At 49.8% G+C, this 66,512-nt stretch overlaps 2 protein-coding genes and 1 pseudogene across 6 annotated transcripts in view; 2 read left to right on the top strand and 1 right to left on the bottom strand.

The window, feature by feature from the left end:
* The first annotated feature begins 6,007 nt into the window (after positions 1–6,007).
* Positions 6,008–6,806, top strand: LOC118994155 (calponin-2-like; annotated as a pseudogene).
* Positions 6,807–25,957: 19,151 nt separating this feature from the next.
* MAL (mal, T cell differentiation protein (MAL blood group)) lies at positions 25,958–49,760 on the top strand. Of its 2 annotated transcripts, XM_037056763.1 has the most exons (4): positions 25,987–26,228; positions 43,810–43,977; positions 45,006–45,131; positions 49,168–49,760. In XM_037056763.1, exons 1-4 carry the CDS (start codon positions 26,136–26,138, stop codon positions 49,240–49,242), a joined length of 462 nt encoding a protein of 153 aa, XP_036912658.1. In that variant the 5' UTR covers positions 25,987–26,135; the 3' UTR covers positions 49,243–49,760. The 2 variants fall into 2 exon arrangements, with proteins under 2 accessions (XP_036912659.1, XP_036912658.1); XM_037056764.1 differs by lacking the exon at positions 43,810–43,977 and having other exon boundaries at positions 25,958–26,228.
* Positions 49,761–63,206: 13,446 nt separating this feature from the next.
* The window catches only part of MRPS5 (mitochondrial ribosomal protein S5), a 22,211-nt gene continuing 18,905 nt past the window's right edge, over positions 63,207–66,512 (bottom strand). For all 4 annotated transcript variants that reach the window (XM_037056759.1, XM_037056762.1, XM_037056760.1 and 1 more), the window contains 2 exons: positions 64,688–64,824; positions 63,207–63,586 (listed from right to left, as the gene is read on the bottom strand). In XM_037056759.1, the coding sequence (XP_036912654.1) occupies positions 63,362–63,586; positions 64,688–64,824 (362 nt within the window). In that variant the 3' untranslated portion in view covers positions 63,207–63,361. The remainder of the gene's footprint in view (positions 63,587–64,687; positions 64,825–66,512) is intronic.

The following is a 66,512-nucleotide window of genomic DNA, read 5'->3' as shown; positions in this document are numbered from 1 at the left end:
GGTCACAACCAGGGCCTTTATTAACCGCTCCTATGGAATGGGTTTGAGTTGGGCAAGACTTGTGTAATCCCTCAGCAATCCCAAGGGAGGCGCCACTGTGCAACTGCTTCACAGTGAGGAGACCTCGGCTTAGGGGAGTTAAATAACTTGCCACAGCTTCCAGGGAACAGAAGTGGGCCTGAATTCATGCTACATGACCCACCATCTGCTCCTCAGGCCCCCTTTGTTGCTGACCAAAGCAGCCACACCGCCCACTCCAGGAGGCCTTTAGCTAGAACAGGCCTGCCTGTGGGCACATCCTCCAATGCCGTGGAGCCTGCAGAGCTGCACAGAGGGCCCAAGCTCTCCCCAAGACAGTCCCACCTTGCACTCCACCGGTCCACCATGGCACCCAGACCAGCCCAGGCCAGCGGTGGCTAGGCGTTGTTCCAGCTGTGGGATGATGGAAGCCCAGATTACATTCCAGGGTCTTTGGCCAGGCTACAAAGCCTGGGCCCACCAGCGGCCCCACGGTGTGTGGACATAGACACTGCACTTCCAGCTCCGGCACATTGGGGACCATGAGGGTGAGAGGGCTTCGGCACCCTGGATTTGCAGTAAGGGAGATGAGATGATGGGTTCTCTGTGATTTTCTTGAAGACTAGGGCTTGACTCCATAATGCCTTTATCAGTTCTGTCTCCTCTTTTTCAGCAAAGTGATGGAAGTCAATTTTAAAGGGCACTCCCCCCAGGAGGCAGGCCACACGGTGGTCAGGGCTACTTTAGGCAAGCCCCAGATGTCTCAACTCTTACGAATAGCACTAGCCCCACTTTACAGAGGAGGAGACAGGCTCAAGGACAAGGTAATGACCCAGCCTGTCCTTGTGACCATGCTGACCACGGCGGCAGCTGCCTGTGGCTCTGGAAACCCAGGCTGGTGGCCAGGGAAAGAGTGGGCTCTGCATTGTGGGTCAGACGTGGACTAAATCAGGCCCCACTGCTTCCCTGGTGTGTGGGCTTCCAGCAGTCACTCGGCCCCACTGAGCGTCACTTTCTTTATTTACAAGGATGGTTGTGAAGATCAGCAATGATGGATAAACAGCCCTTGGTACTTAATAAATGGCCACTTCCACCTCATTCTCAGGAGAGAGGCAGGATGTGGCACTAGTCACCAATAGGAGACCTGGCAAACAGCTTCTTGCACCAACAACTTAGGCCAGAAGGCATGGGCTGCAAGGAAGAGCCCCAAACACCAGCCAGCCCACAGATGAGCTCTCTCTGGCCCCGGGACAGACAGGTTGCAGGGCCGTACCCTTTACAGATGCTCCCCCACCTCCTGGTTGCAGAGCCCGCTGTGGCTCAGTGGTCAGATCACTGCTACCAACACTGTGGTCTCATGGTAGTCGTCTATTAGACCTTCCCTCAGGTCACAGGTCATTGGTGACACAATGAGGGGACATTCCCTTCTTGTGTGGTTAAGTGAGGGGCCCAGCCTCTGACCTCCCCAGCTGTCAGGATGGCCCATGACTCACCTTAGCCCTACTGTTGCCTGAGTTCTGTCAGCGGCACGGCCTCTCCCAGAAGACGGCCCTCAGGCCCTCAGGGCAGCATGGTCCCCAGTGGGCTTCCCCCAAGTGCTCTCCAGGGTGAATTGAGGCTGTTCGGTTTTTTGTATAAGGGTCACATCAGACACACACACACACACACACACACACACACACAGAGGGAACCCACAGCTGCTATGTATTCCTTGGTGCTGCAGGGTGAGGGCCCCTGAAATGCACAGAACCATAGTGTGAACCCTGAATCGGAGGGCAAGGAGCACAGTCCCCGACCCAAAGCAGCTTTACCACTAGAGAATTCAGTGCCCTCTCACTTAGTGGAAGACTGGAGGCATGGCACCCCGGGATCCTTGGAAAACCTCCCTGTTAAGTCCATGGCTCTGCCCTCGTCACCTCAGGGAAGCTGTCCCAGCACCATCGCATCTTCACACAATAAGGCCCAAGGACATAAAGGAGCCACATCCCAGGAGCACCCCTCTGTGGTGTAAGGCCTAACACCGAGGCCCAATGTCGTGTTCTGCCTTGACATCTGGTGACGCCAGGAGGTACTTGAATCCTGACTGCGTCTGCCTCTCCTCACTCCAACCCCTACCCAAACAACCCTCCTATCAAGGGGACCAGGCACCATTCCTGCCTATACCTGAGTACTGGGGCTTCAGTGCCAAGTAGATGAATGGGATGTGACTCATACACCCGCCCCTACATTTTGGAGACCTCTCTGACCAGGGTGAAAGATCCATGAAGAAGGGACTTTGTTCCAGAACTTCCCAGCACCCACAAAGTACCAACATAAGGTGCTAAATGGATACTAGTGGAATGAATGTAGGAATGAAGACTGAACATGTAATTTCATAATCGGCTGAGTTGTGGTTTGTGCCCAGGCCTTACCCACAGCTTCCCCATGACTGACCAAGACCAGCCTCTGTCTCCTGTGTGTGAGTGCACAGGAGCTGGGGCACTGGGCTGTTGCCCCCTCGGCTCTGGAAGAAGTCCCAGCTGCCCGCACAGTTGTAAGACAGTTTTTTCAAAAGGGCTATCTTGACCCTAGAGGCTGGCCAGTGCCCTTCTTTGAGCAGCTGATTAAGCCCACCCCCCAACTTCTTCCCTTATGTGACTCTGACCCCGTGTACTAGCCCGAATCGCCAGGGGCCAGGCGTTAGACAGCCAGGGACAGCCCCTGTGCTGTGCTTCTCAGAGCCCAGCGATTATTCAGATCCGCCAGTCCACAGGGAGCTGGAAAATCCTAGCTCACCCCACCCCACTTGCCTCACAGCTGCCCCAGCAGCTCCAGCTGCCTGCTACTCTGGTTTGGAGCTGCAAGTGACAGTCTGCCTTTCATGTCTCTGAGCGTCTTTGTGTTGTGTCCACCATCAGAGGAACCTTTACATCTTCTAGAACAATCCGTGCTCTGAGCAGGGCGGCGTGGCAGGCCAGGACTGACCACTGGGTAGGGAGGCAGCCCTCTGTTCATCCGTTGATTCCAGACCATGGCTAGAGGGGCTTGCACATCCGCTGTTAGCCTTGTACTTGCTCCGTGCCTGCGCTGATCCTGGTCGCCGCTGTCTTCTTCCCCCAATTCCCTCAGCGCAGGAGTATGCCAGATGGGCAGACTCTGGGGACTGCACACCAGCCGGGGCGGAGCCACTTCAGGGCAATAGGAGTGACAAGTCACTTAACTAGCACTTTTCCAGGTTGGGCATTCCGACCTGTGGGTGTTCCGACGTGTTTCCAGAACAGCCAGTGTTTAGAAGAGGCCCCTTCCAGGGCCTCGCCACTTCTTCAGTGTCGTTTTTCTTTATTGTTATTTGGGGCGGAACCCTGGTTTGCCTATTTCAGGTGACCCCCACGTTGGCTGGGCTCTTCCAAGGTGGAGAATATGTATCAGTCTCACTGCCCACGTTGTTCATGTGGGGGTCGCATGCCTGGCTGCTGCCACCTGTACAGCTCCGGCTCCCGAGACCCTCAGGGCTATGGGGAGTAACACCCTCCTCCCCCTCCCACCCCCACAAACAACTGCACAAACAGTTATGCAATTTTCTAAAGTATACAAAACCCCAAGCTATTGTGCTTGGGCCCAAGTTAGCGCTCCACCTCCACCTCACACATAATATGAAAAGAGCCTAAGACCTCAGATGGGAGGCTAATTGCCTGTCCCAGAGGAGGCTGCTCTCATTCTCCTAAGTGTGAGCCCTGATCTCGGGGAGGGGCAGCCCTGGGAGGACAGGAACGGCTGCAGATGGGCAGGGTCTCTGCACGCCCCTTCTCCTGTGCTCTCCTCGAAGGCTCCCACTCCAGGTTAGCAGAGACCAAAACTAAACTCATGGCTTTAGAATTCTAGAGGCGCCCCTTCTCCCCCCAGAAGAAGAAAGGAAGACATGTGTTCCTGGGTACATGGGGAGATTAGAAATAACAAATTTATTAAAATACACAGGGTGGGGCCAAAGTTGGTTTATAGTTGCAAGTACATGAAACACAGAGTTTATTCTTGTGTTATTATTTATTATTCTATTATTTCCATACAAACAGCTACAAACCTACTTTTGCACCATTCATACACACACACACATATAGGTAGATTATACGTGTATACATATATCTGTATAATTAAATTGAAACAAGGGCCCAGAACATGACTAAACTGAAAATCTAAAACTGACTTTCAAAATTATGTAACAACAGCAACAATGACAAAAAGAGCACTGATGGGCACTTTGTCCCTACAACCCAGGTTCTAATTTACTGGAACATTTGTTTAAATGAAGGACTTCATTGAAGTTCTGAGGACTTTCATGCTTGGTCTCAAATTGCAGTTATTCCTGAGGACCCCACTAAAATTAAACATGGTATCCCCATAATCTTAATAAAGTAATTAAATATGAGATGGGAAAAACAGGTATGCCTCACTTGAACTCTAGCCTTGGCTAAATTTACCACAGTAATAGCACCCATTGCCCTAAAATAGTCCATAGACACTAGGAGACAGGAGTAATAAGTTAAAGTCAAATTGTCTTTGGCACTTGCAAGTTGCTTTGACAAAATGAGACCCTGTGGACCCCCAGTTATAATTGTAAAATATGGCTCTAGGTAGGTTAAAACAGGGCTTTCAAGGATTAAAACTTATTAGGTAAGATCTAATAACGAATGGCTGATTATCCCCACTGCCTCTCCATTTGACAGCCTGGTTTGCCAGCTCTTAAACCTAGAAAAAATATATGGCACCTCATGGTGAATTATCCGTGAAGACACTCCACCCACTCCGCTGTTTAGACTCCCCACTCTGCGCCACTACGTGGCAGCTCTAATCGCCCTGCAGCCGGTGCCATAGGCACCTGCCGGCCAGGGACCGGCCCTGCGCCCTCGGCCTTTTGATGCCAAGTGACTGAGATCAGCCAGTCCACAGAACTCCCAACCCCTTCTCCACACATAAGCCGCCCCTCCAGCTCCAGCGTATGTTATCCTGTCCCCAGGTGCAGCCTCAAGGAGCTAAGGTAACAGAAATTTTGCTTTTCATCCAAGTGTGAGTGTGTTGTGCTCACCAACAAACCTTTAAATTGTATAAAATACTGGGTGGATCAAATGCTTTCTGACTCAGGAAAGGCTGGGAAGCACTGAGCCTGGGGAGGAGCTGTGCAGCTTGCAGGGCCCAGGACCCAACCGAAACCTGGGTCTTGAGCAAGAAAGTAGGCAAAGGAGGGCTGGGGATGAGCAGGCTGCCTCCAAGACCAGCCACAAAGGCAAACTTCGCTGCCAGCCCACATCTGTCCCCTGCAAGTCCTGTGTCAAAACCGCTACCCAGTCCCCATGACAGCCAAGAGGCACCAATCACTCACTCACTCACAGACTCGGTCATTTACTTGTTTATCAAACACGTATGCTCTAGCCAGGGAAGTCCAACCTGCAGCCCGTGGGCCACATGCAGCCCAGGATGGCTGTGAATGCAGCCCAATACAAAATCACAAGTTTACCTAAAACATTATGAGATATTTTTGTGATTATGTGTCACAATGTATTTAATGCATGGCCCAAGAAAACACTCCTTCCAGTGTGATGCAGAGAGGCCAAAAGTTTGGACACCACTGCCTAGGCCTTGAGGATCAGAAAATGGAATAAGAAAGAATTCATGTAGGCGAAATGCTGGGTGAGTAGAAGAGCTGCCCAGAGGGCGCAGGCAGAAGAGGTGGAGGGGACCGCACAGGTGGGTGCCTGGCCCTGAGATGCATCAGGTGAGGAAGAGGGTGGAAGGCGAGTACACAGAGCGGAGAAGAGCAGAGAAAGTGCCTGCCACCTTGCTGAGGACCTGTGAGCATAACCTTAGACACCGGTTCTAAAGCAAAATAAGTGTGCAGTGAGGGGATTCCAACCGACCTCCGAAGGAGAGGACGCGCGCATCGACAGAGAGCAAGATGAGGTTGATTAGAGACTTAAGAAAATGGGGCAGGTCTGTCCCTCCATCTGCTGCTGCTGGCATGAGCTACACGCCGTTCAATAAGGGGCCCTCACACGGGTTTTCAGACAAGGTCAAGAACCAGCTCCTGTCCAAACATGAACCTCAGAAGGAAGCAGAACTCCGCAGCTGAGTCAAGGGACTCACAGGGCTGTCTATTGGTCTTGACTTCCAGAAAGTTCTAAGGGTTGAAATAATCCTGTGCGCACTCATGAATCAGCTGCAGGTGGGCTCGGTCCCCAAGGTCAACTGCTTCATGCAACATTGGCACCGACTGGAAAACCTCTCTAACTTCATCAAGGCTGTGATCAGCTTGAACTCCGCAAACCTGTTTGAGGCCAATGACCTGTTTGAGAGAGCGGAAACACGACCCACGTGCAGGTGTCCCTTCTGGCTCTGGCAGGGAAGGTTAAGACAAAGGGGCTGCAGAGTGGTGTGGACACTGGCATCAAGTACTCAGGAAAGTAGGAGCAGAACTTTGGTGACACCACCATGAAGGCAGGCCAGTGCATTATCAGGTCCCAGATGTGCACCAAGTGTGCCAGCCAGGTGGGCGTGACTGCCATGGGACCCGATGGCACATCTGTGATGCCAAGCTGGGGACCAACAAGTGCAACAACTCCTCCATGTCTCTGCAGGTGGGTTGCATGCAGGGCATCAACCAGAGCAGCCAGGTCTTTGGCCTGGGCTGCCATATACAACCCCAGTTCTGCCCACAAGGCCCAGGGGCCTAAGGGGCTCCAGGGTCTGCAGGCAACTGCCCAAGCCCAGGGAAGTCCCTGGAGTAACCCCCCTACGGCTGAGAGGAGGCGAGCTACTGAGGCCCCTCTTGGGAGGTGTCTCCCCATACCCTTGCCCCATCTGGGATTTTGAGTTTTTCCTGTGTTCTCATCTTTTTGTTCCATGTATTTAAGTGCTTCCAGCTGAAGGCTTATGAAGGCCAGATCCAGATGTGTGTGAGGTAAGGGTCCCTGCCAGGGCACATCCAGGTAGCAAATGTCCTACAGGCTTAGGAGGGGAAAAACCTGTGCAGGGAAGGAAACTGGCTCTGAATGACTTCCTGTTGCTTCTGCGCCTCTTCTCTTTTCTCTGCTGATCAGTTTGTGGGTTTTATAGCTACAGAAGTTTCAGGCACTTCTAACAAAACAAAGGTAATTTTTTTCTGGCAGAATGGGGTGGGGATGGTGAAAGAAGGTGTTGGGAAGGAAGTCACCTGGGAGAGGACCAGGCCATAGTCCCCAAGTATTTTAGGTATCATGAGAAACTGGATTTACCCAAGACCCCCCCAGTGAGGAAACTGAGGCCCAGACGTAACAATGGAGTTCTGAGTGGCTGGGGCAAAGCCAGACCCCCCACTTCCATGTTTGTACCCTCCCCCAGCCAAGCAGCGTACAGGGACCCCCACCGGAGGCCCTCCCTGTGACCAGCCTGACCCAGAAGCCCCGGGAGCAAGACATAATGTGAAACACCAACTTGGACCAAAGGCAACAGAAACCTCTTTTTAGGGAAGAAAGAAACAAGGGAGGGAAGAAAAGAAGCAGCGTGGGGCAGGCTCTTGAGTCTCGCAGACCATGAGGCAGATTTCAGACAATTTAGAATGTGATGTCCTGACCTACTCAGGCCCAGCGTTGCCATCCCAGGTCCCCATGGTGGGCATTTGCTCCAAGGGAACTCAGTCTTGGGGGCTAAGTACAACTAATCCTCATACGTGGAAACGTAAGGGCCAGCCCTCACTCATGTTTTAAGAATTAGGCTGGCTTCTGATTTCTTGGAGGATGCCATTGCAGTCAACAGCGACTGAGTGAGGACCTTCTCAGTGTCAGCACTGTTTTTGGCATGCAGAATGAGGCAGGCTTTCCAGAGGGCCAGAATTCATCGAGCTAGTAAACAACAGACAATTTTCAGTTAAGAAAGCTCCATGAGAAATGATCAAGAGGACATAAGAAGTGACATAGTGAGAAAGGGGCTTCTGGTGACGGCTTGTCAGGGAGGGGCCCTCTGGGAGAAGATCCTGTGACTCAGTCCCTCAGGAAGAGGTGTTCCGAGTGGAGCAAACAGAGAGCACAGAGGCCCTGGCCTCTGTCTGAGGAATGGCGTGGAGGACACCGAGACCCTGAACTGCAGGAAAGACGGAGCTGGGGCTGGGTGCGCCAGGGTGGGCCATGCTGTGGAGGAGAGTGCTGTAGGTACAGGCCTGAAGTGCCCTCAGCATGGCTTACAAAGCTCCTCCAGGCCAGCGAGAAGGCTTCACAGAGGCTGCAGCCAAGGCAGTCTCCGGCTTGGACCAGGGAGTTGGGGGGAGAGGGAGAAAATGGACAGTTGGGCAACATCTTTGGAGACTCCATGGGCTTTGGTGTGAAGCTAATAAAAAGGAGATCAAGCTGCTGAATGGGTGTCCGCAGACCCATGGTTCAAGTGGGAAAGGAGCCTTCTGGCTTGACCCTCAGCTCCATTTTCTAGAATTCCAGCCACCTTCCTTTCCCACCATCCTTCCTGGCATTGGTCCCAGGCTCTGCTCCTGCTGTTCCAGGGATAGGCTCTCTCGTCTGTGCTATGACTGTTGATCAGGCCGCAGCCAGGAAAACAAACCTGTGTGATTGTTTTTCTTTGCTGGATGCCTTAGCAGACAGAACCCAGAAGTGGGAGCTAAGAACTGCCTTTCCTTCTGGCCCCACCTGGGGGGCTTCTGAGCCAAGGGTTTCAAGGTTTTGAGGCCGGTGTTTTGTCTTGATGTCAGCTTATTAATAACCAGTGCTGTGGCTGGACCAACCCTTGTATTCCTTATTACAATTGCAAGACACCCTTCAGCAATAACCACCAGGAAATTTTGAAAGATACAGGTTTATTACTTACAAGGCCTGAGATCACGTAACATACTTGTGGCCATGCAGTGAGGTCACAGGGTGAGGGAGGCCTGGAGTTCTGCTTGTAGTGGGGTGGAGAGTTGGGGCTTAGGGTTTCTTGGGCTCACTATTGGTAAATTTAAAACATAATAGCACTTAGTGCAAGGTATCTTGAGGAGGTGGCAATCACCAAACCAATGAACAGTGACACCAAAGGAGGACATTGGAGAAAGAAAAAGATGGCTAAAGTAACGCATCTTGCAGGACAACATTAAAGATTGGTCTATTGATCTAAGATGATTATTTTATAAAAGACTTTCTTGCCTACAAGATGCAACTCTGTCCAATTGTATATAACTACAAATAGTTTTCTGTTTTACTTTGTCTTTTGCTATCTATATTATGACTCAGTGCACTATAGATCTGTGTTTATAGAAATTTTATTTTTATGATTTCAGGTTAAGCCTCAAATAAATGTTTCTTTATCTGAAAAGAAATAAAACATAAGAGTAGGCATTTAGGAATTCCGGTCAAGACGGCAGCACAAGCAGTCATGGTGTGCCTCATCCCACAGCCACATCAAAATTACAACTAAAATATAACCAACCATCACTCAGAACCAGCAGAAATCAGCCGAATGGAAGTCTGATAACTAAGAAATGGAAGGAACCGCATCCGCTCAGACTGGTAGGAGGGGCACAGATGTGGAGCAGGATGGTTTCTCACGCACAGGTGGTGGATAAAAATTTGGGAGGGATATCTCAGGAATGAGAAGTCACATCCCCACCCCACCCCACCCACCCAGGGTTCCAGTGCCAGAAAGATAAATCCCCACAACTTCTGGCTGCAAAAACCAGTGGGGATGAGTAGGTGGAAGAAAGTGCTGAACCCCAAGCAGTTCCTCTTAAAGAACCCACCCATGGACTCACCTTCTCAGACTCACTCCCTCTGAGCTCCAGCATTGGAGTTGCACCTTGAAAGGCACCAGAAATACACAGGGAGAAACTGAAGTGTCTGGCATCAAGGTGAACATAAGCCATTGTCCCTTTTCTAAACCCTCTCACCACAGAGCTGAAAAGCTTGAACCATATTGGAGACTCTATCAACCTGGCTAATACCTCGGAGATCCCTAGAGACCCTCCCCACTCAACTTACTGTCCCACCCAAGTTGCTTTTCCATACGAATAGCTGGTCTTGGCTCATGCTTCACAACTTCCTAAGTCCTCTCACTAGCAGTAACCAGTTTGGCTTCACCTGAACATCCCCAAGCCCAGCACAAGTAGCAGCCACTGCAGATGCTTTATAACTCAGGCAGGGTGGCCCTGAGCAAAACACAGGTTGGGGCCGAACTTGGCCTGTACCACCCAGGAAACCCCAGAGCCTGGGCACCCAGTGGACAGCTACAGACTAGGTCAGAGCACCACCACCCTGCCCCTGAAAGCTGTCCCTCCTTGGAGGGTGGAAGTTGGTGGTAAGTGGTCATAGCCAATCCCAACAGTTGGCTAGACTGAATAAATCCTTCTCATTGATATGTCAACAGCAACCAAGGCTCAACTACAAGAGGAGGTTGTACTCAGATGACATGAAGGAAGCACTTTGAGTACCCAGCTTGGGTGATAGGGGAGGCTGTGCCACCAGGACACCTACTACATTAGGCCACACTACTAAGACACAGAGCCAAAACAGCTCTACCTAATACATAGAAACAAACACAGGGAGGCTGCCAAAATGTGGAGACCAAGAAACATTGCCAATGCATGAAGCTGAGAATCGAATCAATAATTTGGAACATAAGGAAGCAAAAAACAACCACACAGAACAACAAGAAGAAAAAAGAATCCAAAAAAATGAGGAAAGTAAAAGCAGTCTCTGGTACAACTTCAAGAAGCCCAACATTAGCATGATAGGGGTGCCAGAAGAAGAGAAAGAGCAAGAAATTGGAAATCTGTTTGAAAAAATAATGAAAGAAAACTTTCTTAATTTAGTGAAGGAAATAGACATGCAAATCCAGAAAGCACAGAGATCCCCAAACATATAGATGCAAAGAGGCCTATTCCAAAACACATCATAATTAAAATGCCAAAGGTTAAAGATAAAGAGAGAATCTTAACAGCAGCAAGACAAAAGGAGTTAGCTACCTACAGAGATGTTCCCCTGTAGGTATTCAGGAAATTCAGGGAGCCATAAGACTGTCAACTGACTTCTCAAAAGAAACTTTGCAGTCTAGAAGGGATTGGCAAGGAATATTCAAAGTCAAGAAAAGCAGGGACCTACAGACAAAATTGCTCTACCTAACAAAGCTATCTTTTAGAATTGAGGAGCAGATAATGAGCTTCCTAGACAAGAAAGAACTAAAGCAGTTCATCATCCCCAAACCCTTATTATATGAAATGTTAAAGGGACTCATTTAAGAAAAAGAAGATCAAAATATGAACAGTAAAATGGCAGTAAATACAAATCTACCACCAACTGAATCTAAAAAACAAACTAAGCAAACAAGAAGAACAGAGACAGAAGCATAGATATGGAGAGTGTTTTGATGGTTGCCAGATGGAGGGGAGTGTGGGGGAATGGGTGAAGAAGTGAGGAGAATAAGGAGTACAAATAGAATAGCCATGTGGATGTAAAGTACAGTATAGGAAATGGAGTAGCCAAAGAATTTATACTCCTGACCCATTGACATGCACAATGGTGGGGGGATTGCCTGAGGGACTGGGGCTCCTGAGTGGAGGGGGACAAAAGGGTAAAATCAGGACACCTTTAGTAGCATAACCAATAGAAGATAATTTTTAAAAAGATCAGGAATTTAAAATGTGAGGAAACAAAATAAACAAGTGGCTCAAAGTTCAGTTATTTAAATCCAGTGAGATTTCTAACACAAAGGAGCCTCAATGGCTGGGCTCTTAGCTACTGCTTGGCCAGCAGTGGTTTGCCCCAGATAGCCATCTTTGAAGTGGATGCCTCAGCAATCAAAGCTTAAGTCAGGCACTTGCAGTGCAAAAAAGAAAGAAAGAAAGAATATCAGTGTTTACACTACAATAGCCACCAGACTGGTTCTTGCTTTCCAGCAAAAAAGAATTTAGTGACTATAAAGATTATGACAAAGTGGAAATGATGCAGCAACATGCATACAAAGCAGTCAACAAAAGAAAGCAGTAACTTACTCTTGGCTATATTAATTAACATGAATAGGGTAGCAGATAAAAGCCAGGGAAAACTCAAGAAAACACTGTGATATAGTGATCTTTCTTAAAATTGTAAAAGTTGTAACCACCCACGTGTGTGTGTGCATATCCAGCAGCAGATGTCTTAGCTATAAACAGTCCTCAACCAGTCAGATTTCTTAGGGCAATGCCGAGCTCTAATACCAAACATCACAATACCCATTGTAGAAGTTCGCAGATACTCCCCTGGGTGTCTACAAGTGATTCAGGAAGTCCAGGGAGCCAGTTGTCCTTTGCATACTAAGAACAACAACCACCACGTTAGCCAGTGTGGCTCATTTGATTGGAGCATTATCCCATACACCACAAGGTTGCAAGTTCAATTCTGAGTCTTGGGCACATGTGTAGGTTGCTGGTTTGATCTCCAGTAGGATGTGTATGGGAGGCAAACAACCAATCAATGTCTTTCTGTCTGTTTGCCTGTCTCTCTCTCCCTTCCCCTTCCTCTCTGTTGAGAACCAATGAAAAATATCCTTTGTGACAACAACAACCACCCAGAAAGATTCAGAGTAGATTTACTAAGTCTGTTAGAAATAGCCTGACATTGCCCGCTTTGTGAGCACTGTAAATGCACTCCTTACTCCAAGAGCCAGTCTCAAGTCAGGGGATTTCAGGTTGTCAGTATGGGAATAATGATATTCCCTTCCCAATTTTTAAAATAAATTGTTCTTTTTATTGTGCTGGTTAGTTCCCTACACTGGGGAGGGAGAATCAACTCGCCCCACTCCACAGGGAACTGAGGATGAGGCCTCACCCCAAGGGCCAGCAGGTCTCATCCTATTCATGCAGTCATTGGGGCCATATTACCACACTTTCTCAGGCCCTGGTAGAGACCCTGACCTGGCCACAGAATCTTCTGGGATGTAACCCTGCTGTTCAGTTTTCATTACATCCATTTTCAGAACTCCTTTCTATATATGATAAATGATGCTGCTTTCCATTCACAGCATTGACAGGTGCCCACTTTGAAAAGTATGGCTGTTGTTTTGGGGGAAGACTCAGGAAGAAGATTCAGGAAAGACGGTGGAGCAGGAAGCACCAGGACTCTGTATCCCTGCCTGAATAATAATTACACTGGTAGAATCTGTCTGATGTAACTTTTGGAGAACTCTGGAGTCCATTGAAGACTTGCAACTTCCAAGGGAAGACTTCAATACCCTGTTGCAATAATGGGTAGAATGACAGAAGATAAGTAAATAAACAGAGGGCTTTACGACACAACTAGATCTAGACGACATATACAGAACACTCTATCCAACAACAGCACACACATTCTTCTCCCATGCACGTGGGACATTTTCCAGGATAAAATGTCTGTTAGACCTCAAATGAAGTCTCAGTAAATTTAGAGATTGATATTATGCAAAGTATCTTCTCTTACTACAATGGGATACAGTTAGAAGTCAAAAACAAAAGGAAAACTGAGTAATTCATGACATTCTTTTTAGCAATCACAACATCAAAGAAAAAAATTATAAAGGAAATTCTAAAAACTTGGGGATGAGTGAAAACTTAAACATGATATACCAAAAACTTTGGGGTGCAGGGAAATGAAAGTAGTGCTAAGGGGGAGTTTATAGCTATAAACACTTACATTATAAAACAAAAAAGATCTCAAATCAAGCTTACTTTACAACTTAAAGAACTAGAGAAAGAAGAACAAACTAAACCCAAAACTAGAGAAGGAAAGAAATAATAAAGATTAGAGCAAAGATAAAGAAAATAGAGAGAATAGAAAAAAATTAATGAAATCACAAGTTGGTTCTTCAAAAAGATCAACAAAATTTACAAACTTTTAGCTAGGTGGTCTAGAAAAAAGAGAGAAAGCTCAAATTACTAAAATTTGAAACAAAAGTGGGGAAATTACTATCTACACTACAGAAATAGGATTATGAAAGTATCATGAACAATTGTATGACAATAAATTAGATAATCTAGATTAAATAAACACATTCCTAGAAGCTCAAAATTTACCAAGTCTAAGCTACAAAAAAAATAGACCATTCATAACAAATAGCCCTGGACCTGATGACTTCACTCATGAATTCTACCAAACATTTAAAGAAGAAGTAATCTCAGTCCTTCTCAAATTTTTCAAAATATTGAAGAGGAGTAAACACTTCCAAATCTATTTGATAAGGCCAACATTACTCTTGATACCAAAGACAGGCAAAGACCCTACAAGACAACTATAGACCAATATCACTTATGAAAACTGATGAATTCTTAACAAAACACTAGCAAACAAAATTCAGCAGCATATTAAAAGAATTATGCACAATGACAGTGGGATTTATTTCTGTAATGCAAGGATGGTTCAACGCGTGAAAAATCAATCCATGTAATACATTAAAGGCTGAAGGGTGATGATACCACTATCATCTCAATTGATATTGAAAAAGCATTGGACAAAATTCAACACCATTTCATGATTTTAAAAAAAGTACTAAACAAACTAGAAATAGAAGCAAACTACCTCAACATAATAAGACATATATGAAAAACCCACAGTGAACACCATTCTCAATGGTGAAACAATGAAAGCTTTTCCTTTAAGACCTGGAAAAAGACAAGGATTCCTACTGTCAACACTTCTATTCAACATAGTACTAGAAGTTCTAGCCAGAGCAATTAGGCCAGAAATAGAAATAAACAGCAGTGCCTGGGATTAAGGCAAGATGGTGGGCTTGTGATGGAGCTTTTTAGTGTGTTTGTCATAAATCCACATACTCTCTTCCAAATGGCTATAGCTGCAAAGTAGAGCTTGTTTTGACATCTGATGGCAAGATGGTAGTTTGCTACCATCCTTTTGTGAACATTCTATAATAACACACAAAATTTATCTGTTGGCCAGATCATGTGCATAATTATGAAGAAACACTGGGTCAAGTACTAAAAACCAGATTAGAAGAAAAAGATGAACACTTTGAGCAAGGACCTATTATAGAACTACTTAGCAAAATGTTCTTTATTACTAAGCACCGTTGGTATCCTTGTGGGAAGTATCATAGACGTTGTAAGAAATTGAATCCTCCTAAAAACAGATGAGACTCCTGGTCAAGATAGAAGCATAAGTAAACATGGCTCACCTCCTTACACAACCACATCAAAATTACATCTAAAATATAGACCAACCATCACTCAGAACCAGCAAAAATCAAGTTGAAGGGAAGTCTGACAACCATGGAATTAAAGAAACCACATCCACCCAGACTGATAAGAGGGATGGAGACTTGGAGCAGGCTGGTCCTATATCCACACGTGGTAGATAAAAATTCTGAAGGGATATTTCAAGAATGAGGAGTCCCAACTGCATACTAACCCCTCCAGCCTAAGGTTCTAGTGCCAGGAAGATAAGACCCCACAACTTCTGGCTGAAAAAAAACAGTGAGAATTGAGTGAATGGAAAAAAACTTTTACAGCCCCAAGCAGTTCCTCTTAAAGAACCCACACACAAGGCCCTGGCTGGCGTAGCTCAGTGGACTGAGCACAGGCCTGTGAACCAGAGGATTGTGGTTCGATTCCCAGTGAAGGCACATGCCTGGGTTGCAGACCAGTTCCCATCAGGGGATGCACAAAAGGCAACCATACATTGATGTTTCTCTCCCTCTCTCCTTCTCCTCTAAAGATAAATAAATAAATAAAATCTTTTTTTTTTTAAAAAAAGAACCTACACACAGACTTACTCAGATTCATTCCCTCTGAACTCCAGCACCAGGGTAGCAACTTGAAAGGCACCAGTGATACACATGGAGAAACTGAAGTGTCTGACATCAAGGTGAGAGCTGGGGGACAGAAGATGGGCAGCGATTATTGTCCCTTTTTGAACCCTTGCTTCACAGAGCAACAGAGCCAGCAGGCTAGTACCATATCTGAGACTCCCTCAACTTGGCTAATACTGTTTGCCCCACCATGGAGATCCCTTGAGACTCTGTCCCACCCAAATTATAGTCCCATCCAAGCTGCATTTCTGTATGAATGGTTGGTCTTGGTTCATGCCTCATAACTTCCTAAATCCTCTCTATAGGCAACAGCCAACCTCAGTGAGCCCCTAGCCCCTGTACCTCTTGCTAAGTAGCCACAGGCCTGGCACTAGCAGCAACCAGCCCAGATTCACAGCTTAGCTTTGCCTGGGGATTTCCAAACTCAGCACAAGTAGCAGCCATCTGCAGATTCTTTTATAGCTTAGGCAGGGTGGCCCTGGGAAAAACACAGGTGAGTGCCAACCTTAGCCTGTACCACCTGGGAAATCCCAGAGCCTGTGCACTCAGTGGACAGCTTTAGACCACACTTAAGCCCCACCACCATGCCCTGAACAACCAATCCTCCATGGAGGGCAGACATTGGTGGTCAGTGGTCACAGCCAGTCCTTGCAGCTGACTGGCCTGGGTAAATTCCTCCTATTCACCTGCTAACAGCAGAGAAGTCTCAAATACAAGAGGAGGGTGTACCCAGTCCACATGAAGGACACACCTTGAGTACCCAGCTTGGGTGATAAGGGAAGCTGTGTCACATGACCCTACAGGACACCTACTACATTAGGTATGCTACTAAGACAGGGAGTCATAGCAGCTCTACCTAATTTTTTTTCTACCTTAGAAACAAACACAGGGAGGTTGTCAAAATGAGCAAAGAAACATGACCCAAAGAAAGAACAGATCAAAACCCCAGAAAAAGAACTAAACAAAATGGCTACGAGCAACCTGTCAGATGCAAAGATCAAAACACTGGTTATAAGAATGCTGAAGGAACTTAGTGAGGACCCATTTTTATGCTGACTGGATCATAGAAAAGATCCAGTCAGAAATAAAGAACAATTTACAGGGAAACAACAGTAGAGTGGACGAAGCTGAGAATCAAATCAATGATTTGGAACATAAGGGAGCAAAAAAACAACCACACAGAACAACAAGAAAAAAGAATCCAAGAAAATGAGGAAAGTGAAAGCAGTCTCTGGAACAACTTCAAGAGGCCCAAGATTCCCATTGTAGGGATGCCAGAAGGAAAAGAGAAAGAGCAAGAAATCGGAAACCTATTTGAAAAAATAATGAAAGAAAAGTTCCTTAAGTTGATGAACAAAATAGACATGCAAGTCCAGGAAGCAGAGAGAGTCCCAAACAAGATGGATGCAAAGAGGCCCACTCCAAGACACATCATAATTAAAATGCCAAAGGTTAAAGATAAAGGGAGAATCTTAAAGGCAGCAAGAGAAAAGAAGTTAGGTACTACAGGGGAGTTCCTATAAGACTGTCAACTGATTTCTCAAAATAAACTGCAGTCTAGAAGGGACTGGCAAGGAATATTCAAAGTCAAGAAAAGCAGAGACCTATAGACAAAATTGCTCTACCCAAAAAAACTATCATTTAGAATTGAGATAATGAGCTTCCCAGACAATAAAATACTAAAGCAGTTCACCATCACCAAGCCCTTATTATACAAAATGTTAAAGGGACTTATTTAAAAAAAGAAAATCAAACTATGAACAATAAAATGGCAGTAAATACAAACCACCAATTGAATCTAAAAAACACACTAAGCAAAGAAACAGAACCATGGATACAGACAGTGTTTTGATGGTTGCCAGATGGGAGGGGTAAATGGGGGCATAGACAAAGAGGTAAGGGGATTAGGGAGTACAAATAGGTAGTTACAGAATAGCCATGTGGAGGTAAAGTACAGTATAGGAAATGGAGTAGCTAAACAATTTAGACCATGACCCAAGTTCATGAATAATGGTGGGGAAATTGCCTGAGGGAGCAGAGGGTGCTGGGTGATGGTGGGCAAAGGAAGAAAAATTGGAGCAGCTGTAACAGCATAATAAAATATAAATTAAAATAAATAAAATAAAACACACAAAAATTCAGATGATATTGAGGTTTTCGGTAATCAAAGAAAAATGTTATCCTGTGTTTCATTTGCCATTTGAGAAAATGCAATCAATTGTACTCACCACTATTTTATATAGTAAAATAATAATAACATGTCTTCTCATCCATTAAAAAGAGCAATAAAAAGAAATGTAGACATCCAAATCAGAAAAAATAATAAAGTTATCTCTGTTTGTAGATGATATGATCTTATATGTATAAAACCCTAAAGATCCCACCAAGAAAACTGTTAGAACAAATAAATTCAGCAAAGTAGCAGGATACAAAACCCAGTTGCATTTCTGTCATGCATTTACATCATGAACAATGAATGGTATAAAAAGGAAATTCAAAAACACATTCCATTTACAAAACATCAAGAAGAATAAAATACTTAGTAATTAACTTCACCACGGAGGTCGAAGGTCTCACCCTCATCTCCTCCCAGGGTTTGACCCGCAGACAGGCTGGCACAGTTGCAGAGCGGGCGAGAGGACCCAGCCCCTTCGAGCTGGCAGTGCCAGAGCAAGAGGTGAGAGATTTTCAGAGGCCAGATGGAGCCTGCTGGGCTGAAAGCAGAAGCCCAGTGAACCAGGCCCGCCCCAAGGCAGAGCCCCAGGGGCTACCAGTGGCAATTCTGCTTCTGCCCCCTACCTGTGAGCTGGGCAGGCCTCCACCCACCCCGACAGGTCCGAGAGGTCACTGGAGGGTGACACCTCTAGAACAGGTTGGCTGAGTGACTAAGGTCTGGAGGTGGGCGGCGGCGGGGGTGGGGGGAATACGTCCAGCTGCTGCCCCGGGTGTGCCCCCAGCCCTACATCACGACGTGGTGCCCGCTGATGGCACCGGGAGAGCAACGGGGGTGAACCAAGGAGAAAGCCAGTCCACCGGTGGCTAGGTTTCTACTGAGGCTGAGAGATTTTACTTGCTGATGAAAATTCTGGGACCTTTTAAAAATTATGTTCCTCCCCTAGCTTTACAATGCTGTGAGGACCCCTTTTTAAAAGTTCAAAGTCAAGTAGTAGTGACACACACTTTGCTTTAGTTCTCTGCTGTGGCATTGGCTCTCATGGCCTCCCATCTTCTGGGCTGTAGGAATTCACGGTTGACAACTCCTGCAGTGACCGGAACAGAAACTTCCACTGGCTGAAACGGGAAGGGACAGAAACAGCCTCAGGCCTGGGAGGTGGTGTCTGGGAAACGAGGCGGAGATGCAGGTGTGTGGATGAGAGCCAGAATGTTCTCTAAGGGACTCTGCGTCCATGTAGTGGAGAAAAGTTTTCTTCTGAGAGTGAAGGTATGTGGGAGATCACACACACACATGTGTGTGATGTAATGAACCTGGGAGAGTTTTGTGACAATGTATCAGTCCTGCAATTTACCTAACAGCAGGCACTAGACCCAGAATATCTCATTTAACCCACAGTAGCCCTGTGAAAGCAGGATCATCTCTGCTGTTTATAGACAAGGACACCAAGGCACGAAATCAAGTATTTTGTCTGAAGTTGCACAGTGAATAAATAGCAGAAGGGAGATTTTTAACCTAAGCCTCAAGTTCTCTTTCAATACTTTCAAGGCTCTCCAAGGTCTCTTATTAGATGTCTGTTGTATATTTAACGTGGAACCAGAAAGAGGGGGACGACTGTGACAAAATCAGAGGTGCAGACCTGACTCCATATGTGGCTGTCTTTGTGGAAGGGGATCTGTGGAAGAGAAAGCCAGAGGTCAGCACTCAGAAGGGCCAGCCACCTGAAGGCTGCCCTCCTTCTGTGGGAAGGACACCCAAAGCGAGAGGGTGTAGCAACCGGGAGACTGAGGCAGCAGGAGCATGCAGGAGTGCCACCAGCCAGGGGCCAGCCCCGGGAGGCATACCACCTTATCCCTGGCCTCAGACGTGAAACCCCCTCTGGCCAGCTACACCTCTAGCCTGTCTCTTGGAGGTTGGAACCACGTGAGGTAAGAGGAAAAACGGACGTTTCCAGAAGTGGGGAGCACTGAGAGCCGGGGACTCCTGCCCCCACCCCAGTCTGGCTCTATAGCACACAGGCCTTCTCAGCATGGCAGAACCAAGGGGACTCAGGTTAACAGGCTGGAGCCACGGTGTGCCTTCTTTTAATAGGTTTTCCAATGACAAGTTCTATATTCTACATCCACTATTTAAAGAACAAGTAGCATTTCTCTCCGACCCTCAGGCCCACCTTTCCCTCACTCATCCTCAGTGGGAACCACTGTGAAAAGTGTGGCTTTTCTCTCCTTCCAGTTACTTCATTTACACATTTACAAACTTATGATTTCTGCTAAGAAAAAAAATATGAATTATGCTTTATGTATTGATCTGCAACTTCCTCCTTTCACCTCCTTTCACCTCCTTTCATCTACTGGCCAGCTTCCTATGTCTGCTGCCTTCTCTTACCGGCATGGGATCCCACTGTGTGGACACGGGCCTTGTGTGTCTGGGTGACTTGTCCTGCACCAAGTGGGTGTTGTCACAAGGCCTTCTTGAGAAGGGGTTGTCCTTTCCCATAGAGCGACTCCCTCTGGGCGACGATCAGAGGTGGCGGTGGTGGGGAGAGGATGTTTTATCTCAGGGAACCTGGTGATGCTAAAAATCTGATCTTTAAGGGTTTTAGAAGAGACGATGGATTTGAGAGGTGATGTTTCTGGGAGGTGACCCTTTGGGAAAATGTGGTTTGGGAGGTCTTGGCTCTGGGAGGAGATGGGTACGCAAGCTGCTGGGGTCTGGGATGTGACAGTTTTGTGAAGTGATGCCGAGGTGGGTGGGGTCTGAGTCATCTTCCACAACACAGTGGCCAGCTCCACACAGTCTGGGCTGCTTCCCAAACCAGCCAGGCTGGCAGGTGAGGGTCCAGGCTTCCTCCCCATGGCCCATGGTTGGCCTCCACCCTCTCTGGTCAGGGTGTCTCTGGCACACCTCTTTGTGCACCTCTCTGGGGCCTCCTGCTCCGTCATCCAGGTGAGGCAGCAGCAAGCTTCCTCCCTTCCTACCAAAGGCTTAGTTAGTTGCTCTGAGTCATAGACCAAGACAGGGGCAGCCAAGAGCTTTTTCCTCTTCCTCTATTAGGCCTCACAATTAAAAAAACAGGCCCATTCATGTTACAGGAATCAGTTCACCCAAAGGACGCACTCTGGTCACAGTGGGCAATTTTAGGGAACCAATAGAACACAGCCCCTGTGGAGCCTGTGGTCCCTTGCTTTCCAGGAGCCTCCCTCATTCCTTCTCTCCATTTCCCCATCCTCTCTCCCGGTCCTCGCTCCTTGCTTCTCCCGCGAACTGGCATCAACAGATGAACGAGCAAGTTCCTACTACTCTCCATGGGAACACTCTATTCTTCTTCTTCTGCACCTAGCTTCTCACTCTGCTTGGTTGAGGTTTTATGGTTTCACTGTGTTTTCTGTATTTCATGCTGATCTGGTCCTCCGGGGTCTCTGGGCTAACTCAGAGACCTCTGGGATGTTCTCTCTGACCCCCTGTATTTTTTGGCTCTGTTTCAAGAGCTTGGCACTAACCAAGCATTGTAAGGACTAAAGAGACACTCGTACCTGCTGGACTTCCCTTCCTTCCCCCAGAAGAGAACTCACACTGGCCTTGGCAAGGGCCTTGATGGCCCCCACCTGGAATGCTTGCAGGTACACTGGCCTCTCCCCCACCGCTAGGCTCCCACACATACCTCCCTTTCCAGCCTGGTTGCCTGCACTCAGACAGCTTGGGCATGGCACTTGGAGGGTGTGTTTGAAGCTGAATGAATAGACGAGTCACTGTGGAAAGAGAAGCTTGGAGAAGTAATGTCTGTCTCTTCATAAGTTCTAAAAGAATTTGCAGGGATGAAAATGGTTGTCTTGATTTGGAAGAATCAAGAGCATTAGCACAATTTTCCCTTGTACGTTTTCTATGTTTTAGAATATTTTTTCCAACTGAAAACAGGAATGCTAAGAAGGATAGATGGGGAGAAAGGGCCCTGACTTTGTCAATGACTGGAGGCAAGTGGCTTTCCTGGAAGGTGGGTTCCTTGTCATTCATGAGGGGTCAATCCCATGGGGCCCCAGGTAGAAGTATAAGTTTGAGAGTGAAAGGCGTGGAGCCCGTCTGTTCCAGGGTGCATCTGCTAAAATCTGATCTTTACTTGGCAATAGCTTCCAGGTCTAAGAAACCTGCTAAGAATGCTGTGTGGCAAAGGCTACCTGAGAGGTAAGTGAAACCTCGAAGGAAGGTACTTCACTTGGGAGCGAGTCAGCCCAAACCCAAACCTGCCTGGACCACATTCCAAGAACCCAAGGACCCAGCCTTGCTCTGTGCCTCTGATGTTTCCTGATGTTTCAGGCAACTTGGGCCAAATTCTCAGTGTGACTCTCTGGGAAGGTCCTGGGCTCTGGTATAGAGGCAGGTGCAGTGGACAGAAGGAGACGGATTACTCTCAGGGCTGAACAGGGAAATGACTAAGCTTGAAGCAGGCTTTACACCCTGTGAATGTTGCCTCTTTTCTCCTGAGCCAGGCTGCTCTTGGCCTTTCCAGGTCTGTCCTGGGAGCCGCCCTGCTCCCCACGGAGATCAAACGCTTTCTGACCTCGGGGACTCACGTATGAGGATGCACGTACGCTGCTCCCTCCACCTGTCGAGCCCTTTCTACCTTCTCCAGCCCCCCTGTCAGCCTCTCTCAAGTCTTCTTCCAGAACTCACTGCCAGTGTCTACTTCCTTCTACACTGGTGTCCCCCACCCAAGTGCCTCCAACTTTTAGTATGGATTTCCTTTGGACTCACAGCCATCCCAGTGTGTGGAGCAGTAACTGATGCTCCTCCGGAAACAGCCAGGGCCTGCAAACACCCAGTGCAGTCTGTTCCTTTCCCAGTTAATCACTGCTCGCTCACCCAAGGGTCACTTTCTCCCACAAGGACCCCCAACCCAGGCCCTTTTAGTTGATGTTCTTGGGGCTCCCTGCTCTCTCCTTCTAGTACCAAACCTCATTCCACATTTATTATGTGGATGCCTGGTTGATCCCTGTCTCCTGCAATTCATGGTAAGGTTCACTTAGGGATCAAAGTCAGGGATCACTCCCACCCTACTCCCATGCTACACCTGCTGCCTGGTGATCACTGAGCTGATACTGATGGGAGGACTGCAGGGTTCTCTACCAGTGTACCTCTTCAGTGCTCCCAACAGATGCTCAGAAATGCAGCGCTGTCCCCACCTGGACCTTGGTGTAGAGTGACTGGCCCATGCCTCACTGCTCAGCATTTGAGAGAGCAGGAAAATGTTAGTGCAGGCCCCGTTCCGGTGTCTACGGACTCTGTACGTGGTGGAACTCACCCAAGGGAGCCAGGACTCGCAGACCCTCCACCCTCTTTCCTTGTCCCTGAGATAACCAGACAATGCCAGCCCCTGTTGCACGCTCGGAATCTCAGAGCTTGGCAATGACCCTCTCAGGTGGCGGTGGGGGAGTGAGTGCCTAACTGCCCTGACACCAGGAAACATGAGCCCAGAAAAGGTTGGGAAAGAGAGAAAGTCCATGCAATGGCCCATTGTCACTGGAGGGAGCAGGGTACAGGTGCCCCATTGGTCCATCAGGGGACTGCTCTCTGGGGAGCAACTGTCACCTCCAGTTTTCAAGGGTACACATTTTATGCAGTAGACACAGAGGCAGTGGGGACAGTCTGCCTTCTGGAGTCAAAAGGTCCTGTTGCCCCCCCTGTGGCCTGGGCACATCCCCTCTTCACTCTGAGCCTGTACAGTGGGGTGACACCTATTAGGAAGGCTCTGTGGGATTAAATGAGGTCACGTGGACAAAGTGTCCATGGTGCTGCTGGGCACTTAGTGGGCTACAGCCAAGGTGGTTGTGACTGTCATTAACCCATCTGTCCAGCAGGCGCCCTCATTGCTTAATGTGTTGGGTGGAAACCCAGGGCTGTGGCGACTGCGAATCAGGTAAGATCCCTTGGGATAAATGCTGGCCCACAGTAGCTCTCCAGGCTTGGCCTTCACCCAGCTTCCCCAGCCATAAACAGAGATGATTACCTCCAACCTGCTGTTGCTCCTTGTTAGGGTCCAGAGCCCTCTCAGCTGGGCGGAGATACTTCAGGGAACAAGCCCGGTGCCATGCTTGAGATGATCACTCTAGATTGGATTTGGGTGGCTGCCGAGGGTCTGCAGGGAGCATAGCATTTGACTGGCAATTGTCCATCTTAAGCATGGTCTTAAGTACTTGTAGCTTTGGAGGCAGGCACAGAATCACTCGAGTTCAAGGCTGAGCTTCACCTCTCACCAGCCCTGTGGCCTTGGGCAGCTAATTAACTTTTCTGAGCCTCCTTTACATTATCATTAAAATGGGAGTCCTTCTGCTCAGGCTGGCATGGCTCAGTGGATGAAGTGCCAGCCTGAGAACTAAAGGGTCGCCAGTTTGATTCCCAGTCAGGGCACATGCCTGGGTTGTGGGCCAGGTCCTCAGTAGGGGGCGAGTGAGAGGCAACCACATATTGATGTTTCTCTCCCTCTTTTTCTCCCCACTTCTTCTCTCTCTAAAAATAAATAAATAAAATATTTTAAAAAGGGGTTGATGAGAGCTTTGTTTTAAATTAGTGAGTACCAGTAGGGAAAGTGCTATGCAGTTACTGGGTTTTGTTTGTTTGTTTGTTTGTTTTTGTTATTTTGGGGGGATTTCACTGAGGGCTGTGGCTTTCTTTGGCTACCTTGTTTGAGGCGTGTCCCCACTAAAGTCCTTTGGGAGGGAGAAGATGTCCTCCCAGGCCTAACTGACTCAGCGTAAGACCCCTGGGTGGGTGAGGACTTGGGGGAGGCCCTGACAATCTCACAGCCCATGTGCTCATGAAGGCTTATCCTGAGAGAAAGGTCCTGCTCTGGGGACCTGGTAGGAGACGGGGGCAAGGGGCCCTGGGACAATGGTCCTCTGGGTCACAGGCCACCAAAGCCCCAAGGAAGTTCACAGGGGTGCAGTGTGATTTTCTCACCTCAAATGCCTGGTCTCTCTCCAAAAGAGGCCAGAATGGGTACCTCATAGGAAAGGATTTTCGTTTTGGAAAATGTGTTCAGGAATTTACTTCTTATCAAAGGGAAGGAAAGAGAGCTGTATAGAGGGAAAGGGTGAGGGTCCCACAGGAGAGAGGAGAGCTGGGTGCCTCGGAGCTGGATACCAGCTGTGGGGAAAGCCGCAAAGTGCTGGGGAGTCTGAGCTGGGGGCATGCCCTGGGAATAGCGCCCCAATTAAAATAAATAGGCAACTGCTCGAGTGTCATACTTGTTTAAAAGAATAAAGGAAGAAGAGGAAGGAGGAGAAGGAGCAGAAGAAAAGAAATTGTGGGCCAGAAAACAAAACAAACAAAAATACAAACACGAAAACAAGAACAAGCCCCACAGTTAAGAGGCAATCAAAGCGCAGGAGGAAGAGGAACAATCCCATCGCGGAGGCACCAGCTGTGCCCTCTGAGTGAAAGGGATAAATCCGATCATGTCCCTTCGGTTCAATGCAGATCTGCCCCAGCAGCAGCACCAGTAGCCCTCCTCCGGGGATGGCACGGCTTGAGAGCGTCCTACCCTAAGACGGACTGACTCACAGCTAAAGCTCACAGTGATCTAAGGTTGCACACGGTTTCCAGCACAGAAAGAAGGGGTGGGTGGTCAGAGATGCTCTTGGCACCGCTGTTGCAGATCCCTCGGGGAGCAGGACTAGGACCTTGGCCCACCGTGAACCTGGACTCGGAGGTCCCGAATAATAACGCACCCCTGCAGAAAGACCAAGGGACCCAACCTAAGAGTTAAAGCAACAGCAGCTCGAAGGGCGCCACAGTGAGGAATTCAGGGACATAGCATTCCGAAGGGTTGGTGACCACCTGCGAAGAGTGCACAAACTAAGTGGCTTATTCTTGTTCTCCGAGGGAAGTGGCAGAGGAGGTGGGACACAGGGCAAGGCCCCAGCCCTCGTTCCACAGCCCAGACGCGCCCTCTGAGTGGTCAGGGCGGCGTCAGCAGCGCGCCCCCCTCTCCCCAATCAAGTACCTTGGGGCGAGCCCCGCGGGAAGTCGGGCGGGGCAGGCGGCGGCCTGGGCTCCTCCCTCCTCCTCCTCCCGGCGCCCCTGCTCTTAATCCGCGCGCGGGGGCGCCCGGCCACTGGCCTCTGCCTAGCCAGCCAGCGGTCATCGCGGAGCCGGAGCCGCGAGTCCAGTCCCGAGGCCGACGCAGCCCTCCGGCATGGCCCCTGCAGCGACATCAGGGGGCAGCTCCCTGCCCAGCGGCCTCGCTGTCTTCACTACCTTCCCTGACCTGCTCTTCATCCTTGAGTTTGTGAGTGGATCGCTTGGCCGCGCTGGGGAGAGGGAAGGATGGGCGGTCCGCACCAGATTCACGAGCTGCACCGGTCTGGCCACTTCGGAGTAGGGGGACCAGGGTGAGGAGGGTCTCCGCCTCCCAGATACCTCTGCCCTTCCAGTCGTTTGGCCCCTTCTGGACCAACGACAATGGGGAACACAGACTTAGAAGGAAAACCAAATACTCAGCCTGGGTCAGATGTTGGAAGCGGGCCAGGTCGCTTAGTTGTGCGCAGGTTCCAAAACTGCACCGGAGACCCACTTGCATGGGCCAAGCAAAAGAAGCCCTTATTGAAAAGCAGTGTCCGCAGGGAGGTGCCCAGCTTTTTCTAGAGCGCTAGGATTTCGTTTTTTAAAGTCTGCAAAAGTTCACCTGTCAACATTTCGAGGTGGGGCTTGTGTCCTTGAAGGAGCTGAATCCAGATCATTCCCTTCTGGCCTTTGAAAGTTTCTAAGAGAATGGAGCAAGAGAATGGAGCAAGAGAATGTATTTAAGACAGTCTTTGATATGGAAATAATAAAACAGGCCATGGTTTGCTCCACCAGTCATTCTGCCCTGTGTATGTGTGTGTGTGTGAGAGAGAGAGAGAGAGAGAGGTGGGGGGCGGGTTGCTGGCAGAGCAAACCTGAGTCTGTGCTGACCTTGAACAGTCAAGGCCTCTGCAACTGCCATTGGTCTCTCCTTCCCCAGTGGTTGCAGGATGGCAAGGTGCTCCCCAGCGGCCACCAGCTCTTACCTGGAAGGGGGCTGGCTGTGTTTGTTCAGTGGGTGCATACGTGACAGACACAGAGCCTCCTTTCCTGCACCCCTGCCTCGGAGGGGACTGCCTAGAGGGTTGGTCGGGGGAAAGTGGCCTGATGGAGGTAGGAGAGTGATCAGCAAGGGAAGCAGGTTCTGTCACCCGTGGTTTGGTGGCAGCAGATCACTGGAGTTGTGGGAGCTGGCCCAAACCTGGGTGTATCCAGAGGGATTTCAAATCCCAGGGCAAGCCAGAATCAAGGAAGTGACATGTAGAAGAAGCCCTGGGTACCCCTGAGTTCAAGCCCATGGGCGTGTAGATAGGGACACACACCGCCTCCAGAGGGGGGAAGGGCTTGTGCCACTGGAACATTCTTTCCCCAAATGGCTCACTCCAGGCTTCTACTCCGCTCGCAGGCTGTGCTTGCCTGAGGCTGGGTTTCTGAAACTCTGAGCATTCAGTGCTCATCTGGAATGGCAGCTCCTTTAGAGGCTACTGTACTGTTTTTACAAAGGGAGGGTTTCATGACCAAAGAGATGATGGCTAATGGTGAGGTGTGATGGGGCAGAGACGATGTTAAGCCACAAAAGCTCTTCTTAGTGTTTCTTAAATTGCTCCAATGCGTGGTTCACTCTGCCTGTGTAGTTGTTTGGGAAGCATTCTAATAAGAACCTTAAGAGAGTGTGTTAGTTGGACTCCACGCAGAGGATTCTGGTGCGCCCTCCTTCTCTTGCCTTCACAAGAGCTGACTCAGGTGGCAGCAGGTGGTGGCTGGTATCAGGCACCTGGCTTCCTAAGAAGGACGGCCTCCAGGTGTCTGCTTCTTCTTGGTATGGCAGCTTAGGGGAAGGAGTGCCCCTGAGGGTAGGAACAGCCCAGCAGGCAGGGTGATCTTCAGAGGAGGGGATAGGAGGACCCCCCCACCCCCATTAAGCCATCAAGTGAAAGAAGAGAACGGGGTTGTGGGAAATAGAATCAGAGCCAGGGATTAGTGGAAACTTACTCCTCCAGGGCTATATGTGACCTGCGACGGGGCTTCCAGAAGAAGTAATTCTTCCTTGACAGAACACTTCCTTCTCGGCTGCCTTAGAAGTTGTTTTTCCTCTTCTGCCTCACGCCCTGCTCTCTCTGTCCTTTTCCTGGGTGTTCTGATGCATCAGTTGCTTTCTCTCTCTCCCTGTCTAGGTGGGGTGGGCTCCCAGGGGCTGGGAGGGCAGGAAAGGAGGTTGACACAGCCCTGTGAGTTTTCCTCTGGGGAGTGTAGATACAAAGCTGTCCATGTGGGGATGTGCAGGAAAAGGAAAGGATTAAAGGGCTGAGGAGGTGCTGCCACCCTGGGAGGTACTTTAAGTTTTGAACTATTACAACTCCAGACAAAAAGATGAACAACCAGTTAAAAAATGAGCAAAGGACATGAACAGATACTTCTCCAAAGAAGAGACACACATAGCCAATAATCCCATGAAAAGACGCTCAACCTCATTGAGGAAAACAGCATCAAAACCACAGTGAGGTGCCACCTCACACAAAATTAGGATGACATAAAACAGTGGAAAATGGTAAATACTGCCCAGGGTGCGGAGAAAATGGAACCCTCACTCACCGCTGATGGGAAGGTAAAATGACTACAGGACCCGCCATTTCCCCGCCTGGGTTTGCAACCAAAGGAACTGAAAGCAGGGGCCTGACCAGGTGCATGGACAGGCATGTTCACAACAGCACCATTCACAATGACCAGCAGGTAGAGATGGCCAGAGGTCCATCGACAGATGAGCAGATAAACGAATTGTGATATATCCATACAATGACGTATATTGTTCAGCAATTGAAAGGAATCAAGTACTGATACATAAAGTTGAGAAACCTTGAAAACACCATGTTAAGTAGAGGAAGCCAGACAGAAAAAGTCACCTATCGTCTGGTTCCATCCACATAAAATGCCCAGGACAGGTGAGTGTGCAGAGACAGAAGGCACACTGGTGGTCAGGACAGGTGAGTGTGCAGAGACAGAACACACACTGGTGGTCAGGACAGGTGAGTGTCCGGAGACAGAACGCACACTGGTGGTCAGGACAGGTGAGTGTCCAGAGAACAGAACACACACTGGTGGTCAGGACAGGTGAGTGTCCGGAGAACAGAACACACACTGGTGGTCAGGACAGGTGAGTGTCCGGAGACAGAACATACACTGGTGGCGGCCAGGGGCTGGGTAAGGGGAGGGGAGAGGAGCGGAACTGCTGAGTGGGTGTGGGTTTCCTTTTGCAGTCATGGGAGAGTCTGGACAATTGATGGCCATGGCGGTGGCCCAACATTGTCAGTATATTAAAAGTCATTGAATTGGTTAGCTTAAAATGGTCAATTTTATGCTGTTTGTACAGCATTTCAATTTTTAAAACTGTCAAAATATTTCAAATCTCACAGGAAAGTGTATACATACACACTTGTACTTTAATAGGCATCCAGTTAATTATCACTTGGCTTTGTCAAATCTTAATATTTGCCATATTACTTTTAGCATTAAGGAAATAGAGCTTTTCAGATGGCATCGAAGCCCCCCGGATGTGCTATTACATCATGCTTCTCCCCCAAATCCCCAGAGCTACCCTCAGGCTAGACGTGGTGAGCTGCCCACGGCCTGCTCCCTCTGTCCGCAGGCGTTAGGCACAGCGCCCTCCCACACACCCCTCCCTCAGCGGCTTTCTGTGCGCCGTCCTCGGAGGTTTATGCCTGTTCCCACCAGGTTGTTCTGATGTGCACACCCCAAAGCAGACTTCCTGGGATGCTGCTGAGACTTCACTAGGCTCAGGACCCCCCCCCCCCCGCCTTGCTCAGCCTCTTCCAAGACTCTGACCTGTTTTGTATTCATTTATAAAGAAGGTCCCCAAATTATATAAGCTTCAGACTAAACCAGGACCTTCCTGAATCTTACCAGCACCCTATGGAAATCACCATTGTTTCTTGCCACACTTGGTAACATTTTCTGCTTGTCCATTGGGTGTGAAATGCTTGATTATTTTTTTTATAAAATCTGCAGTCCAGTGACTTGTTGATTAATCACAATTCACGTTTCCATGCCTGACCTCCCAGTAGCCTGGGAGGTGCAGACATCAAACCTCAGCCTCCAGGGGTAAGTAACCAGGGTAGAGCTCACTCTCCTTCCAAGTCAGGGAGCAGGGACAGAGGTGGCTCTGGGCAGGGCAGGGCAGCCTCGCCCAGGCCCAGCATCCTTACCCCAGAGCTCCTGACCTCTGAACTCTGCAGGGTCCTCACAGTGAGCGTCCCCAGAGCCACAGGGGCCACGCTGCTGTTGCAGGCCCTGGGGCACAGGCGCACCCTCTGTGGACCTAGGGGGAATGGTCAGTGTCTCCCCTGCCCTAACAAGTCACCCCAGGGCTCTGCCTCTGTTGTGCTCCCCAACCCCACCTTATGGGGGACTTTTCCTATTGAAGCCACGGTCTCTGTTTCCTCCTCCTCCTCCTCCTCCTTTATCAAGGGCTTCATAACGCTCCAGTCACTATTCACAAAACAGGGTACAAACGTGGGGTGGCTTTTGTCTCAGCTCTAGCCAAAACCCTAACAGGAAGCCTCTCACAAAGTGCCAGGAGAGACCCTCCCCTACACACACTTTTAAAAGTCATAAAGGAAGTCCTGGAACAGGTTATGGAATTTCTAACAGACAGCCTCCTCCCAGCCTGTGTAAGAAGTGGAGCCACTCAAAGCAGGCAGGGATTAGGAAAGAACAGTCTTTGAAAAGAGTGTGCTCGGGGCACCGCCCACCTACCCGGGGCTGCATTTCCCTGCTTGCACGTGCGGAGAGGCAGTGCTTCGTGGGCTGTGCTTTTGGGTGGGGGAGGAGCAGAGGGAGCCACCTGGATCAGTTTACAGCTAACTGGACATAGTCGTCTCGTTGCTAAAATGAGACTGATTCTGTGACCTAAAGCAGTTGGGGACCTCTTATCATGTGATAGCAACCAGACAGGTCCTGGGACCTGTTCTGGATTTTCACCTGCCAGGATTGGGCCCTGGGGTTCTGGTGGGGCACAATGATACTGCTGTTTTCTGGAGGGTGGTCCCCGTTCTGGTGACATTGAGAAGGCAGCATCTGAACTCCTAGGAGAGGAGAGATGCATAGTCACATAGTCACATAGTCACGTTTTGCAGAGCTGAAAGGAAAGCGAGGGTCAGAGAGAAGAGGCAGCTGCCCAGGTAACTTGGTCTCCAGGGTGGCCCTTCCTGCAGTGGCAGCAAGTCACTTGCAGGTTTCTGCATTTCCTCAGACACCCACGGTGCTCTTTGGCCTACAGCACAAGGGTCCATGTCCGGTGGCCCTGCCCACCAGGCAGCCCTGGGCAAGGCCCGGCTCACCTCTCCTTTCCTGAGAATAAAAGGACAGCTCAGATCCACTAGGGAACGCACAATTTCCTGGGCCCGCTTGTCAACAAACACACTGGGGTGTCCCAGATGCTAGATCCAAGGCAGATTCAAGAATCTGCTTTTGATAAGAGCTGCACAGACCCCAAGGTCATCTGTAGGCCAGCCCACCCCTCAGCGTTTTTATGGGGCAACAGAATAGTGGGGACACAGGGGAGCCCAGACACCACTTCCCTGCCTGTCCCCACTCCCCAAGGCCCACCGCCTGGCCAGTGGTGCCCCAGGCTGGCCGACATCTCAGCCTGACGTTCCTCTTCAGCGATGGGTACCCAGGTTGGAAAAAATCAATGCAGAATTTTTATGTGTGCAGCCGCAGTTGAGCAAGAAATTAATTTTTAAAAAACAAGATTTAAAGAGGGCTGAAGAGAGCTGACGGGGAGATGGGAAAGCTGGTGGCAGTCTGCAAGACATGGTGGGTGTTGGGGTGAATGAGAAACAGTTTTGATCTCCCAGAAAGTACAGTCTACTAAGTACAGTCTACTAGGAGATACTACATTTAGGCAGTATCATCATTTGCATATATGACCACATGTGAAGTTTCATGAGAGATAAGTTCTAATTCTTCATTACTTTCATGTCAATTTGTTAACCTCTCCCCTTTAAATTTTACTTTAACCTTGACCCGATGAGACACCACTTTAAACTCTGTAGAATGGTGTGTTCTTGTCGAGATGCCCTTAATCGCTTTAATGCATGTGGACAACGTCGTGGCAGTGTTTCCTCTGAGGGCCAATCCAGACGCACTTCGATACTGGCTAGCAACACCTTTTTACCCTTCATCTCTCACACCAGTAGTTCTACAGCTGGATCATCCTCTTTATAGCTTTTTCTTTCGGTTTTTCCTTACTCAATAAATTCAAGTTAATCTTGAAGAAAACAAAGAATAATGGGGAAAGTGTTCCGTGAGGGGCCGGGGTGGGGAGCCAGGTGCCCTGAGGTTCTTGCCGGTTCTTGCAGGCGCCCCCTCTGCTCCCAGGGGAATTTTCCTGCTGCCCTAGCCAGGGACCTCTCCTTTAGGGTGTGGGGGCTGGCCCTGCTAGCCAGTGCAGGACAGTGACTGAGAATGGTCTTCTGTGGCTGTGTCCACGGACTCCTGTCCTTGTCCCCGTCTTGTGTTGCGGGGGGAGGGGGGCCCTCTCTGTCCCTGTTTAGAATGGGGTAAGGGCACTGCCTAGGGTTTCTCCTTTCCTCCTCTCTAAAGGGAGGGAAGAATTCCAGGTAAAGGTCTCTAAGGGATTTGTTCTCAGAGTTGAGAAGTGACTTTTCCAGTTTTTCAAGAACCAGAGGGCTGCTTTGACCTGGAGTCAGACTTTGCGCTGTTCTCTGGAAACTGCAAGGTGTGGCATGGTGCTCGGTGCTCAGCCCCGATGGCCTCCCTGTCATCACAACCAAGCTGGAGAAGAGGGCCTTTCAGCCTTCCAGGGGTCGCTCCCACTGGACGCAGACAGCACAGTGCCTGCAGTGGTCTGAGGCACCCCCTCTGGGTGCTTTCAGGAGAGGGGCAGGATCCCAGATGCCACTGCAGGGGCAGCTTGGGCCAGGGACAAAGGCTGACTATTTGCACCTACACCCACCATGCCTGCTGCCCGTGAAGAGTGGGGAACACTGGTATTGCTGTCTTTGCCCTGGGCTCCAGACACAGTCTGAGAAAAGGGCTGGGGGGCGGGGGACTGAGCTACCTGAGGCTTGTCTCAGGTGGGATGGAGCCAGCCTGTCCATATCTGGATGGGGGCTAACTCTTATTGGATGCAGCTGAGTCCTGGGGCTTCTATGCGACACAAGGTCAGCGGGCGCTTCCTCCGGCCTCTCAGTAGTGTTTCGGACCAAAGGCCACCTGAAGCAATGACTGATAAGATACCCCAGCTGGTGCTCTCTTCAGGTGCTGATGGATGTGAGGACAGTGGGTGAGTGACACTCCTGTCCCTGAGCACTAAAGCCGCAGGCATGTGCAGGCTGACTCCTTGTAGGTTGCAGATTGTTCCGGGGAGCACTGAGCAGGGTCCTGGTTTTCTCTGCATCATGGGCCTGACCTGCCTTCTACATTTGGGTGGCAGGAAGGACTTGGTTCCTGCTAGCTCCTGCGGGGCACCAGGGTGATGTGCAGGCATGGATTCTCTGCCGCCCGTAGCTCCTGGCTCTCCTACTCCCACTCCCACCTCACTCGTAGCCTATATTCTGCCTACCTTGGGGCGAGACGACCTCTGTGTTGAATCACTTTAACGCATCAAGGCCCCAGGGCCTGAGAAAAATATGTAGGAACTAAAAGAACAGCCTGTCACTAGCCATCGCACACTGATACCCACAGCAGTGCAGAGGGGAAGGCCCAGGGCCAGCAGACCTGAAATTTCACCCCAGAGCCTGATTCTTGTTAGAATGCAGCTGGGTGGGAGGGGAGGGATAGGGAAGGGGAGAAGGAGGAGGGGAGGAGGACCCGAGAAACTCCTGGCTCCAACTTCGCAGGCCCTTAGAGGGCCGAGGGTACAGGCTTGGTGGGGGGCACTCCAGGGAAAGAGCAAACGGGGAAGGATAGAGGATAAGCCACACCCCCCACATCTGTTAGTGGGGCAGGGTACAGGCTGTGACAAGGGTTGTATTGGTGGTCCCAGGATGAGGGCCGTGCCCTGTGCCTGCAGAAGAGGGGGTGATATCCTTGAGTTCTGCTCTTCTGGCTTAAACACAAACCTTGCTATTCTCTTCCTCTAAAAGAGTGGAGCCAACGGAGCAGTGGAGGGTGAGGGAGGGGAGCCTCTGCAGGCTGCCTGCTCTGCTGTCTCCTCGCCTGGGGTGGGGAGTGGGTGGGGGAGCAGGATGAAGGCAAATGGGCTCCTCTGCTCTCCCTCCATGGTACTGTTCTCTTGGGGGGGTTGTGGTGTACTGCCTGTTGGTCGCCTTGGGGAGCTGTCACAGGTGCAGAGGCCTGACCTGGGCTCCACAGTCAGCCTTCAGAGCCATGCAGTGGGGTTATAACAGCACCTGCCTCTAGGATCGAGGTGAGAAATAAGCCAGTGGGACAGACACAAAGCTCTCACAATAACCTGATGCCCAAAACTTACTGCTTAATAGCTCTTAGCGTCAATGATTATTAATTCACAAAAACTCAAACACCTGCTCTGAGGTCACATGGCCAGTGAATGTGGAAGGGGGCCAGAGGATAATCGCACACCCCCTTTTTGCCTTGGATGCCCTTCTCGAGCAGAGTGCAAGGTAGAGGGTGAGTGGGATTTGGGATTGTGTGGGGCTGTGGAGGACACACTCGACTTGTCCCCAGAATCACCAAGAACTGCGGACACCACCCTCTGTGGGGCCTTCCCAGTGGCTCCTCAGCTCGGAGCTGCCCCCAGCCAGGCAGATGGGGTGGCAAGGGGGAAGGGAGGCCTCAGCTGTCCTGTCCTGCCTCTGCCTTGGGGGTGGGGTCCTTCCTGACTTCTTTCCTGCCAGCCTGGTACCAGGATGGGTGGGGAGAGCTGTGTGATTTCCGAGTGTGATGAAAAGCACTGTATCTCCCTGAAGGCAAAGGAGCAAATTACCAGTGGGCCCAGGATTGAACCTTTCAAAAATGATTGGCCGTCAATGGTGTCAGTGCATCACCATCTGGAAGGCCATGGGTTCGAGGAGGGGAAAGCATGCCTGCGCAAGGAAGCGTGCCCTGCCTTTTCCCAGCCTCCGCCCTGCCCTGCACTGCTTGCTACTAAGCCAGGCACAGTTGGACTGAGGCACCCGGCAGGGAGGGAGCCACCAGCTTTGGGCCTTAGGATTCTCTCCAGAACCAGCTGCATAGTCCCCACCTCTCTCCACTGACAGCATTCCTATGGTGCAGATGGCATGGTGGGGGCTAAGTCCTTCCTATATTCTTCAGGCCTGGGCTTACCTAACACCTCTTCCTGGAAGCCACTGCTTCCTAGCACTCAGCACTTGAACCGCATGCCCAGCTGTGGTCCGTCTCCTGACTAGACCCCAGGTTGGTCCACATGCGGCGTGGACCATGTACTGTTCAACAGTTGTCATCGTGCTGGAGGGACGGGAGCTAGCATCTCGTCTCCCACCTGGCTGTGAATCACAGGGTGAGTCTTTGACCCCGAGAGCAGACAGAAGATGAAACTGACACTCTCCACCCAGGAGAGCCCCAGGACCCTTGAGATGAGCAAGGGGCCCTGTCTGGGCGGTTTGCAGGTACACACCTATTTTGTTTGCTCCCATCGCTAACCGATTTGGTGACTCCCATTCTGGCCTTTTGTTTTGTTTTTGCACGGAAGCCACTCCCGCCTTGTCCGACAGGTCCCAGGTGGATTGTCTTTCACAGGTGGCTTACCCCTATTTTTCACAGAACCTCCTATTCCTGTTTATGCCGCTGGGTAAAGCCACTAGGTATAGGAGTAGCAGGAAAAATTTTCCATCCAACTGAGGACATGCCTGAGGAAAGCCCCTGGCTTTGTGGATCTGAGAGGAGTTCCCGTTCGTCTGGGACCTGGTGGCTGTGCTCCGCCTGGCGAGGGAGGGTGTGCTCAGCCACGACCCGGCACCATGCTCCTGGCCTGTGCGGTGGAGCAGAGGCGTGATGGGCACAAGGCAACAGCAGACTCCCCTGCCACTTGAGGGAAGTGGGGTAGCGGCCTGAGCGGGGGCCCTCTCAGGCCACACTCGCCCTGTTAACACCAACTGTGTGTGTGCACTCACCCCCATTTCTTTAAATCCCAAATCTCTATTCCCTACTTCACAAACAAAATCCAGCCCCACCTCCCAGAGTCCTGGTCTTGCTTTCAGATTAGTTAAAGGGACACAACCTAAGACCCCTTGGGAGGGACATGATGGGGCCCTCTGGGAGGAAGGAACCTGTTGATAAAGGAACCAGGAGGGCAGAGCCACGGCTGTAGGCAAACTGAGTCAGGGTTCTCGGCACCACTCCCAGCGGATGCCTTGGGAGAGCCTCAGAGGCCAGACTCCTAATGAGCTGCCTTTTCAGTTGGCGTGGGGTGGGGGGAGGGGTCCCTCACACAATCTTCTGACCTGCCCCAGCCACCTCCCCAGGGAGTCGGGGCAGGGGATCCTGTGCAAACTTCTGGGCTCTCTGCTGGGCAGAGGTAGTTAGCTGGTCACCCTCCCCGAGGCCCGGATACTCACCAGGGCTCTGCCCTTGGTCCACCTGGAACTGCCCCAGTGGGCCTGGTAGCAACACTGAAGAGAGGGGACAGGAAAGGAGAAATGGGCTCCATTTGGTGGTGTGTGCCTTCGGGTAAGTCTGTCCCCTGGGTGCACCTGCCCTCGGTGCTGACCTTACTCCTGGTCACTCCTAGTGTCTGTTGGACGCATGAATGGACAAATGAATGAATGAGTGGGTGAGTGAGTGAACAAGTGAAGGAAGTGCCTTCTTGGACTTGCTGAGAGCTGAGTTTCTCCACAAGGGAGGCGGGGCCCATGCAAGAACCAGAGAAGCTGGCATGTGCCCGTCTGTCTGCTTCCTGCCCTCTTCACCCCTCAGGACAGGAGAGTCCCCCAGCCTCACTTTCTGAAGGGAAGACCCAAGGGACCGTGAGGAAGGCTTCAGGGTTGGAGGTGTTGGGTCTTCCCCTCTGACCTCCCTCCCTGTGCACCCTCCTACCCCTGGCGCGCTGGTCACCCGCTCACTGCGCCCTCCCGGGCGTTGCTCTTGTCCCTGACTGCGAGATGGGTTAGAGAGTGTTTCCCGCAGCACAGGTTGGAGCTGCTGTCCCTGGTGGCCCTGGGGGGCATAGATGGGCTTGGTGCTCATGCCCGTGGGGGCGCATCCATCTGCCGTGGCCACCTTTTCTTCTCCTTCCTGGGGAGATCTGACCAAAGTGGCAGGAGAGCTTAGTGCTGTGTTCTCTGGCCAATTTCTTTTACTTCTCATGAGTTCAGGGCACAAACTTCTGCTCGCATGCACCATCCTGACACCAGATGCTCAGAGCTGTAGGGGCCACGCCACCGCATGGGGAGTCCTCTTTGGTTCACATCTTCACATACGTGTTATTGGAAGAGTGTCTACTGGTGGAGCCCCTGAGAGAGTACAGTGGAGGCCCAGAAAAATATCCAGAGAATGTGGGCAGTTCCTCCGCACTGAGCTCAGTTGTGAACGCCCGGCAGCAGACACAGCGGGCCATTGTGGGCGCTGGGCCCCTGCAGCACTGCGCAGGCACGGGCCCCGCCTTGTGAATCTCAAGAATGTGCCCAAGATTCCTTTCCCACTTTGTAACCGAGGCTCATTGTTTGAAGGAAGGATTTCTCATACTTTGATGTCCTTTATATTTATTTCACAAAGCGAGACACATTTTTCTCCACTTTTGATTTCTGGGAAATCATAGGTTTTTCTCTTTTTGATGTTTTTGAAGATTTTTTTAAATCCTCATCCAAGGATATGTTTATTGGTTTTAGAGAGAGAGGAAGGGAAAGAGAGCTAGAGCGACATCTGTGTGTGAGAGAAACATTGATCAGTTGCCTCCTGTATGCACCCAGATGGGGGATCGAAGCCACAACCTAGGCACATGCCCTGACCAGGGATTGAACCCACAACCTTTTGATGAATGGGACGATGCTCCAACCAAATTAGCCACCTAGCCAGGTCTTGGAGGTATTTTTAAATTCTGGGTCCCAGCGAGGTTTGGAATGGATACTGGTACATGTGGAGATCCTAGACCTCCTGGGATTTTTGCATGGTTACAGTTTGTGACCTCATCACATGACACTTGTGACTACAGCATGTGCCAAGTGTTCTGCAGGTATCATCCCATTTCACTCCACACCCTGAGGGTGGGCTCCACCACAATTGCTGGTTTTCAATAGGGAACAGAGAGGTTGAGTAACTTGCCCAGGGACAACAGGCCACCCAGCTAGCAAGGCCAAGCTAGGATTCCAATTCCTCTAAAGTCCACACCCTGAGTCACCCTGGCCTGCCTCACATGGATTAATTCAGATAGAAAACGGAAGGACCTTCTCTGAGTTTACACAAAAGCTCCCCTCCCCACCCCCATACTATCTCCTGAGGAAACTTTTTCACAGAAAAAAATCGTTTGATCAGGTAGGCCATACATAGGAACTTTTTGGGTCTTTGGGATTTTTTAAATCTAATTTCGTACATTATCTTTGGTTTATCTTTGATTCTCAAAGAACTTCAGCAATGCTCAGCATCCAAATTGGCCTGAATTAAAGACAGGTTTCCAGTCCTGAAATGCTAACGTAGGTAGGGCGCAGATCACCAGCTCAGCACCCATTCATAGGCTGTGCCCTATGGGAGGACACCCAAGGACAAGCTCATGTTCTAGGTGAGACAGGGACTGAAGATTAAGGAGAGGGGAGACAAGGAGAGGGAACTTTGCATCCAGAACCAGGCAGGACCCGGAGCCACATGCGTGGTGGGCTTTGCAGACAGGAGCTGCTCCGTGTTCTGTCCAACAGGAGTTACCAGAATGTCCTCCATGGGCGGCTGTGGAAACATATTCCAAGGCCTCTGACAAGAACCTGGGTGTCTGTTTCTTGTCCTGCAACTGCTTTTCTTCGGTACAGTCAGACCCTTGGTATTGGTGGATTTTTCAAGGTGTCTCGGGTGATTCTGACGCAGAATGAGAGCTGAGAGCCATGCAGTGTTAGCCCAGGCCCCACTGGCCCCTTCCAGCTGGGGGATCTGGGTCCCAGGAAGAGAGCTCAGCCCAGGGGACTTAGAGCCCTTTGCCTTAGACCACCCTAGCAGCTGCACCATCTGTCGTGGGGGGTGGTGAGCTGGCGCAGGCAGGGGTGGATGATGGCCTCTGAGCATTTGCTTCCTGGAAGCTGGGACCGCCTAGAGTCCTTCACGAAGGACTTTACGAAGGGAAATGCTTGAACCCTCACCTACCCTCTTGCTTTTGACAAATATTTGACCAGTGGGGTCTTGTAGCTGGGACAGGGTGACTGCTCCTTGCCCAGATGCCCTATCAGCTAGATGTGGGTGCAGCCCTTGCTCTGTTTGCTCTCTGCACACTCTGTGTGGGAGAGTGGGTAGGCCCTGGCCTGGTACCAAGGTCACACAGAATCCCAGCTCTGCACTGTGTGGGCCTGGAGGCCTCCCCGCCAGCCCAGTAGGTTCGTTCTCGAGGCTCACCCTCCCTCGAGCTCCATGCGCAGTTTCCCAGCTTGGACTCCCTCACTGCTGCTTCCGTGTCCTCTGGGCTGGCCCGTCCTCTTTCCTCCCCCTGGAAAGTTACTTCCTGACCCTTTGGCCCAGTTAACCACCTCTCCCTTCAAGATCTGATTAGGGCCCTGCCCCAGTCCACTCAGAGCTGGTTATCACCCTGTAGAGTAACTAGTAGCCTGTGTGTCTGTCTCCACCGGGCTGTGGGTCTCCTGGGCGAGCGAACGTGTCGTATCCCGATCACTGGGTGGTGGTGTGCACGGTGCCAGAAGCTTCACATTCACATCCGTGGTTGTCACCAGTTTGCGATGTGGGGTGACAACTGCAGATTGTCAGTTACAGACCAGGAAACTGAGGCCGTGAGAATGGACTGCTTGCTGAAGCCTCTGGCATCGGATGTGCTGGTGCCTGCCTTGGGGCTCACGTGCGAATGCTGTGTGAAGTGGGTCCTGCGAGACCTCACATGTGCCCCCCCCGGGGAGCAGAGCCCTCGGCTGCTGACCCACAGCTGCCCTGGGATTCTCCAAGAGCAGCGTCTGTGCCCAGGGCCCTGCTCGCACACAGGTGGCTGGGACTGGGTTCTCTCCCTAGTTTAGCCTCCTGTCCCCGAGGCTGTTCTGCTCCCCACTTGGCGCCCCTCCCAGGTCGACCCCGTGGCTCCCTGTGGAAGCAGCCACCCCGCCTTTCTCCCATGGGCACCTCGTGGGCAGGGCTGTGAGGGGAGAGGGTGGGCCCACTGCCCGTCTCTGGGGAGCAGACCCCTGGGGTCTTAATTACCTCACTTGTGCTGACATCCCCCTTTTTGAGGTGTAACTTGAAATATGTTTCTGGGACAGGTGGGGCTGGTGGCATCTGTCCTACAAGACCTTCCTTGGGAACCAGGGATTCCCCAGCTCTTCCCAGCATGGAGGCCCCAGAAAGATGAGACACAGTCACTCGGTGTCCCCCAAACGGTGGGAGCTAAAATGGGCTGCGAGTGTGTTGTGATGTGGAGGCATTTTGTAAAAGTCCCCTGGAGAGAGGATTTCTCGCCTCACGAGATGTGATAACGGAAACAAGCCAGTCACCAAAGTCCACATAGTATGTGATGCTGCTCACGTGGGAGCTGAGAACAGGGGCGTCCTCTGTGGAGACAGAAAGGTGCTGAGTTGCCAAGTAGGGATGGGAGGGGTGGAGGGGGCGAGGGCTGAAGGGCACAGGGTTTCTTCTGAGGTGACGAAAACGCCCTAAAATGGACTGGAGATGATGTTTGCACAGCTCTGTGAATATGCTAAAAATACTGAATTGTCCGCTTTACATGGGTGCTTGTGTGGCATGTGAATTATGTATCTCACTAAAGCTGTTTTAGAAAAGAACGTCTCCCCGCCATCTCAGTGAAGCCTACTGTGGTAGATAAAGCATGAAAAGAAAGGAAAGTCGGTATAATTTTCTAGAGGACCTTTGCAAGTTGGGCTACACCCAGACGCAGGGTGGGTTCTTACCATAGAACCCAGGAGTCTGAGAGAGAGAGACCGGGGAGGCAGGGAAGAGAGAGAGAGCGCGAGGTGTTTTCTAGGGAGCTGAGGACAGTCTTCATTGGGTAGATGAAGACTTGAACACACCCCGAAGCAGCCCGGGAGGTCCGGGTGAGCCCCAATGCTCCCCTCTGCCACTGAGCGCCCGAGCGCACCCGTTGCAGCCACATTCAGCGTGGGCATGCTCAGGACTCCGGGGCAGACGCCCAGTGCAGTGACTTCACTCCGAATTCGCCTGCTTTTCCTGGCCTTTGACTCCTGACCCAGCAACCTAGGGAAGAATCCAGATGAAAGTTAAGTGGTCTGCAGACCGGATCTAAGGACCACTTTCTCATATTTTGCCATTTCCAGGCACCACCTGTGCATCAATTTACCTGTAATATGTATTTTACTGTTATTTTCCCCCCAGATAACTCTATCACTGTGTTAAAAGTAAAAACAACAACAATAACAACAACAGGGTTATTACCCAGATCCCCTCTGGCCACCCATTTAGGGGAGCTCCAGACACCTGGGTCCACCCCGATCCTATCTCTTTGCCTTAGAATAACCAGAAAGTGAAAAAGAGAATAACTTTCCCGATGGGCATTAAGAATTCCTCCAGGCCATGTCCATCAACCACGTATAAACACCTGCAACCCACTGGGTCCCATACAGGTTCCGTCATGAGTGCACCCCCCTCCATGGGCATCCCAAGCTGTTCCTTTGGGATTGGTTCACATGTGGCTCTCGTTTAGCCACACCCATGTAATAGGACCCTGAGGCTGATTAATGGACTCAGACCCTGATGCATGGCTGGACATGTGACCCACACCCAGGAGTTAGCCCTGAGCTAAGGAGACCTCATCCCCTCCATCACCTGGACAGGCACAGTTCCATATTGTAACCAATTATACCTCTTTGGGGCTTTAGTGCAGCAAAAGCAAAGTGCAAGGCTTTCTAGACCATGTGACAGGGGCCTGACTTAGGTCCTCCTTGCATCATCACCAGGTGACCAGGCAGAGGATGCTCAGGAGAGGCGTGTCCTAGACCCTTGCCTCTGCCAACCAGCCAGGAGGGCCTGACCCTCCCTCTTCTCCGTGCCGCACTCTCTCTTGCCTCCTAAAATCCACATCCTACTTGGCCATCTCATGTCCCTTTGTTAGTGCCCATTGTGGAAAAGGCTAAATGATCCGTTGGATCCTAAAGGCTGCATGAGTGAAATCTGCACACACATCTTATTCTATGGCTGACTAAGGGTTTGCAGTTCATTTATTTTCTCCCCTTACTGTAAAGTGTACAGCGTGTCCTACTGGCTCTGTCACAGGCCTACAGGCAACCCCCGATTTATCAGTAAGAAAGTTTCCTGTGCAGAGAGGCTCATTTGGTCCAGCCTTGTTTGGACAAGTCCAGATTCTTCACTGCACTGATTTTTCCATCCAAATGTGATTCTCTCCTGATGCTTCTCAGCTAAGTGGCTGCAAACACCTGTGAGGACGGTGGACTCTCTTACCCAGCAGGTCGGCAGCGGGTACCATGTGAGTTCACACCACAGGGCACATAGGGCTTGGGGGCAACAGCCCTCTCTCACTACTCAGATGTTCGGGGAGACAGGGCCACACACCACAGGTCCTTGGAGCCTTTAGCCGCAAAGCCGTGTCCACACATATCCAGCTCCAAGTAGAGTTCTCTGGGTCGGGGTGGTGGTGAGGCTGAGCTGATTTCACTATGACGAAGGGGGACAAGGAGAGAGAAGGGTGTACAGAAAAGGCCAGCATGGGTTTGTGCGTGCTTGCCAAAGTGGCATTGAGGGACATCACTGACCACCCTATGTGTCCCCAAGCTCCTCTTTGAAAGCCTGAGGCTCGCTGGCCCTGTGGACGTAGACGGGGGTGTCTTCTGGGTAACTACGGGAGCTGCTTTTTCGTGAGTGTCCTAGGCCACCTGGGGGGACCGGGCGGACCCGGGCCCTCTCCACTCCAGCCTGGGCTCCTGTTATGGGAGCACCTCTTGGACTTGGGGATTTCAGGGGTCAATTTTCGAAAAACAAAGTGCTAATGACATAGTGTGGCTAATTTACTTTCTGGTTACTATCATTTCATAAGAGAAAGGATATTTTAATATCAAAACACTGAGAAGGATAGAACTTCAGAATAAAGAACAACCCTTCCAGTGATAATCTAGATGGATGATGTTAAGTCTCTTCTTGGGATGATGAAAAACTTAACTTCCATGAACCTCAGTTTTCCCATCTGACAAATGGGTCAGTGCTTCACTCATGGGGTTGTTGTGAGGATTCACCGAGTTACTGTATTTTACCATGTATAATGCACATTTTTTGCCCAATTTTTTGAGGGAAAAGAAAGGATGCCCATTATTCATGGGTGTAATGATTACATACCATGGGTATAGTCATGGGTGTAATAACCCCACGTATGACGCACACAAAAACGTGGGTGCGCACTGTACACAGCAAAATATGTGATGCTTTTAAGGTATTTAGGACAGTGCCTGGTGTATAAATGGATATAAGCATTTGTTAAATTAAAAAAAACTTAATTGGGTTAGGTATTTTTTAAAAAAGGAAAAAAGCAAGCTGGAGGTCGGACAGATGGGGGTGAGAGGTCCAGGCTGGAGCCTTGAGGGAATGAGAGTCATTTCTGGTGAGAAAATGCTGGCCACTGTGCTCTGCCTTCCCTCTGTCCCCACCCAGCGTGACCTCTGGATCTGCCCCTCCTGGCCTCCCGCTCACCGCTCACCGCACTCCCTCTGCAGGTCTTCGGAGGCCTGGTGTGGATCCTGATCGCCTCCTCGCTGGTGCCCTTGGCGTTGATGCAGGGATGGGTGATGTTCGTGTCTGTGTTCTGCTTCGTGGCCACCACTACCCTGCTCGTCCTGTACATGATGGGTGCCCACGGCGGGGAGGCTTCCTGGGTCACCCTGGTGAGTCCCAGCTTGAGATGTCTGAGGGGGTGGGCAGTGTTGGACCCTCTTCCCCAGGAGGCTGGCTTTGGCCAGGCCTTCAGCTCTGAGCTGTCCCAGCACCCAGGGCTCCCTGTGGCCTGGAGGCCGAGTGGAGGCACAGGCTGATGGTTACTGCCTGACTGTCGGGGCCCACTCTGCTTTCTCTTGCATGGCTGCCCTCTTCACAGATAACCAGCAGCCCAACCCGCGTCCACACTGCCTGCACCTGCCAGGTGGCACCTCCCTTCCTCCAGGAAGGGCGGTTTCCATCTTGTCCTGGGTATTGGCCTTGGCTGCCCAGGGGGAGCCGTGCTTACTGCTCAGCTCCCAGGCATGACTTCTAGAGCAGGCTCACTGGAGAGGGACTCGGAGGGGGCAAGGGACAACCTTTGGTCTCTATCTGCATAGTCTCTACCTTGGGACCCATGAAGAGAGGAAAACTTACACATGGGACACCTGCCATTATCTGCCCTGGAATGGAGGACAGGTGTGGCTGGGCCTCTCTCTACCTAAACAAAGCCTCCTCCTGAGACTTTGAAATCACTTTCAGATTACAACTTCTCAAAACTCCTTTTCTGCTTTTAGACATAACTGGGCTGCCCCCCCCAAAAAAAAATAGAACAACAAAACAGTGGAAATGGTGGGGGCCTTTCTTTCCCTGCACTGGCCCTAAGGTCACATCCTAACTGGGACTGTGACCCTGTGTGACCCTTCTCAGGTCCAGAACTGATTTCTGCCTGTTAAATCCTGAGCTGTTCTTCCTGCCCTACCTTTTTCTTGGTTCCACCTCAAGGGAAAGCAGAGTCTCTTCTTCCTCAAAGTCCTTCCTCTGGTGTCCAAACCAGCAAGAAAAAAAAACAGCTGGGAAGCGCTGATGTGTGAGGAAGGGACTGGCAGCTGTAGTGATGGGGGCATAAAGGGGGATGAAGGGACGGAAGCCAAGCCAGGTCGGGGGGGCGGGGGGCGGGTGTGGACAGGCCCTGCTGACGCCCGTTCTGGCCCCGCAGGATGCAGCCTACCACTGCACCGCCGCCCTGTTTTACCTCAGCGCCTCCGTCCTGGAAGCTCTGGCCACCATCCTAATGCGCGATGGCTTCACCTTCAAGTACTACCACGAAAACATCTCCGCTGTGGTGAGTCCCCATCAGGCGGCATGTTCCCAGCTCCCACCGCCCACGACAGGGTCTGAGCTGAAGAATGCCCTTCTTTCTGCTTTTCTAGTTCACTAACTTTTGAATGACGTAGACCTTCCCCCCCATTTCTGAAGAAGTAAAGCCCCAGAGAAGAGAAGTGATGTGCCCAAGACTCCCCCAGCCATCAGCCAGTGTCACACTGCTCAGGCCGGGGCTGGCCCCTGAGTCTGTGCCTGGGGGCTTTGTGCAGGGCAAGTGTGTGAGGAGGCACGACTGCTGGGTGCCAGCACTGTCGGAGCTCCGTGACCAATCTCGCTGAACCCTCACAGCAGCCCTAGGATGTAGGCACTGTCCTTACACCCACGTCACAGATGGAGAACCAGGGCACCCAGAACATGCACAGCTTGCTCCGACAACACATGAATTGGCGGGGCCCAGTGTCCCAGCCAGGTGCTCTGTCACCCACACTCAGCACCAGGCTGAAGCAGTGAATCTGGCCACTTGGCCTCCTGGCTCTCACTGAGTGGCCCATCTGCCATCAAGGCATAGTCAGGGCTGGAGAGCACTGAGACCAGGATGGAAAATCGAGTGGCCAGGGTCTCGCCAGGCTCTGGTCCAGACCCACAGCTGTGGGTGTCTGCTGCTTCAGAAGCCATGACACCATCTACTGCCTGACAGTTGAGGACCTGTGGGAGGAGGGGGGACCAGAGTCACATCTCTACCGATTCCTTATGTGGGTGGGTCCCTTATACTCTCAGCCTTGGCTTGCTCATCTGTAAAATGGATGTATTTCCTGTCTGACTCCCTTGAGGAATGCAGAGGTAGTGAACAACTTCTTTTGAGGCCGCCCAGTGAGCAGCAAGTGTGACAGGGGCTTGCACCTCACTCTGCCCATCAGGAGGACGAGTGGGGGTGCCAACTTTGTGGGACAGGGGCCAGGTCTCTGAGCTCTAAAAACAGGCTCTCCAGTGGTGGAGCCAGACCCACTGGTGGCCTGCAAGGTCAGGACCTGGATTTTCTTTTTAATGAAACGGATCAGAATGACAGGGAGTTCGAGAATAGATAGTTTCACAAAGCTTTTCACAGAGTCGCGTGTGCATGGACCAGCACTGGGGCACTGATGCCCGGTGTCCATGGCTTTCTAACTGTGTTCAAACAATAACTTGTTTAAGAAACAAGAAAATGTTTCAGAAAGGGCACTCTTTAGACTTCCTGAGGTTGACCCATGAATTATGCAATGTGATGATAGCCAGCTCCAGACACCAAAGCCCTGCTGTTCCTCCCGCTGGGAAGGGTGGAGCAGTGCCTGGGAGGAAACCCACAGGGATGGACGGTGTTGGGCCCTGGGAAGGGGGTTGGTGAGGGTGCCCCTCCTGTCCCCAGAACCCAGGGTCTGGAGGAAAGTTCCTCAAAGTTTTGTCCACGGGTCCCTATGGGCCCATCCCCCAACCTGGGGAAGCCACATGCTCCCCTTAAGCTCCCAGCATACTCCCTAGTTTCCTAAGCCTGGCCACCTCAAGGTGCCTGGTACCCCTCAGTGTCCCACAGTGTGGAACGGCTCCCATATTGGTTCATTTCCCAAGGAGGCTGGTTGTGAAGTGGTAGCAAAACCGGGCAGCACCTTGGTGAGTCTTCCTTCGCTTGGGAGGTTGGTCATCCTCCAAATGACTCCGTGTGGTCTCCTCCTCACCTAGGGCCTCAAACCTCCCCCATCCCCACCCAGAAGGCTTCTCTTCAAGCAGCATCGGCAAGGCATTTGACAATCATTTCCCTAAACGTACCATGGGTAATGGTCATGAAGCATAGATGGAATGTGTCCAGTGGGTCAGCACTTTGTGACGTAAACCACAGGGCATGAATTCATGTCCCTGCCCCCTGGATCGGTCTCTAGTTGAGAACCACTGGGCTCTACTGGGTTCCCAACCTCCTCCTTTACTTTTTATCAACATGCTACTTCTATCCAGAGAGGTGATGAGGATGCAAGTGTACAGCTTGATGAAGTTTCATGAAATAAGCTCCTCTGTATAACCATCATCCTGATCACGAACTAGAACAGAATAGCTCCCAGAGTCCCTCCTTGACCTGCTGCCGTCATTGCACCCCCACACTGAGGATAACCCCCCACCCTGACTTATATTTGCCCAGTTCCCTTCCAGCTGCGTTTGACCTCCACGTAAGTGGGGTTGTCTATGTGTATTCTATGGCTTCTTTTTCTCAACCTCAGGCCTGTGAAGTGCCCCACCATGGTTGGGTGAGATGTGCAGTGTGCATTCTTTTTGCGGCACAGGTTTCCATAGAAGCACCAACACATGTTAGTCCATCCCATGACTGATCGTGTGCCTGCATTTTTGTTAGTTAAGCTGGAGAATCATGAGTGTGCCCGGGCAAAGTCAACAGTGCCAGAATCGGGACAGAAGTGTCCTCTGCAGGCAGACACACTGGGCCGAAACCTCACGGAAACATGAGCCCATTTCCACGGGAAGCCGCACTTTTCTGCCAGCAGTATTAGCGCCATGGGTGTGCGGCACAGGAGTCGTGATGACTCAGGATTTAGCCCCAGACCCCAGCCAAGCGGAACCCGCCCTTCAGACGGTCGGGAGGTGGCCCATCTGGGTGTGGGGAGGTATCTCATATCCCTTCTCCCACAACCCTGACCCTTAAGGTCCTGGGATTGGCGGAGTTGACAGGGCAGCAGGAAATTTCTGCAGAAATCTGGGGGTCTCTGGGTCTATGGTCAGCACTAATGGCCACCGTTTAGGGAGAAGGGTTTCTGAAAGCTTAAGAATGTCACTTCATGTCCCTGGCTCTCAGTGTCCCCAAAGTGTCATTTCTTGGTCTCACTTGGGAAACACATCTGTTTCCTTTTCCCAGTGGGACTCCTGAGGTGCTTCCGCCAAGCATCCTCACACGTCTGGAACTGCCCAGAACGTGAACTGCTCCCTGCCGATGAGAGCGGGGATTGTTTCTAGGGGGCTGCTCACACACATACGGCTGTTCCTCCCAGACTGGGTACTTAAGAGTCCCTGGATGAGTTCTCTTACATTCGTTATTAAGTAACTCAGCTTACTCATCGCCTCTGGCCAACAGGGCTGAAGGGCTCGCCCATGTGTGGAGTAGGGGACAGAGTGGCACGGTGCCACTGCTGTTTATGGGCATTTTCCAAAGTCAGGGAAGCGTGGCCACCCTGAATACTGTGCCTGGCTCGGAAACTCTTGACCCTGAGCTTAAGGTCACAAAGCAGGTGCAGATTGTTGACTTGGAGGCAGGCAGCCTCCCTTTAGGGAGGCCAGCCACCAGAATACAGTGATAGGAGTAAACGGTGCCCAGTGAACACAGCAAGTCGGGGCTGTGACAGCCAACAAGTGACCACTTGCCACACTTCCAAGGTCTTCCTTGATTCGCGGGGCCAAAGCAGCTGTCTGGATCTTCCCAGCCGCTTTCCCAGTAACCTACCTCATTTTGTGCAAAACCTCAAAGTCCCTCCTCTGTGTCCCTGCCCCTCACTTCTTGTGAGCCTGGCCCCTTTACCCAGGCCGTGGTATGAAGAGTCAGAATGAGGTTTGAGGACATCCAGGCAGCATCAAGACCTTGACCAGAGCCAGCAGACCCACATGGATGTATTCTTCTAGCAGAGGCTGCCGGGGTCACACCTGGTGGACTCTGGTCTTACTGGTGTGGAGGAGGGGAGTTTTCCAGGGAGAGATGATACTCTTCCGCTTCTGAGTTGCCCGTTTCCGGTTGGGCAGCACCTGTGCAATCACATGAGGAAGTAGAAAGTTGGCCTTGCACACCAAGTCCAGTGGATTGTCCGGTCAGCTGGAGCTCTGTGCCAACAGCATCAGGGGCCACAACTGGGGTTGTAAGGGTGTAACAGGAAGGTGGTGGGAGGAAGGGTGTAACGTGAGTGGTGGGAAGCAGTGGGTGGCCACACACGGCAGGTGTGTCATCCTGAATGGGCGCCATGAAGCGTCCAGCCCGTCCCTGCCTTGCCCTAGCCCCATGCGTGCCTGTTAATGGTCATTTATCTTGGTTTCAGGTGTTTTCCTACGTAGCCACTCTCCTGTATGTGGTCCATGCCGTGTTTTCTTTAATCCGATGGAAATCTTCATAAAGCAGAGGAGGAAGAACTATAGCTGAACACCCAGACGGTGTTAATTGATCCGCCCACCTTCCAGCATAACTTTTTAGAATGCAGGCATGCTCTCCGTGATGGAAAAAAAGAAAACAAACCAAAAAAAAAAAAAGCAACACTGTTTCTTGTGGGTGTTATGTTTACTGTCCCATAGACCTTCATGTCAGGATTGGGGGCCAGCTACCTTTAACCTCAAATGACAGCTGTCTTTCTTGGGTTATTTCCTGCTTCGGGGGGTCAGGGTGGGGTGGGAAGTGGGGGCTGTGGTCTGAGAGACCGTGAAATGAAGATGCCCTGCTGACCTCTGGATGGATCTTGAGAACCCTCGGAAGTTTTCATGGGCTCTCTGAGCGCCCATCTCCTGGCATGTTTCCAGGGCATCGCGGAGGTTCTGCCCATCCTGGGGAGTAAAACTCGCCCAACAAACACATGCAGATGTCCACGGTGGAAGATGATAAACCTTTGAGACGCCTCATAAAGTGCCTTTATGTTCAGTACTTTTGTGGGGAGTTTTTTTTGTATGAAGAATGCCGTGTGTCAGCGTTCCTTCTGAGGGACCCTTGGTTCAGAGTGACCCTAGAGGCAGCATCGAATGGCAGTTCAGGTGACAGCTGTGTGTCCTTGGCCGCTGCACTGGGCATCTCACCCTCCCCAGGAGAGCTTCACCTCCCTGGAAACTCCCCAGGCTCCAGCCTGAGGGGGCCGTTCTTCCTCCTACAGGATGAAGGGGCCTGTGCTTAATGAGCAAGTCTTTGACCCAAAGAAATGAGGTGCAGAAGCTTCTTCTCATTCTCTGTAGCTGATCAGAACTGCACTGGGCAGGTCTGCTCCAATTTGGAATGTGGATAGTGAACTAGAACTTCCTTGGGCCACCTCATAGGAGAGAATGGGGACCAGACTACAGAGTGAGGTGTGACAAGTGGTGAGTGCCATGTTGTGGGTATGAGACATCTGGGTTGAAAGGACGGGCTGGTTAGGAAGGAGGGCGCTCAGGACTCATGAAAGCCCAGCTCTCATTATCAATGCTCCTTTGTTCCATCACCCAAGGAAGTCACTGATATGTCACACCTGGGACATCAGAACAGGTGCCTCAAACACTGGTCAACTCTCAGCCACAGTGGTTCACAGGCAGATCATCTCTTGCTAGTGAAACTGGAAAAGACACTGGCTTTTGGTCTGCCTGTCACTACCAAACCCAATTAGCAATGACAGCGATTGAATCTTTATGGGCGCTTTATTCTTTCCTCTCATTCGAGATTTGATCTGAGAAGATGGAGGGCTCATACCCTACCAGACCATCTTCCCTTCTCTTTCTAGGCCAGACTTTTTATAACGGGGAATAAACAAGGTGCGGTGAGGGCTTTGAGATTCAGGGAGGATTAGGTGGACGAAGCTGCAACATTCCTGTCCTGGGCAGTTAGCTGTTCCTAGGGGCTAGTGGTCATCTGTCTGTCCCTGGAACACGAAGGCCCAGATGCCTCCACTTGTCCCCAGGTCGTCATCTTCACTCGAACCCCAGGAAGTCGGCTATTTTCCCAGGAGCCAGGACAGGCCTTATCTGTAGTTTCTGAATCAAAAGCTTTAACATACACATTACTTGCTAGACTTAAAACTTTTTACCTTAAGCTAAAATTTTCCAAGTCTTGAGTCCCCTGTCACTAGTAGCCACACAGGGCACAGATTGAAGCCTTAGGCAGAGGTTTGACCAGTAGACAGTTTACTTCCCGTCCAGCTCACAGCCCCCATGACTGAACTGGGTCTCAGTGGCATCTTTGGGTTGTCTTTTGTTATCGCAGAGCAATGGTACCAGAAAAGGGGCTCTTATAGTGAGTCCACATAATACCAAATGTAAGTAAAATCTCCATAGGAAATGAGGAGCAAAGATTTGAGTGGGGCTTTAACTTGAAAGATTAAAGTACAGATTAAGAAATGAGAGGAAGTTTGTCACCCGTTTAACATATTTGCAATCAAATGACTGAGGGAAGTCATTTTGAACAAAACTGCCAGTGAGAGGGCAACATGATGCTAACAGAGCCTCATTTTTGACCCCCATCAAGAAAAGTGGAAGGCTAGGTTGAATTTCTCAAAGGTTTCTCAAGGCTTCAACATTTGAATCCTTCTCTTTGAAGAAACTTTGATATGATCTTTCTCTGTTTTCTCTTTCAGTTGCAAATGGGTCCAACTGTAGAACCCTCAGTTAGCCCAACGCTTTGCAGGAGATCCTCCAGCAAGAGTTTTCCCTCCTCTCATTCGAAGTCAATGTTACAGTTTCACTTGGCCTTTGATTTGCATCTGATTCACGATGGATGTGGATGGGATGGGCAGCCTCACAAATGGCCTCTCCTGGCCTCAATTTGCCCATGCATCTCATTACTCAGCTCCTTTACACCCAGCTATTTTGGAAGAGTTTACAGGTTCCAATACTGGTTGATTGACAGGCCTTTTACAAAGAATGAGCATTGTCTGAGCACCTACTGTGTGCTAGGACCATTGGTCCCTCAAATGTGGGACGGTGTCTGCCCCCAAACCTTCTTCTGGCCACCGTGCCTCCCATCTCTACCTCTGGATCTTGGGCAGGAAGGAACCTCCTCCGGGGCATGTCTTGATGCTACCCCAAGGGCAGGTGGGGCATTCCGTACATGTAGCTTGCTTGGTGGCCCTGACTTGGACCAAAGGACGGGTAGCACAAAGTGTCCACACCCGACTTCCCAAGAGACCCACCCACACCTGCACCTGTGTAACCACCTTGCCGCCATCTTTGGAGCTCTCGCCTTGGGCCAGGTCCTTACTGTACATGCACCTTATATACCTATACAGTCCTGTCATCCTCTCTTTGGCCACAAAGTAGATGACCACTACTGTTACTCTATAGGAAACAGATTCGCTCAGCTGCTGAAAATGAACAGAGCATAGGACCTGGACTAAGCACCTGCACTAAGCACCTGCTCTTTCCGCCCCTAGAGCCCTGTCTTCACCTACTGCTCTCCAGGGTGCAGACCTGTCACCACGCGGGTCTGTCTTCCAGCCCCTTGGGAAGTGATGGTGAGATGAGACCTTATAGTGTACCTGACACAGGTGGGCAGGGGCCTTCAGAGGGACAGCCCTTGACCACTAAGGGTTGGCAGGAGGCCACCTGCTGGGTCCAGGTCCTGGACTCAGTTGTCTTATTTAAAGGGGCTGGTTGTTCTGAGCTGCAAAGTCACAACAATGCCAGTTGTGTTCAGGCAACCAGTCAGTTCTACTCTGTAGTCCCCTCAAATCCAAAGGCCCACCCAGTCCAGCTTTGTAAATAAGGTGAGTAAGAAGCTGATGTCTGCAATGTGACCCAGAGCCAAAGCTCTCAGAGTGGAACCACCAGCAATCACCACATATGTGTGGTGAGAATGTGCGTCACGGAAGAGAGTGAAGGCAGCTGTGGATCAAATCCAGCCAGGTGTGGTGCAGGTTCTCGCCTGTGGCTTCAGTGGCTGTGGCCTGTGCTTCCTGGGGGCTCTGGAGGTACCTCCTGGGAGCCTTCCCTGGGCAGGTCAGGGTGACCTGGGAGAGGCTTTGCCTGCATTCAGTCCTCTGGGACAGGCCACTGACCCTCCATTCTACTCACATTGGTCCCCACAAGATCTGCCCTCCTGGCGAAGACACAGTGGACAGGAGCTGGGCCTCATGGACATTCTAGACTAAAACTGTAAAGAGCACCACTTACCAGAAACCCACAGCCTCCCTACGCTGACCTTACAGACAGCAAAACCCTCGCACTGCCAGCCAGGGGCCAAGTGAGTTGCCTTTGGGGCCGCACAAGGGCCTGTTGTTCAGGAAATCACTCCGGCCAGTTCAAGGTCACAATGGGGCCTTTTAGGGAACAAAGCGCTTCTGGCTCAGCCAAGTGTCCCTGCACACATGGGCACACATCCAGGGCATTTAAAATAACACAACTTGGAAAAACAAATTACAGTGATTTCTCCCATTCTCTGCATGATTCAAAGGCCTTTGTCGTGTCTCCATCATCCTGGGTTGTGGCCATCTCTAAAAGCTGGGGTGATGGAGGCAGATGCTGAGGCTCCTACTGTGGCCTCTTTCTTCACTCACTGTTAACAGGTGGACAGTCACAGTTCCAAGCTCTATAGATGATGCCCTGAGAGTTTTGACAAATGCAGGGTGCCCAGCTTCCAGGGCTTTCTTCAACTAACACATGGTCAACAGGAGCCTGCAGGAGGCAGACACTAGGGCATGGAGGGAGAAGACTTGCCAACGACAGCAGGTGCCTGGGACTACTGGAAGCACTTTACTCCTTCATCCTTGTGACCACCATATGTGATGGATACCATTTAGATGAGGTATGAGACAAAGAGAGGTTAAGTGATTTACCCAAGGTCACACAGCAAGTCAGTGTGATTCCAGTTTAAGGGGCCTGGCTCCAGGGCCCCCAACACAAATTGTCTGTCATTGCCACATCTTACCATGACAGGGCCCCTGTCCCTCTGGGAGCAAGGGACACAGACATACCAAGCAAGGCCTGCACACCCACAATACTGACTAGTGATACTGAAGTTTCCCAATGGTACACGGGAACCCAGCTGGAAGCTCAACCTGCCTGGGAGGGGGGCGATGCCTGAGATGAAGAGTGTGATGGATCCCAGTTAGGGGGAGGGTAGGGAAGGGAAGGTCTCAGGAGGTTGTGAGGGCCCTGGGTGCCCCGCTGAGGGCACAGCTGCAACCTAGCTTGTACCTAAGACAGCTTCAGCTGCCCAGGTGAGAGGTGCTAAGGGTCTGGGTAGTGGAGTGACCAGACAGGCTGGGCTGGGATGGTGGGACTGACTTGAACAGATTTAGGTAAACTGAGATGGCGAAGGGGTGGGCAAACACCATGGATCCCTGAGCCAGCGTGCGTGGCCTGTCTCAGCCTCAGCACCCTTGCCTGCAGAATCGGAACGGTCATATGTTGCTGGGAAAATTCCAGGACTTGGCTCAGGAAAGTCCCTGGCAGGAAGGAAGCCTGAAAAAATTACAGGAATGAGAAGGGAAGGGTCTAGAATGATACTCAAGTTTCTAACCCAGGCAGATAATGGTTGCTCACAGAATGTTTATCCATTAACCATGTTCCTGACGTTGTCATGAACTTGGATGGACATTTTTGCTTTTTCCGAAAGAATGGAACATTTAATTGGCTGTAACAGTTTAAAATAGCCCCACCTAGTAAACCCAGCTTCAGTCCCTTAGGAAGGAGTCCATTTCTGCCAGAGCCCTCTGACCTCTGAGGGAAGTGTACAGTGAATGCCTGAGGGTCAGGGTCACCCAACTGGATGCTTTAGGCCCCGCAGTTCCTGGTCATGAGAAGCCAGCCAGACCCAGCAGCCTCCCAGGTTCCCCCACAGACAGCAGCATGGTGGGAGGGACTGGGAGGTTCCAGATGAAGAGGAGGCGCAGGGTACCCAGCCGTTAGTGCTGGAGTGAGCACCCAGCCTCGGGCTCCTGACACCCTCCCAGGTCTGCCACCCCTCGTCTTCCTGCCTCCTCTCTTCTCTCCGGTTTTACTGAGGTCTGTCATATAACGTTGAATTGTTTCATGTGTGCCACAAAATGATTTGGCATTTGTATGTACTGTGAAATGGTCAGCACAGTAAGTGTAGTTAACATACATCACTGCACAGTTGCTAATTTTTTCCCTTGTAATGATAAGTTTTAAGATCTGCTCTTGGGTACTTTCTGCGATTACTTCTAGTCACTTTCTACCATTATTATTTCTAGTCACTCTGCTGTACATTACACCCCCACGACTTATTTCTCTTATTAACTGGAAAATTCTACCTTTTGACCACCTTCACCCAATTCTTCCCCACAAGCCCCTGCTTATAGTAACTACAAATCTGATCTCTATTTCTGAGTTTTAATATCTATCCCACATATGAATCACAAGCATTTGTCTTTTTCTGGTTTGCTCATTTCACTTAGCATAAGGAAGTCACCACACCCAAGAGGCAACCATCCCAACCCATGTTCACAGCAGCATCATTCACAGTAGCCACGACATGGACGTGACCTAAGTGTCCATCAGCACATGAACAGATGGAGAACCAGCAGCACACCCTGCCATTTGTGACAGCACGGGCGGACCTCCAGGCATGATGCCCTGCTCTCTCAAGGTAGTCCGCTGCTTTCTGCTGCCACCGGGGCAGAACACAGGGCAGAATTAGCAGCCTGCACTAACAACATGACAGGAAGGGGAAGTCAGCTGTCCCTGTGAGTATGGGGACCGTGTTTGGGCTCTGTGGTCTCCAGAAGGCCTTCAGTTTCTGGGGTTAGAGGTGATGACAACCTTGTGGGTCACACAGGACCCACTGAGGCGTGGCTGTGCTGAGCATCACACACTGATCTCCAGCACACTCTTCATATCCGGTACTGTGAATGTTGGTGACAATGATGAAGACGATGACAACCGCAATGTCATCCACTGACCTAAGCTCTGCCCAGCTGGCAGGCCATGTACTCCAGGGGGCTGCCCTTGCCCCAGCAGGCTCCTGCTTCTGGGTATCCTGGCTGTCCACACCCTACTCCCACTCTACCACATTCCAGGCAGAACAAGGCTAGGACAGAGCTGCTCCCTGTAGCTCCCAGGATGGAAAGTGGCTGTGGGAAGAGGAAGTGAGGTGGCCCAGATGGTCTCTCCTATGACTCATGGCTATTACCCAGGCCTGGAAGGGATGGCCAGCAGGGGAAGTGCAGGTGGACCGACAGCATATTTTCATGGACCTATCACTTCTAAAAGCAGAGCTGGGGCCCCCAGTCTTGGCCTGTGCCCTGCCTTGGGCAAACAATGGCAGGAATGCATGCCGAGACAGTGCGCCCAGAGAGCTGGTCTGGGCAGCCAGATAGATGCTCTGATAGGGCTCCTCTGCCTTCATTCACCCCACTTAACCGGAGTCAAACAGTTCAAGTTCACTGGCCCCTGATGTTGACAAGCCAAAGGTGTCTGACAATTTTGGGGGTCTGCCCCCAGTGTGTCGTCTGTGCCCTGGCATAGGCCCCTGCAATAATGGAAAAGTGCCGGGGTCCTAGCTTCACTAGGTAGGACAGTGAGGAAGGAGATGGAGAACAGACAGCTGCCGGGTGGTCAGCGTCGGGCCCCATTCTGGTCAGCACCCTCTGCTCAGCTTTGTTCCCTTCAGTGTGAACATGAAGTCCCCAGTCACTGGTGTCATTCTCAATGTGACCGAAGTTAAGAGCTACCCACGTTCTTTACTGCCACATGATAATTCCATTAGGTAGGAGCCATTGTCATTCCCACTTAGATGCAGGCAAAGTAGGTTCTTTGACACTGAATTATTCCTACTGGGGCCCTTGCTATGTGGTTAGCCAGGCCTGGAGCTGGGGCAGGCCAACATGGAGCCCAGGCGGGGCAGCGCCATCTTGCAGAGGTGTCATGGAGATGAGTGCCTCCCCATTCCCCTGCCTCCCTGAGCACTGTCTCTCCCCTCATCCCTGAAGCCTGGCTGAGTGCAAGTTCTCCACTGCCCCATTCACTTTGGGCTTAGAAGGGCTATTGTCCTGGAAGACCCTTGAAAATCTCAGAGGCAGGGCTTAATCATCATATTTCAGACACAGGACCCCAGGCTTTTCTGTCCCAAAACTCTCAGTGAGAATTCCTGCTGAGCTGGGAGAACCACCTAGCTCCCAGTCTTGAGAAGCAGTAAGAAGCCCCTGGCTTATGCAAGCAAGCTCTATTCTCTTCGGGCCCAGGTGAGTTATTTCCCAGACAGAACATCCGTGAGGAAGAACAGACATGCCTGCAGTAGCCATCAGGGTCTACAGGTGGTCAGGTAGCTGGGGGGGCAGTGCAGGACAAGGATGGATGAAAATAACCCTTCCTTTCTTGGGCATGACCACACAGGCAGATGCGGTTTGGTGTTGACTTGTCTGGCTTGGCTCCCTTGGGGTTGTCACATAAGCACTAGGACGAAGGCATCCTGCAAGGCCTGCTGCCATCGCCCAGAGGGTAGACACCAGGGACCCATCCTTCCTCAATCATTTTCCTGTTTGGGGTATTTCTTTTATTGCTGTCTTCAGGTTTACTTGTTTCTTCTGTAGTCTAACCTGCTGTTAACCACATCCAATGTATTTTTCATCCCCAGTTTGATTTGCGTATCTTTGGTCTTTCATGCCCCTTAACACGTTTTCTCTATTTTGCACACAGGGAATAGTCCTTATTTACTAATCTGTTTCAATGTCTTATTTACTAAGTCAATTATTATGTTATTTCTGGCTCAACTTCAATTAGCTGGTTTCCCCCTTGTTATGGGTTTTATTCTCTGCTTTTTGCATCCATGGTGATATCTTATTAGAGGCCAGGTACTATGAATTATATTTCACTGGATGTTTTATTTTGTATTCTTACAAATATTCTTGAGGTTTATTCTGGAACACAGTTAAATTACTTGGAAAAGCTGTCCTCTAGCTGGGCCTTGCTTTTCAGATTTGGGAGTGGGGATCAGAGCTAGGTTTAGTGTGGGGTTAATTTTTTCGCCTGTAAATCAAGGGCCTTCTTACTCCTCCTCCAGTGCCACATGGATTATGAGGTTCTCCACTGTGCTGAAGGCAGACGCTGTTTCCAGCTCTGAATTGTTTCCTCTCATCCTTTTGGGCAGGTCATTCCCGGGCCTCGGGTAGTTTCTGTTGAGGGCAAAGGGGAACTAGACAGAACATAGCTGTAAGGAAGCAAAAGGTGTTTTACTAACTAATGCAAAGAGGCTCTGGGACACACCCGAAGAGCAGGGTGTGTTCCAGGATGTGGTGTAAGAGCAACAAGGTTAGTCAGGCAGATAGCCATCTAGACAGTTACTAGGGAGGGAAATTTTACCCCTGTGCAGGAGCTCAACTGACCAATCAGGTAAAGGAGCACGAGCCAGTGCAGCCCCTGTGCACCAGCTCAACTGACCAATCAAGTAAAGGAGCACCAGCCAGTGCACGAGTTAACTCACCAATAATCAGTAACCCTATTGTGCCCCTGAGCCAACCGCTAACCGCCACATCTGCTTCTGTATCCAGCTTGCTTGCGCGCCTCCATAAAACCCTAAGCCTGTCAGCGTTTGGCGCGACTCTCATTTGCAGCCCTTGCGGGCACGGTGTCTCAGGACACTTTGGAGAGTTCGCCCCTGCGCAGGTTAAACTTGGCCAATAAAGTAACATCTTTGGAACCCCGAAAGTCTCCGACATTTGTTCTCGCGGTTGGTGAATGCAACAGTTTCCTCACAAGCATGCACTGTTTCCTACATGAGAGAATTAGTTGCTGGGTGGCTCTGCAGACTTCATCAGTTCTCTTCCTATGCATCTCTGTCCTCTCAGGAATTCTCCCCTGTGAACTCTGGCCACACCGACTTCCCGACTCCCAACACTATCTCCGAACTCAGGGGATGACCAGGTCCTGATAGAATGGGCCTTCCTGGAGCCTTGGACTTTTCCCAGATACTAGGTGGGAATAATTTTGTTTCCCATCTCTGAGAGATTATTGTCCTTTGCTGCCTAAAGTTCAGCATATTGATATTTCTTACGATACGTAAGGAGGGTAACCTAGCAAGACTAACACTTATTACTGAGGCCAAACATCACACTAAAAAATGCAGCTCCATCCTCACCTGATGTCACAAGTTGAGCACTTTCACCACCAACCTGCCTGACAAGGCCTTCTCCCTGTCCTGTAGTATCGCTGGGCCGCTCCCCATCCTCGCAGGCAGAAGTGAGGCCTGGAGGGCACCTTGGGGGCCCTGGATTTCCACCCTGACTTGACAGCAATGAGGCAGTGCCCCATCCCAACCCCTGGGCAGCCAGGAGGAGGCCTGCTACGAGGGATTTAACGAATGCCCTGAATTTCATACCCATTTCCTGGAAATGTCCAGGATATAGACATAATCACTTGTCATTCCAAGAATCAAGAAATACACAACTTGAGAAAAAACAAAAGATGCTGACACAGATGACAGATACTGAAATTATACGATAAAGATTTTAAAGCAGCCACCACGAAAATATTTCAGCAATCACAAACACACTTGAAACAATAAAAAAAATCTCATCAATAGAAGACAAAGAAGAAAAAACCAAATGCGAACTTTAGAACTGAAACACAACAGCCAAAATAAAAATTCTGAATGGAGATGCATAAAAGCAGAATGAAGAGCAAAGAATCAACGACTCTGAAGATAAAACAACAACAATTACTGAATCTGAACAAGAGAGTAAGCAAGTATACAACAATGAAGAGAGCCTCAGGAGTGTGTGGGACCATAACTAAAGATCTAACATTTGTGCCAAGTTGGTACCAGAAGGGGGCTGGGGGTGCAGTTGAAGAAACACTCAAAGAAATAATAGCATGTTCCACAGAACAGGAAAAAACCTTTTGTAAGTTATATATTTAATAGGGGTCTTATATCTAGAATCTATAAAGAACTATTACATTCAATAAAAACACAAGTAACTTAATTTTTTTAAATGGACAAATGTCCTAAATAGACATTTCTCCAAAGTACACACACAAAGGGCCAATAAGCACATGAAAAGCCGTTCAACACCATTAGCCACCAGAGAAATGTGAATCAAAACCACAAGATAGCGCTTCGCACACCAGAACAGCTATCACGAAAAGACAAATGTCAATACAGATGTGGAGAAAACTTCATACATGGCTGGTGGGGATGTAAAATGCTGCAGCCACTGTGGAAAAGGGTCTGACCATGGTTCCTCATAGACTTCCTAAACCCTTTGTAATTTCCTGGGTGATAGGAATGTCTTTTGTTCTAATGAGGTGACTCTGGGTGGGCTGGAGGCTGGTCACCACAAAGACCAAGCCATTAATTAGAAGCTCTGAATTTTTAACACCCAGCCCCTTCCTCCACTGTCCCATCTTCCAGAGGGAAGCCAGAAATAAGGTTTATTGATTGATCAATCGATCATGCCTACGATGAAGCCTCAATAAAACCCCAAATGTACTGGGTCTGGAGAACTTCTATACAGGTTGGTGAACACGGGCAGGTGCTGCGAAAGTGATGCCCAGCAAGGGTGTGGAGCTTCCCACGTGCCTCACCCTACGCATCTCTTCCATCTGGATGTTCATCTGTATCTTGTCACATCCTTTTATAACAAAGTGGTAAATGTAAGTAGACTGTTTTCCTGAGTTCTATAAGCCCCTCTAACAAATTAATAGAACCCAATGGGGACATCCACAAGAACTCATTTATGACTGGCCAGCAGCACAGGTGACAACCCAACTCAGGTTTGGTATTTGAAATGAAGGGAGGGCAGTCTTACGGGACTGAGCCCTTAACCTGTGGGATCTGATGCTGTAACTAGGCAGTTCAGAACTGAGTTAATTGTAGGACACCATGCTGGTGGTGAAGACTGCTTGGTGCAGGGAAAGCCCGCACAACTGGTGTCCAAAGTGTTGTAAGTGTGGTAGCAGTGAGGTAAAGGAGAAGCACAGGATAACTGGGTTTTTCCTACTCAGCATGGTAAAAAGGACCGCTGGAATATTAGGAAGGAAGAAAGAGCGATTGAAAGAGAGAAACTATGGGTAAACAGCAGGATTTTTTCTCCTTCTTGAGTTTTATTATGTCTGATGCTTGAAGCAGGAAGGATAGCATTTGTCTAATGTGGTTCTCAATGTAGGTAGAGGGTTTTTCAAAACAATTAGAAATAGTGAGGGCAAAGGAATTTAAAGGGAGGTAAGGTTTCTATACATCACTCAAATGGTAAAAAGGCAACATCAGTAGACTGGTGACAAGTGACATATGCATAATGTAATACCTACAGCAAATACTAAAATAGCTATATAAAGAGGCTTAAAAAAAATAAAATTTCTAGAGTCTAAAAGAACAAGGTTTAGCCCTGACTGGTGTGGATCAGTTGGTGGAGCGTTGTCCCACAAAGCAAACGGTCGCCAGTTCAATTCCCAGTCAAGGCACGTGCCTGGATTGTGAGTTCGGTCTTGTCAATGTACATATGAGAGGCAACCAATCGATGTTTCTCTCCTTGTCTCTCTACCTTCCTTCTCCTCTCTCTAAAAATAAATAAATAAATAAAATCTAAAAACAAACAAACAAGAAAAACAAGGTTTGTCCATTTTCCTCCACTTCTAGTTGTGTGACTATAGTCAAAGTAACTACAACTTAACTGCATATTACTTTTGATTAGGTCAGACTGTAAGCCCTAGCTCCCCAATTCAATTATTTTTACTAGTTTACATTAATAGTTAAAGTGGTCTTGAACTAATAAGATATTATGTAAAGTTCCTATCACAGTGACTGGTATATATCACGTACTCATTAAAGTTATATAATAAATATAAATTAATAATAAATATTATTAATTTAATATAAAATATTAATATTAACAAAATAATATATTTGATACTAATAATAAAATATATAATAAATTAAAATTATTTATTAGGGAGATCTGGACAGCTACATGCAAAAAAATGAAACTCGACCAACTTACACCATACACAAAAATAAATTCAAGGTGGATAAAAGACTTAAATACAAGGTGTGACACCAGGAAAATCCTAGAGAACAAATGCAGGAAAATTTCAGATACCTCTCACGGCCATATTTTCACCAATATGTCCCCTAGAGCGAGGGACATAAAGGAAAGACTAAACAAATGGGACTATATCAAATTAAAAAGCTTCTGAACAGCTAAAAAAATCATCAAAATGAAAAGTGAACCAACAGGGAAAATACATTTGCCAGTGATACCTCAGAACAGTTTGATCTCCAAAATATATAAAACTCATGACTCCATTCCAAAGAAGACAAACAACCCACATAAAAAATGGGCAAAGGACCTGAACAGACACTTCTCCAAGGAGGCCATACAGAGGGCACAGAGACATATGAAAAGATGCTCAGCATTGCTAGCCATCAGAGAGATGCAAATTAAAACCACAATGATACCACTCCAGACTGGTAAGAATGGCCATCATTAACAAATCAGCAAACAATAAATGTTGGAGAGGATGTGGAGAAAAGGAAACCCTAGCGCACTGTTAGTGGGAATGCAGACTGGTGAAGTCACTGTGGAAAACAGTATGGAATTTCTTCAGAAAACTCAAATGGAACTGCCTTGTGACCCAGTTATTCCACTGTTAGGATTATATCCTAAGAACCCTGAAACACCAATCCAAAAGAACCTATGCACCCCAATGTTCATAGCAGCACAATTCACAATAGCCAAGAGCTGGAAGCAAGCTGGGTACCCGTAAGTAAATCAGTGGATCAATAAACTATGGTAAATTTACACAATGGAATACTACACACCAAAGAAAAAAGGAGCTCCTACCCTTTGCAACAGCATGGATGGAACTGGAGAGCATTATGCTAAGTGAAATAAGCCAGGCAGTGAGGGACAAATACCACATGATCTCACCTTTACCTGGAACATAAGCAACAAAAGAAAAAAGCAAACAAAATATAGCCAGAGACACTGAAATTAAGAACAAATTGACAGTGACCAGATGGGAGGAGAGAAGGGGATAATGGGGGAAAGAAGGGGAAAGGTCATCAAGGAACATATATAAAGGACCCATGGACAAAGCCAACGGTGAGAGTGAGGGGAGGATGAAAATGAGAGGTAGGAGGTAGGTAGGGCAGGGGAGAGAAATGGGGGGAAAATGGGGACAATTGTCATTGAACAATAAAAAAAAGACAGCTAGAAAAATAAAAACTTTTCTTTAATTAAAAAAATAAAGAAATAAAGCACCCTGGCTGGTGTGGTTGAGCGAATTGAGTGCAAGACTGCAAACCAAAGGGTCATCAGTTTGATTCCCACTCAGGGTATATGCCTGGGCTGCAGGCTAGGTCCATGGTAGGGGTTGCTCAAGAGGCAACCATATATTGATGTTTCTCTCCCTCTCTTTCTCCCTCCCTTCCTGTCTTAAAATAAATAAAACCCTTAAAAAATAAAGTTGTAATTATTTATTATTGGTAAATGAAGAAGTTAAAGTTGGTCCTTCCCTAAAAACAACAAAAAGCCCATTCTTCTTTCAACGTGTGAAAATGAGTCTCCTCCAGGTGCTGACCTGACGGACACTGTGGCTGGTGAGGCCGAGGGCAGATCAGGTGGCACCTCTCTTTAAATTTGACCACACAGAGCGCTTCATTCCCTGCGCTGCCCGCACCTCCTCCCAGTCCAGTCTGATGTCTGAAACCTCATCTTCTGGCTCTGGATCCTTTCTCAAGGCCCCCTGGGGCGAGGCGACCACAATGGGCAGAGGGCCACATTCCTCCCGGAACTCCACAACGTGGAGACTCTTCTTATCAGCCAGCTGCTGGTGGGTTTCCTGGGCAAGACCGAATGGAGAACAACAGTTAGGTCTCTGAGGCACAACTGTACTCAAAGAGCAGGCTCTGCCTTCAGCCAGGAAGAAGTCAGCAGTGATACCACTGCACCACTTAAGGGAGTTAAATCCCTTTCAGTTGACTCTGGGGTGACCTGATACAGGTGGAATCATCTCAGCCCTGCCTCTCCATCCCCAACTGGGATGGAGAAAGGGCCTTGGCCTCTGGTCTTCGAAGCCCCCCAGTTATGTGCCAGGTTGTACCCAAAATCAACTGGTATCTTGTCAAGCCCCAATCTAGCTCCCATTTCACAGGACACAAAAAGATAAGAAGGATCCACAGATATGTTGTCAGCACCAGACTGGGAAATCACAAGACAAACAATCTAGTTTCTTCAACAAAATAAATGCAAGAAAAACGACAGGACCCTATACATCAGTGACTTAAGACATAGCAAAAACTTACAATGTACTGACCTATCTGCGATCTGATTCAAATTGTATAATTTTTTAAAATCTAACGAATGGACATTTCTATAAACACTGTTGAGATGTGTGATAGTACTAAATTCCTGTTAATTCTTTAGGTAAGAAAATAAATAGTATTGTGGGCTAGTTTCAAATCCTTATCTCTCAGAGATACGGATATATGGATGAAATACAAAGATGTCTGAGATCTGGTTCAAAATAACTATACTTGGGTCGGGGTGGTGCTGAGAAACAAAACGGACCACAGGCTGCTGCCCACTGCTGATGGCTCGTAGGAGTGGGGCTCCCGAGGGAAAGCAGGCACAAAGTCTGGAAACAGGCACATACATTTAGCAGATGGCTTATTAAAATATTTGGTATGTTCAATGTCATTTTTCCAGACTCTGTCCACCTTGCAATATTCCAAGTCTACACATGTTTGAAATCAGAAAAGAGGTGAGTTGTTTCATGAAGACAACTCACTAATCTTCATGAATTAACTCTTGAGCTGCATTAACTACCTAATCAGAGAGCAAAGAACTCCTGTGTCCTCAGGCAGCCCCAGGACACGGTGGTCTCAATGCACACAGACGGGCTGCAAACCACAACTTCTGTTTCAGACCCAGGCAGGGTTACCTGGCGAGAGAGTCCATGGAAGACGCCCCGGGTGAGGTTGAGCATGTTGAGGGACCCTGAGACCTTGGCGTACATGTCTTTGATCCCAATGAGACGACAGATGGTGATGATGGCCCGGTGACAGCGGAGTCCATAACCTAGAAAAGGGAAAAGTCGGGGTCACCCTGCTGGCATTCCCAGGGCTCTAGGCTCTGGGTTTAGGAGACTCTGGGTCACAGTCTGGCTTCATCATGTCCCAGCTGGGTGACCCTTGACAACTTACTTGATTTCCCTGAAGATCCCTATCTTACTTAAATGAGATGTTATTCAGATTAAAGGAATTATATAGATTTCTTGAGCACAAGGGCCAAAAAAAACCCAACAAAGTTGGTATGAAGGTTAACTGAGCTGCCTAAAAGTCCTTGGCACCCTGCTAAGAACTAAGGATCCAGGGACACATCCTCTGTTGCCTGTGACCGCCTGGTTGCACTGAGTGGAGACATCCACTTTCTCCTCCTGGAGACCCTCTCGGCTTTGCTAACACTCTCCCCCAGGTTCGTCTGGCCTGTCCCCTCTCACCTCCTGGCTGGTTTTCCCTCCAGCCATGTGCCCTACTCATGTCTGCTAATACCTTCTCCAGGAAGAGCTTTAAAAACACAAACCAAACACATCACTTCCCCTTTCAAGCACTCACTTTCCATTGTTCTCTAAATTAAAACAAAATAAAATGAAATAAAAATAAAGAACTCCACCCCACAAAGCCCTCTAGGACCTGACATCTTGCAGCCCGCACACAGAGACTCTGCCTCCACCTCGGGGACTCTGCACTCGGTGTTTCCCTGCCTGTTCTCCCCTTACGGCTACTTCTCACTTTCAAGGTCTCACTCAAATACCTCTTCCTCAGAGAGGCCTTTCACCACAAGACTGACAGTGTCACCCTTCCTTCCCCAAGGCCAGGACCCCCCCACACACACACACCAGCATCCTGACTGCTGTTTCAGGCCCTCAACAGAATCTGTCTATCCGATGTTCCCCTCAGTAGAATGTGGGCTCCATGAGAGCCGGATATAGTTCGTTTACTGCTCTGCCCCTGAAGCCGAGGTCGGTACCTGGCAAATGCAGGTGGTAGTGAGAGAAAAGAGCCTCAAGTTTAGATGTTAACATTTGCATTAGACAGACAGGAAACTCAGCAACTTCCCCACTCACTTTAAGGAATGGCACTTTTTTTGGTGATTCAATATATGCATGTAAAAACTATATTTGGATACAAATACATAACATATTCTTACCTAGAACTGTCCTTTCTATTTGAAAGAGAAAACTAATTGTGGACTCTAGAGCTACACTATGTCATTTGAGAACTGAGGGCTTTAGAGGATGGCTAAAGACAGGTTAACAGTGGGGTGGTTTGCTGTCCCATGTAGTTATGCACACACACAACATGTGTCTGTGTGTGAACAGTGCACACACATACTGGTGAGTACAGATGCACACACCCCCGGAGAGGTGCACGTGCAAAAGAGTGCCAGGAAGCTGTCCGGAGGGCCTCGGAAGCAGACCCTGCCCTGCCACTGCTCGAGGGATGACCCAGGTAGGATGGGCAGCACTTAAGGGAAGGCATGTACGTCGCCCGGCACCTGGACCACACCGGACACTCTACCAGTGGTAGCCATTGCTTTGCAGAACATTACCAACAATCTTATGTGAGGGCTTACTCTATGGACTTTGATTGTGAAGACTTCCAGGTAGGGATTATATAACAAAATTTTGTTTAATAAAAGCTAAACTCATATATGTGTGTGTGTTTCGTATAGGAAATGCTTTGCAGTGCTGGGTGAGAAATTCA

The sequence above is a fragment of the Sturnira hondurensis genome, unplaced genomic scaffold, assembly GCF_014824575.4.
Source record: "Sturnira hondurensis isolate 20B ecotype Veracruz unplaced genomic scaffold, ASM1482457v3 Scaffold0009178, whole genome shotgun sequence".
Taxonomy (NCBI): Eukaryota; Metazoa; Chordata; class Mammalia; order Chiroptera; family Phyllostomidae; genus Sturnira; species Sturnira hondurensis.
Note: the sequence above shows the minus strand (reverse complement) of the source record. Positions and strands in the feature narration are given on the sequence as shown.

What these genes read in the sequence shown, in the direction of transcription:
- MAL (XM_037056763.1), top strand. Translation starts at nt 26,136, where the DNA reads ATGGCCCCTGCAGCGACATCAGGGGGCAGCTCCCTGCCCAGCGGCCTC. An exon ending in TGCTCTTCATCCTTGAGTTT is followed by an intron (nt 26,229 to 43,809) that starts GTGAGTGGATCG and finishes CTCCCTCTGCAG; the next exon opens with GTCTTCGGAGGCCTGGTGTG. An exon ending in AGGCTTCCTGGGTCACCCTG is followed by an intron (nt 43,978 to 45,005) that starts GTGAGTCCCAGC and finishes CTGGCCCCGCAG; the next exon opens with GATGCAGCCTACCACTGCAC.